The 66,019-nt window shown below is 45.1% G+C and overlaps 4 protein-coding genes across 5 annotated transcripts in view; all 4 read left to right on the top strand.

Annotated features, from left to right (window-relative positions):
* Positions 1-325: 325 nt before the first annotated feature.
* Positions 326-11,085, top strand: AP4B1 (adaptor related protein complex 4 subunit beta 1). Of its 2 annotated transcripts, XM_024211371.1 has the most exons (10): positions 326-439; positions 648-872; positions 2,789-2,919; positions 3,553-3,700; positions 4,461-4,957; positions 5,754-5,837; positions 6,790-6,893; positions 8,806-9,013; positions 9,463-9,747; positions 10,042-11,085. In XM_024211371.1, the coding sequence occupies exons 1-10, from the start codon at positions 327-329 to the stop codon at positions 10,467-10,469; spliced, it is 2,223 nt and encodes a 740-aa protein (XP_024067139.1). In that variant the 5' UTR covers position 326; the 3' UTR covers positions 10,470-11,085. The 2 variants fall into 2 exon arrangements, with proteins under 2 accessions (XP_024067139.1, XP_024067140.1); XM_024211372.1 differs by lacking the exons at positions 6,790-6,893; positions 8,806-9,013.
* Positions 11,086-11,370: 285 nt separating this feature from the next.
* BCL2L15 (BCL2 like 15) lies at positions 11,371-17,724 on the top strand. Its single transcript, XM_024211373.2, has 4 exons — positions 11,371-12,559; positions 14,889-15,073; positions 15,642-15,857; positions 16,536-17,724. The coding sequence occupies exons 1-4, from the start codon at positions 12,427-12,429 to the stop codon at positions 16,551-16,553; spliced, it is 552 nt and encodes a 183-aa protein (XP_024067141.1). The 5' UTR covers positions 11,371-12,426; the 3' UTR covers positions 16,554-17,724.
* Positions 17,725-29,348: 11,624 nt separating this feature from the next.
* On the top strand, positions 29,349-58,738 carry PTPN22 (protein tyrosine phosphatase non-receptor type 22). Its single transcript, XM_024211383.1, has 21 exons — positions 29,349-29,435; positions 37,056-37,164; positions 37,919-37,995; positions 39,117-39,212; positions 39,633-39,671; positions 40,139-40,210; positions 40,326-40,385; positions 41,550-41,692; positions 42,545-42,611; positions 43,692-43,769; positions 44,298-44,390; positions 46,339-46,415; positions 47,017-47,795; positions 49,205-49,288; positions 49,438-49,568; positions 51,821-51,848; positions 53,759-53,839; positions 54,518-54,624; positions 55,433-55,463; positions 57,026-57,103; positions 58,438-58,738. Exons 1-21 carry the CDS (start codon positions 29,349-29,351, stop codon positions 58,500-58,502), a joined length of 2,382 nt encoding a protein of 793 aa, XP_024067151.1. The 3' UTR covers positions 58,503-58,738.
* A 4,511-nt stretch (positions 58,739-63,249) lies between these two features.
* The window catches only part of RSBN1 (round spermatid basic protein 1), a 41,237-nt gene continuing 38,467 nt past the window's right edge, over positions 63,250-66,019 (top strand). The window contains exon 1 of the mRNA XM_026661144.2: positions 63,250-63,677. Within this exon, the coding sequence (XP_026516929.1) occupies positions 63,257-63,677 (421 nt within the window). The 5' untranslated portion in view covers positions 63,250-63,256. The remainder of the gene's footprint in view (positions 63,678-66,019) is intronic.

Below are 66,019 nucleotides of genomic sequence, written 5' to 3'. Positions count from 1 at the left end.
CAGATTCTTCCCAAACGTCCCGTTCCCGCCGATGACTTGAGTGGCAGCGCCAGCGAGCGGCACTGCGCAAGCGCGAAGTGCATCACGGTAGTAGGGCCGATTAGGCGCATGCGTCCTTTTGCTATGGTGGGCGGGGCGGTTGCTCTCCGAGGACGTTGGATATGCTGCGCATGCGTGGTGCGACGGCGGCGCTCTGGGTAGTCATGCAGTGCGCGTGCGGAGTGAGAGCTGGTACCACTCGTCCGGTCGGTTTGGGGCGGGACTTCCTGTGCCGATCCGGAAGAGCCGGGGGCGGTGCCTGCCGGAACAACCTAACGCCAGCGGGGATGCCGTACTGGGGCGCGGACGATGCCGTGGCGGAGCTGCGCCGAGCCCTGTCCAACCGCCACGCGCAGGCCGACCGGCTGCGCTACCGCAACGTGCTGCTGCGCGTGATCCGGTACGGCCCGTGCGCGCGCTGCCCCGCGGCTGGCTGGGACGGGCCCGAGCGGAGCCGGGGCGCCCCCCTGGGACGGGCGGGTCGGGGCGAGCAGGGCTGGCGGCGGCGGCCCGGGAGGGAGGGAGAGCGAGCCCCAGCCCCAGCCCCAGCCCCAGCCCCAGCCCTGAGCTCGGCTTTGCTCTCTCTGCTGCTCGTGCGGCGGTTTCAGGCGCATGACCCAAGGCGTGGATGTGTCCGGGGTTTTCATGGAGATGGTGAAGGCCAGTGCCACGGGGGACATCGTGCAGAAGAAGCTGGTCTACTTGTACATGTGCACGTACGCCTCTCTGCAGCCCGACCTAGCGCTGCTGGCTATCAACACCCTGTGCAAAGACTGCTCCGACCCCAACCCCATGGTCCGAGGCCTCGCCCTCCGCAGCATGTGCAGCCTCAGGTATGGAAGCGACTTGGCTGGGAGATGGACGCATGACCCTGCCTATGGTCTTAGCAGTGGGGACCTAAGTGCAGTGGTGTGGCCTAGCTCTTGGGAACGTTGCTGTTTCCTAGGTGAATGCAGCCTGTTGTTAGTCATCGTTTTAGTGATCTCCACCTGCCTGAGAAAGCGGCTGGGGGTGTGGGAGATTATGATTATAGACTGTTTAGGCCAGCAGTGGCCAGCCTGAGACGGAGCCAGAATTTACCAATGTACGTTGCCAAAGAGCCACAGTAATATGTCAGCAGTCCCCCCATCAGCTTCCTAGCACCTACTGCCTGCTGGCAGCCCCCAACAATCAGCACCTCCTCCCTCCTCCCTCTGCAGTCAGCTGTTTCACTTGTGCAGGAGGCTATGGGGGGGAAGGGTAAAGGAGCAAGAGCATGGCAGGCTCAGGGGAAGGGGCAGGGACCTTGGGGGAAGGGGTGGAGTGGGGGCTGGGCTTGGGGCAGAGCAGGGGGTTGAGCAGTGAGCACCCCCCCGGCACATTGGAAAGTTAGCTTCTATAGCTCCAGCCCCGGAATCAGTGCCTAGGTAAAGAGCCACATATTAACCTCTGAAGAGCCGCATGCGGCTCCGGAGCCACAGGTTGGCCACCCCTGGCTTAAGTGCTCAGGCAATGAGGACACTCAAGTAGGAGAAGGGAGGTTATAGTCGCTCTATTTGGCCTGGTGCAACTGCTACTGGAATGCTGTGTCTGCTTTTGCCTTCAGCAGTACAAGAAGGATGCTGATAAATAGGCGAAGGTTCAGGGAAGAGCCACAGAAATGACTAAAGGTTTTCAAAACTTGTCTAAGAGCAGTGGTTCTCTACTTGCAGCCTATGGGCTGCTTACAGCCCAATCAGCACTTGAGCTGTAGCCGATGTGACATCCTCAGAGCCGTACAGGTAGCATTGGATGCAGCCCACAATGGTAAATAGGTTGAAAACCACTGTCTTAGGTTTTGTCTACACTGGACCGTGAACGACAAAACTTTTGTCATTCAGGAGCGTTGAAAACCAACAACCCTGAAGGACAAAAGTTTTGCTGACGAAAAGCGCCGCTGGCAGGAGAGCTCTTCTACCAACAAAGCTACTGCCGTTTGTGGGGGGTGCAAGTTTTTTGTTGGCAGGAAAGCTCTCTCTTGCTGACAAACAGCGGCTACGCTGCACGCCTTTTAGCAGTACGGCTGTGTCACTAAAAGGTGCATAGTGTAGACATAGCCTTAGAGTGTTACATTGAGGTCCTTGAATTTATTTAGTTTAAAGAAATGGGATCACAAACTATAAATACCTACCCTGGAAACCAATATTTAGTAATGAGCTCTTCAGTTTAGCACACAAAGATATAAGAAGATCCAGTGTTTGGAAGGTGAATCTTGACCAATTCAGCTAGAAATAAGGTGGAAATTCTTAACATTGAGGGCAATTAACAATTGGGACAATTTACCAAAGGTTATGAGGAATCTCCACTGGCAATTTTTAAATCAAGATTGGATGTTTTTCTAGATATTCTCTGGGCCAAATAGAAATTAATTCAGGGTCATTCTATGGCCTGTTTTATGCAGTGGGTCAGACTAGATGATCACAGTGATCCCTTCTGGCTTTCTAATGTATTCATCTGAATAGCAGTGCCTGGATATTCTGGGTGGGGACTCAGGACTTCAGAAATGACACACATGCCTTGAGTGTTTTCTTTATGCTGCTTAATTCTTTTAAAAGACGCAAAAGAGATGTGCACAGAATGGAAAATGGTTACCTGCGTGTAGGGGGATTATTGAAAGAGAACAGCAAGGAAAGCCCTTAGTTTGTAAAAGTGGTTGCTGTAGATGGGGGAGCACCCTAGGATATCTTGAGGGATTTTGAATGAATCCAGAATGATACATACTTATTCGTAGGATGCCTGGCATACAGGAGTACATCCAGCAGCCCGTTCTGAATGGTCTGCGAGACAAAGCGTCCTATGTGAGGAGAGTAGCTGTTCTTGGCTGTGCAAAGATGCAGAAACTCCAAGGTGACACCGAAGTGGGTAAGTAGTCAGATTTTGCACTGGAGGAAGGAGGGTATGGTCATACTTTGTCCTAGAGCTTTCATTGGGGAGAGGAAGATTGTTTCTCTACTAGATAAGATACATACAACTCATTTAGGTGCTGCTCTTTAGAGTCAAGGCTCCCTGTTTGGCCTGGATTCACTGGGCTGTGCGTTGGTTTTGGATCCCACAGGAGTGGAGGCAGGGGGAGGGGGGCAGCCTGTGAACATAAGGCAGATCCCTAATGGAATCTGCTTCTTGGGCATTTTCAGGTCTGGCAGGGTGAGTTTCCACAGAGGAATACTCCTTTCATATCTGCTGCTTCACTGGGCTGGGACTCTTCCTTTCCTGCTTCTTTTTCTGTGCTATGTGTGAGCCTCTTCCTCTAGCACCTGACTGCCACACGTGCAGTGATACTGCGTAGAGAGGGCTCTTTAGAGAATACCTATGCCATACTCTAATGTTACTGGAAAGTCAAGGGTGTTTGTAGTTTGCTGGTAACAATTCTTCCTCCCAGGTGCTGTGTCATGGTCCCCATATTCCTGAGGCCGCTCATGGACAGTGACTGTCTTGCCTGAATGGATGCAGTGCCTCTGAGTCTCTGATGATCTAAGTGCCTTTGTGTCTCTGCAGATGGCGTGCTGGTGAATGAGCTATACAGTTTGCTTCGTGACCAGGATCCCATTGTAGTGGTGAATTGTCTGAGGGCTCTAGAAGAGATTCTGAGGCGGGAAGGAGGAGTTGTCATCAACAAGCCCATAGCCCATCACCTTCTCAAAAGGTCTGTTCTCTGTGTGAGAAGCTGGAAGCTTCACTCTAGTGAGATCCCCCTGTGTTCTGTATGGCAGCAGAGCAGATGTGTCAGCTCCTGGCAGAGCTGAGAGGAGGCTTTGGAAACAAATTCCATTGCTGTAAGTTGTTCCCTCCCACCCCCCAAAAAGATAGGAGAGTGCCAGATTAACCTCACTGTCACATGTGAAATCTGAGGCCTTCCCAGTGATACACAGAACCAACCTCAGTTTCCAGGAGAAGTTTGTGACCAACTATCGGTTTATTTAGAATTACAAGTTGTATCATGGCTTATCTAAAGGTTCTTTCTTCCCTGACAACAGCTGGGGCACATCAGTGTAGGACCAGCTGTTCTAGCCTGTCTGTCCCACTACCTCCCAATATGTGTAATGTGGCAGGGATGGTGTCCAGTGTCTGAAGGAATCAGCTTCTCTTCAGACAGGTCTGGGTTGGTTCAGTCAAGGGAGTGGCATCCTTTCTCTTTTGCTCTAGCCATGCACCTTCTCAGTGTTTCTCTCTGGTTTAGTGCTTGAGGGCAGGTGTGAGTGACTGAGACAGAGTTCAGCTTCAGCATGCATGTGAACTGACTGGTTCCCTTGAGAGAGAATGCTGGTGTCCGCATGTACAAACCTGGCAATTGGTGGGTATGCTGAAACCATACAAAGTGCAACAGCTGCAGGCTCTGCCCTGGAATGATCCTTCTGTAGTGCTGCATCTTTTGTGACCTGTTTACCGTGCTGCTTTCTTGGCAGAATGTCTGACTTAGACCAGTGGGGACAGAGTGAGGTGCTGGCCTTCCTGCTGCGCTACAAACCCCGCAGTGAGGAAGAACTCTTCGACATCCTCAGCTTACTAGATGGGTCCCTCAAGAGCAGCAGCCCCGGTGTTGTGATGGCAGCCACCAAACTCTTTCTGGTGTTGGCCAAGGACTTCCCACAGGTACAGACAGATGTACTAGTTAGAGTGAAGGGACCACTGCTGGCGGCCTGCACCTCCGAGAGCCGGGAGCTCTGCTTCGCTGCCCTGTGTCATGTGCGCCAGATCCTGGGAAGCCTGCCTGGCCACTTTAGCAGCCATTACAAGAAGTTTTTCTGTTCCTACTCGGAGCCCCATTACATTAAATGTCAGAAGATGGAAGTGCTGTGTGAGCTGGTGAATGATGAGAATGTGCAGCAGGTGCTGGAGGAGCTGAAGAGTTACTGCACTGATGTGTCAGCCGAGCTTGCCCAGGGGGCCATCTTCGCCATAGGTAAGAGCTCTGCTTTTGCTTCAGAAACAGCCGGGGGTTGTCTCTGAAATCTCTCAAATAGGCCTTTCTTCACCGAAACAAGCCTAGGCCAGCGACGAAAGAGCACTGTGTGTCAGAGCTGTCCTGGTGCCGCACCCCAGGCTGAGCCTGATCCCCAGAAATACGAAGGCGTTCCTGAGCATTTCTGAATTGCTCTGCCTGGGCCGGGTGCCCCAGAAACGCTAAGTTGCTAGCAAGCCATTGGCTCCTAGCAGGCTGGGCTGGACTGATGTGCGCATGAGGTGACTTTACCCACCCACCCATCTTATTAGGGAGCATGAAAACGTGGAATCGTAATGAACCCGTGGGGTGGATGGGTGGGCCCTAAATTTCTGGGTAGTGCTATGGGGGCAGAGTTAAGGTTGTTTGGGGTCCCTAATATTGCATTTAAAATGTCTGTTTTTAAATTGTGAATGGATTCTTCCCTTAGGTGTACCAGACTTTCTCTCATTTGTGTGTGTGCTGAGGGAACTAGAGCATTCTCATCAGGATTTATTTTTTCCATTTTTTTTTTAGCTGTAGTGAGCGGTATCATAGAATGTCAGGGTTGGAAGAGACCTCAGGAGGTCATCTAGTCCAACCCCCTGCTCAAAGCAGGACCAACCTGTAGATTGTTTCTCTGCCGTAATAGCAGGCTAACAAGTGTTTTCAGACGAGGGAGAATATCACTCTAACATGACTTTGTGGTGGATAGCATAAGCACGCCTGTCCATTTCTCTGACCAAAGCTTGACTTGTTCCCCTTGGTGCTTCCTCAGGCAGCATTGCCAGGACGTATACAGAGCAGTGTGTGGGGATTCTAACGGAGCTCCTAGGGCTTAAGCAAGAACATATCACTTCAGGTAAGGATTTGCTGCTGGCTGAGTTCTCGGGTTTGCTTGCTTCACGCTTTCAAGAAATGGCCTCGCCACCAGGACATCTAGCTTTGGTAGAGTTGTGTGGCTCTGGGCTGGGATTTGGGAAATCCCTGTCCAGGTGACCACAAGATAATCATTTGGTGTGGCTTCTAACCTGGTAGGCATCTTCCTTGTGTGGACTTTATAACTTCTCCTATCTTAGCTACCTTCCTTGTGCTTAAGCGGGGACCGGACACAGCTCCATCCACTGTGTGATGTGGACTGAACCTGCTAGCTCAGGGAGTGAGGGACTGTACTGAGATATTTTAATGGCTCTTTTATAAAGGTCAAGTTGATTGAAAGTTCTGACCTTAAAGTTGTTTCCCACTGGCTGCTTTAGTCTCTGCCCCTTTTGTAATTTCAGTCACTGATGTAACTGACTCTGCTCTCTGGTTTTCCTGCTGCTTTCAGATTTAACATCATTCACTGTTTCCCTCGCTTCTTTTGAATAATTTTTCTCCACCTTTTATGGGCTTTCAAAATTGCAGCTTTTTCCAGTCACCAAATGAATTAATTTTTAGAATGTATATGCAAGTTTATAAGTTAGCAGCAGTTGCTGTAGAGACTCACCTTAAAACACTGTTGCTGTGAGACAGTCAGTCACTGCCTTCTCAAGGACAGGGGATGGCTGGGGGAGATTGCGTCACTGCAGCCAAAGAAGCAATCTTTGCCATTTAAACATTTTATTTTGGATGGGGGGAGCAAAGGCTTTACATTTACTATGGCAAACCCCAGTGCTGTGAGGCTTTGAAGAAAAGTGCTCCAAATAGCATGAATGAGTGCAGCACTGACCTGGCTCACTCCGAATCGGCCAGATCTGATAGGTGGTGAATTATTTTCTTGGGGTGGTGATTTTAAAAAGCTGCTGTTAGACGCTGAGCATTCTGTTCCACTGCAGCTGTGGTGCAGGCTTTCCGGGACCTGGTGTGGCTTTGTCCCCAGTGCACTGAGGCTGTGTGCCAGGCTCTGCCCAGCTGTGAGGAGGCCATGCAGGACAGCGAGGTAGGGAGGCTTCATGCAGTTAGCCGAATGGCGATCCGTCTCCTGTCATGTAGAACTGCTAAACAGAGCCAGCTCTGCTTGGAGTGGCCAAACAAGTATTTGAAGGGTGTGAGCACCAAGGAGGGAGAGGAATCATTTGGGGTGGGATGAGGGATTATGCCTTTGTTCAGTTACGTCCCATCCCTCCTAGTCAAATTCAGGCTGAATCTCAAGAGCATCTGAATGATGGGAGCTCCTAGGCTGTAGAAAAACTTCTCCATGGGGTGGAGGGAAGCTCTGGCCTTTGAATCTGTGAGCACCTGTTACTTGGCAGTTTAGAGCAGCACTGTTTGCAGGCCCCTCCTCAGTACAGTGATGTCAGCCAAGTTGTCTGTACATGGCCCCTTTTGGGCTAGGACAACGGAGATCCCACCACTTCCCTTAACCCCAGATAACCACTGTATTTAGGGCATACAGAAGTGTGGTCTGGGGAACTAGCCTGAGAGCTAGGACTCTAGAATTCTATTCCAGCTCTGACATGGAATCATGCTGATGCCTGGGCATGTCCCATCACCTCTCTGCTGTGGTTTGCCGGTCTGTAAAAGGATATTACAATAGTCCTGCTTCACAGGACTGTTGTGAGGCTGTTGGTTCGCGCTGGTCCAGTGCTCTGGAGAGGGAAAGCCTGGTATTAAGTGCTGGGTGTTTCTGTGTTGGCTGATGTTACTATTTAAATATCGGGAGACTCTTGTCTTGAATACTCCTCTCTCCAATAAACAGTTCTGAGCTGAGCACCATCCTGGTGATCTGCAGCCTGGGGTTCCCAGTCCACCTGATGCTCTGGTGGTGGTGTAATTCTTCTCAGGGGTACCCAGGGTTATGAGGCACCTCGCTAATTCCTGCCCTTAGCGTGAGGGAGTCTTGTCAGTGCCTGCTGCACCAGCCCCCGTAATACAAGCACTGCCATCCAGGTGTCCGCAGGCATCGCACTCTCTCTAGAGGTTAACAATAGACATGTACCAAGCTTCTGGACTACCCAGCTCCTGTTCCACTGAACATTCAGAACTCAGCTTTGCTTCTCCCGAAGGAACAGTACACACCAACTTACACAAGGTTCAACTCAGGATCCCCACTCCACTTAACATGCAGCACTTAGATAGATTTATAGTGAAAACAATAACTTTATCAAAGAGCAGAGATTCAAATGACAGTAAATAAAAATATTAGAAACAGATGGTTACATGTAAAGGAAAATCATAACATGATGTGCCTTTTAGAGCCAAAACTTAACTCACAAGACATTCCCTGTCTCCTACAGGATCGCTTAGTCCAAGTCCTTTTCTCAGTGTTTTTAGCCAGGATGGCTGAGAGCCCCCTTTCATAACCTCAAGCTTACTGACCACTTGTCTTCAGAGATTGAAGGATGCCAGGATGTTTCTGTAGAGCCCCAGATATTCCAGACCAGACCTTTGATCTTTACCTGAAAATAGGTTTCTACCTCTCCCCCTGCTGTTCCTGTTAATTTCCTTCTGAAGTCTCCGCAAGCTCTTCTTCAGCATTTGATTTAGTATGTTGTTAAACTTCTGTTGTAAGACCCACGGTACACAATGGTCCACCAGGTCTCCCATCTCCTGTCTGGAGAAGTTTGTCTCAAGGCACAGAATCTTTGAGTGACCTGCCTTTACCTACAAAACCTAGAGAACATAATTTTCAGCATGTATTCGTAACTCCTCACGCTTTCCTTACATACATCTTGCAATGAATATGGCCACCACATGACCCCTTTTGGTGAACCCAGGGGATCCCTGTACTCCTATGTATCCCTGTGCCTTCTGCCAGTTGGTGTCAAAGGTCCTTGGTCACAGATTGTACTAGAAGTGCAGTGTGGAGTGGCTTGGCTCTGAGCATCCGGTGGTGTTGTTTGACTCCCCAGGGCAAGCAAGCGCTGATCTGGCTCCTGGGAGTGCATGGGGAGAGAGTTCCCAATGCTCCCTATGTTTTGGAGGACTTTGTCGAGAATGTGAGATCGGAGACGTTTCCAGCAGTGAAGATGGAGTTGCTGACAGCTTTGGTCCGACTCTTCCTGTTTCGTCCTGCCGAATGCCAGGACATACTCGGGCGACTGCTCTATTACTGCATAGGTGGGTATGTCTTGCTGAGACTCTCATGCCCGCAGCCCTGTGCTAAATTTATGTCAGGGCACCTGCTGTATTACTGCATAGGTGGGGGTGTCCCTGCTGGGGACTCTCGCACACACTGCAGTGACAGATGGAGAATTTTGTGGCAGAAACTCCTCAGCTCAAAGATCCGGACTAGTTTTAAAATAAGTTTTTGACATCCTCCTATGTGGATGCAAATGCAGAATCTAGCCCTCTTCCTGTCTGCCTCTTTGCCCTTGCTCCTGTTTACCACCTTGCTGCTGCTACTCCTGCTGCTGTTTGGCCCCTAGCTCTGCAAAGTGGTAGAGGAAATGGACAGCACTCAGGATCCAGGTGTTGGTTGGTATGTACCAGCGAAGGGTTGTCCATTGAGGTCTGATCTATGAATGCTAGCATGCCCTGAGTGAACATGTGTGTGTTCATCTTTCCAGAGGAAGAGACTGATATGGTGGTACGGGACCGGGGGCTGTTCTACTATCGTCTCTTACAAGCTGGCGTGGAAGAAGCGAAGCAAGTGCTGTGCAGCCCCAAGTCTGATCCCTCTCTGGGACTCCTGGAGGATCAGGCTGAGCGACCTGTGAACAAATGGGCTTCAGAGTTTAACACGTTGGTGCCCATATATGGGAAAGCGCGCTGGGCAGTTGTCACTGCTAACTGGGCAACGGAGCCGCGCTGCGGAGGCTTTCCCTTTGCTGCTCCGATGACTGCAGGAACAGGTAGTCACACGCTCAGCTAGAAAAATACCTTCCTCCATTGATAAATCTTCCTATGTTTGACCCTCTGGGAGGATCCCAGGTTTTAGCACTGAAGCCTTGAGTACAAAAGGCTGTTATGGGGTCTCAGCCTTTCACTTAACACTTGGCTGTTCACAGTCTGCTCACCCCGGTGGAATATTGGAGGCATTACACTTCCCGGGTTTGTGTTGCTGATAGGTCCGTCAGACACTCTTGGTGATACTGGGGGCAGCATTCCCAATGCCATTTCTCACCCTGTTCCATATTTGATTTCAGAGTCACTAATTTCAGAAGGGAATAAGGAAGTTCTCCAGGTTCATTCCGACTCGGCTGGCTTGACTTTAATCCCCAAGGCCCACCTGACTGCAGAGCAGTTTGAGAAGACCTGGCTGAGTCTGGATGTGAACTGCCAGCAGGCTCTGCCCTGGCATGGAGCTGCTCACCCAGACACCATACAGACTGCGCTTCAGGTTGTCCACATCCAGACTATTGCTATGAGTAAAGCTGGCGCCCAGCCATGGAAAGCCTATCTCAGTGCCCAGGATGAGTCTGGCTGTCTCTTCCTAACAGAACTGCTGCTTGAGACCGAGAACTCAGAGATGCAGGTTTCCGTGAAGCAGAGTGAGGAGAGGACTGAGGTGCTGCAACACTTTATCTCAGTGTTAAGAACTGTAATGGGGACAGTCCTAGGGCTGAAATCCTGATTCCTCTAAGCCCTGCTCGGAGCAGGCTCACTCGGGGTGTAGGGAAGATCTTTTCTACGGCTCAGCGTGGCGTTACTGAAGTTAAATTGCTCTTCTTCTAAACTGTTTGTAAGAGCCTTGAACAGCCCCCGATCTGCCTTAGTGCTGCCATTAGTGCCAGTGGGAATAGTGTGTGGCCCAGGGGCAGCATAAGGTGTGAGTGTAGCTAGTTTCTTCACATACTGCATTATAACAGGTGCATGGGAAAGATTCAAAATCCATCAAGGTCTCGCAACTCTGAAGGCTGGGGGGATGGATCATCAGTCTGGTGCTTCTGATGGGGTTACTGAAGCAGAAACAACTCCAGTGCTAGTTACATGAATAAAAGAAAGATTTAATATTGGAGTCAGATCTCTCTAGAGAGGACTGGGAATGTTGTTTATACCTGTGCTAGAGGGGCATGCAGTGTATATACTCGACGTGCTGCCATATGGAGTATGCAGTGGAGACAGACCCTTAGTGTTCCTCTTCAGGGCTCCGCAGTAAACTACATGCAGGCTTCTCTCTGTTCAACCACCGCTCCTTGGGGCTGGGCTTATTAACTTCAAAATCCCCAAATAAAGTCTATGAAGTTCAACTCAACTGGCTGCTTTTAGTAGGCCGCTCCCAACCCTTCCTGGAGTGTTCTTTTCTTTTCCCCCGTAGTCTGCACCAGGAGCCTCTTGCTCACTGCAGCTCTTGCACTGTATGCTACTGTTCCCCTCTCTTGATAGAGACCAGCTGTCCTCTATCATGTGCCACTGTGAGATGCATAATGAGGCACAGGTGGGCTGAACCAACTCCCTCTTAAGGCATGTCTACATTGCCCCTTCCCCCCAAAAAAAACCATGGCAGCAAGTCTCAGAGCCCCCAGCAACTGACATGGGCTCATGCTACAGCGCTAAAAAGAGCAGTGTAGAAGTGCCCACTCAGGCTGGAGCCCCCACTTTTGGGTTTCAGAGCTCGGGCATCAGCGCAACTGGGAATGTCTACACAACTAGCTATTTTTAGCTCCCAGCTGGCATCCGCTGACCCAGGTTCTGAGACTTGCTGCCATGGCTCTTTGTTTGCAGTGTAGATGTACCCTCAGTGTCCACCCTGTGACTCTGAGTTAAGAGCCACACCAGGTTAGACCTCCCACACTTAGGGAATGGCTTCTTCCCTCATTGCCATAAAACCCCTCTTGTGCTGGTGAAGTGGCTGCTCTTGTTACCTTGGGAGCAGCAGCGCAGAATTTGCTGTGAAGTCCACTGACCATCTTTGTGGATCTGTTCTCTGCAGTATGTAAGCATTCAGCAGGTATGGTCACGCTAGCGAAACCTCAGCTAAGGCTGCCTGCTATAGCTGCAGTTGGGTATGCAGTTGCATAGACTGTAGTCTGGTGTCTCTTATCACCAGCTTACAGGACCTTTCCTGTGTGAGCTGAGTTCACTTAGCCACACCTCTGGCTGCTCTGGGTGATGGGAGCATATTTGCATTATGAAATTATCAGCAAAAACACCCTTGTACCCTGTCAGCAACTCCTCATGTTTACACAGTTGCAGGTAACCTGGTTCCAATCCCTGTGTAGACATGACCTCTGAGTCCAAGACTCATTCTAGGCTGGGTATCCCTTGGTGAAGCATGGACTTTGGAAAAACTTCATTCTCGACAGCTGTTTTATACAGTAAATGGTTATTGTGAAACTTTGACGCACCCATGTGCAGGAGAGCAAGACTGAGGGATGAAATAGCCTGTCAGTGCTTTACCCTGCCCTGGGGAGGAGGAGTCTCCCTAAGGCACTTGCCCTTGGGAGGGTGTGACGCATGCTGAGCTGACCAGGAAGGAGGAAAGCTTCTAAAGGTTCTGTGCACAAACCTTACCCGGAAGAGGAACAGCTGCAGGGGCCGCTTGGCTTCTGTTTGAACTTCAGATAATCCAAGGGGGGGGACGTATTAAAATGAAGAGCCCTAGGACTTTTGAGGAGCAAACAGAGTGCATTGTGGAGGCACTTCTCTCTGATCTCCTAGGGGAAGACGAATGGCTTGCTTCCCGCAGTCTGGAGACAGACTCTTTTGCTGAGTCACATGCAGGTAAAGTCACCTGGGACCAAATCTCTGGGGGGAGGCAGGAGGCTTTCTTGGCTGAAGGTTCTAGGTAAATGTCCTGTTGGGGTGTTCCTGGAATGGATAGAGAGGTGGGCTGCAGTTTGGGCTGGCAGGTCTCAAGCGAAGCAGGGTTGGCACAGGTCAGTATTTCCATGAGAGTCTTCAGGTGACTGCAAGGAGCGGTATTGCCCTTCCCTCTCAGTCCAGGTTGAACCATTTCCCTGATGTGGGGCTATGGAGAACTATGCTATTGGAAAGGACTTTCCAATGAGATGCAAAATGGAGATCCTGACTGCTTGTCATTGAAAAACCCAGGCTGCATCACAAATGTGCAGCTTACATATATTTGTAATAGTCTGTAGAGCGCCTGGGATTTTTGGATTCCAGTTATCAATGCCAGTAACTTTTTCACTCGCCAAATCTCCATAAAAATAACTTGTCCTAATAGTGATGGGGAAAGTGTAACTGGTCCTGGTCCTTGTAACCAAAGAACTAATTATCATGAATGTATCGAGTACCAACACTGTACTTGGGGCTTAACAAATAAGGAAGGGTCTGGTCTCCGTCCCAGGGAGTGTACAGTCTAGTTCAGACCCAGCCAAAAGACAATCGGGCCTAGAGAGTGGCTGTAAGTTGGTGCAAGTGGGAGGTGCTGTAAGCATCAAGCAGCATTTGTTTCTCAAAGGTTTCATGGAAGCCTGCTTGGAGGAGGGAGCTGAAGGAGGAAAGGGAAGCTTGGCCCAGAGGGAGTCTCCCATCTGCCTGTCCCCTGTGCTGAGCTCCCATCAGGCTAATGAGTCACGTACAAGTCTATTTCCACTGACTGGAGTATTGTGAAAACAGCCTGGTGAATGGCTGCAGCTCAAATTAAGTTTTCCTGAACCTGTGGAATCTAGTGTGGGGTTTAAGCCAGAGTTCTACAGGGGGTTGGGGGCTGCTAAATATTAAAATATCCAAATATTTGGAGTAATAAGAGAGCAACTTAGCAATGTAATAAGAAAGGGCAACTAGGACTTACCCAGCCTGGGCGGAGCAGCTAGCAACCCCGCTAGATAAAGTTGCTCAACACTTCCGATCTTCAGTGGCTTACAACTTTGCCAAAGTGTAACAATTTGGATTGAAATTTTCAGTGCTGGGCATTTGCCTCAGGCTGAACTCTGCTTTGGAAAATGTCAAGAAAAAATAGTTATTTCTTAGAATGTGTTTAGGGAAACGTGTGTTTTGCCCATCTTAAATTTTTAAAACCGTTCTGCTGAGAAGCTCTAGCACCATCCTGCATTTGAGCAGGAACTTGAAACTTGGGCAGAGGGCACATTTGTGTCAGGATTGTGCCTTTTACCATCCCTGTGGCAAAAGAGCCCAAACTAGCTACATTGTTAAGCCTTTGAAAAACTGCCGTTTGCACATTTATTAGAAACTAAATGGTTTGACGGGTGAATTTGCTGAAGATTCTGCCTGTACTGAGCATATTCCAGCCTGGAAATACAGAGGATAAGCAGGACTTTTTCTGCAAATGCTGCTCCCAGCTGACGGGGCTGCTGGGGTACTGGGCACCAAATCAGAGAATCTCTAATTTGTTCTCGTTGCTCCCCCTGCTGGCTGCCAGGAAGCATGGAGGAGGAGGAAGAAATAAGTTGGGCATTGGGGATGTTGGTAGGAGGATGAGACTAGGGTCTGGAAAGGGTAGTGAACTGGAACATGAACCCATGTCAGGTGGAGGGATTGAGACAGACGGGAGGGGGCAGAGGGGGTCAGGCTTGTGGGAGGCTAGGGGCAAGGGCAGAAGGGTCTCACCATTAGACACACTGTCCTCCAGAACCTAGATTTGAACCCAGGAGTTGTCTGTGTTCCTCTGCTGTCAGCAAATAGCTGTGTTAACCCCTTTGGCAAACTGTGTGTTTCGCCTATTGCCTGAACCTTGTACTCAGCCTCGTTCTGTTACCAGTTACTCTCTTAACTCAAGTGGTACAGGTCTGTGCTGTGGATCTAAAGATCTGAACCCGACTGATGACCCAAATCAGGTGTCCGTATGATTCCACATGATAAAAATTCTGGTTTTTAGTCTTTTGGATTTTTTAATTAGGAACTATTAGGAACTATTCTGTGATAATATAATTAACTATCATCCCATAATGCATACGCACAAGGGGTCCAAATTAAGGTTGCATGGGGAATCTTCATCTGGCATTTCCTAATTTCTGTGTGCCTGACCTCGCATTCTTTTAACACTATTTTTTTCATGTAATATAAAATAATTAAAAAATAAGTTTAGATATGAAACAGGCATTCTCAACCTCAACCACTCGACCTGCAGGTTGTACCCCTTTTTCCTGCTCTCTCTCTGCCGTCTTAGAACGTGCGCTCTCTGCAGGAGCAGAAGCTTCAAGTACCTTTGATTCGGTTATTATTGCCAGTCGTCTGCGGAGACTAGGAGACCAATATAACGAGGATCTGGAGCAGCCTGCCCAGCGCGTCATTGCTGAGATGGCTAAGGGAAAGGTAATGCAGAATCACTCTCTTTGTTTAGGCCAGGGTCTATCCCTCTCCTGCAATATGCTGTAGAGCCCAGCACCTCCCTTTCTTAACTGAAGTGGTATTATGTGAGAGGATGCTTTGTCTTGAGATGGGAGGGGCTGCTCTTGGACGATGGGGGGCGGGAGGGGAATGAAGACAGGGAGCTGTCTGAACAGCCCCAGCCTGTGTTAGCTGACCTGACATGAGCCTGGTCTGAGGTTGGAACTCATCCCAGCCCAGTTTCAATATGAATGCTCATGCTCCTCTAGCTCTAAGCTCTTTGCAGTCCTCGTTAAATTGGAAACTGCCCCTCCTTCTCCCCCAGCACTGTTGTGTGAACTACAGTAGCACTGTACAAACACCTAGTACATATAGTCTCTGCCCTGACGATCTTACAGTCTGACTTTAGATGTACCAAGCAATGCACTGGCCAAAGGGGTCACCTGCCTCAATCATAGAGCAGAGCAAGCCAGGCCTGGGTAACCCTGTGGGGTTTGAACCAAGACTTATTTTAATGGTGGTATTTTATAAAGCCTCCTCTTGGTGTTTCCAGGTGGAGGAATTTGGAGTCATGGTGGATTCTCTCAGCAAGAGTTGGAGCAGCCTGAATCCTGGGCTGGGCTACGAGAGGGCTTTTCTGGCAGTGTCTGTGAAATTGTTAGCATACCTTTCCCGGAAAGTTCCAGCTGTGGCCCGTCGAATCCAGTTTGTGGAGCTGATTAATGGGAACCGTGAAGTGAGAGGATACATCGAGACCCGTGGTGGCTGGGTGAGTGCTCAACGGTCACTGAAATTCTTCTGTTGGCACTTGTGGCTCTGTTCCTTTGCTAGTCTGAACTGGCTACAGTGCGACCCAGTGTTCTGAGGGCACCATTCATTGGCACGTCCAAGGAGATGTCCTAACCCTGTCAGCCTAGCTGCTCAGCCCTGCAACATGCCATCCTGGGGCATGCCCTGGCATTGCTGGCCACTGACCCCAAAAACACCAGATTGTTTCCCCTAATAGTCCTACGTTTCAGGTGTTATTGTCTCTCTATCTGAAGCACTGCTGTGTTAAACGTCTTGGTGAAATCCTGCCTTCGCTGAAGTCAATGGTATCCTTCCTATTGACTTCAACGGGATTTCACCGCTGTCTCAGCACCCTGAGTCTCTAACATTTCTGCCCTAGATAAGTTCATAAGGAATAAAAGTTAATCATATGTTGCTCTTTCTAGCTCCTAAGGGCTTTACAGACACTTTCTCTCATCCCCTTGTGGGGGTAGGGCTCCCCATTGTACTGCTGAAGAAACTGAGGCCTGGAAAGATGAAGTGACTTGGCCCAGGCCAGAGGGAAAGTTGGCATGCAAGCTGGGAGTAGAACTGGTTTCCCTATCCTGCACTTGGGCCATCTCTCTTACTGCTAGTTCCTTTAACCATTGTTTTTAATTCTTTCTTTCGATTCTTTTAGGAGAACTTTGAAAACTGATGGAAAAGGCTACACTGCCTCCCAGGGACTGAAATGGCAGCTTTCAATGACTTGACTTAAACTATTAAACTGTTTTCTGAAAATTGTTTTCCCAGCCATCAGTCTTTCTACTTCCCTCTGCCCCGAAGATCGATCCAGTCAGTAATTGGGACACCTCAACATGGAGCTATTCTTCCACACCAGATGTGGCTCTCTTGTTCTTGCACTTATTCATTTATTTACAAATAATTTGTAGGATTGATTTGGTTTCCCTCCAACATAGGCTGTAAATGCAACTTCTAAGTGTGAGGACTGACAGCAACACATTTGTTCTGCTAGCTTTGGTGCTGAACTCCTACCCTGTAACACCGAAGGGAGAGGGAGCCAGAGATGGCTGCCTAGTATCGTGTTGGGAAACAGACCAGCCAAGGAATTGAGTCCGAGCAAGCCAAAAAGGAGGACACTGTGAACAAGAAGAATGCTATTTATAGCAGAGCCCACAGATGTGAGAACTGGTAACAGTGAACACTCTTGGCCATCCTACTTCTCTAGCGCTCTAAGAGTTAACAAACTTCTACAATTAGGGGAATTGTCTTCTCTAGCTGGCCATGCTCACTGAAAGCCCAGTCAAACCTCCTCCTGCTACCTCTAGGAGTTGGTATTAACAGAAAGAGGCACTCACATATAGTCCCCCAGGAGCTACTGGTATATATGCTCTGCAGTAAAATCAGCTACACCAAATCTGTGTCTTAGCCTGTGCCACATTACGCTTGGGTTTGCTGGAGTGACTCCATAAGGATTCAAGGTTTTACATGATCCTGCAGTTTGCAGAGGGCTCGTTGGGATGCTGCTGTTGAATCAGTTCATTAGATGAGTAGGCCAGTGAAACAAGGCCTACATACCATATAGGACTCTGTGGGAGAGCCAGCTGAACCTGGAATATCCCACCCCAAATCATCACTGGGGCAGTCATAGAGAGATGGTTCCACCCCACCAGCGGTCCCCTCAGAAGCCAGCTGCTGCTACTCAAGGAATCTGTGGGGAGTTATTTGGAATTTCTCTGTAAACCCACTTCCCTCTCCTCCAGACTCAGCTCTGACACCTATATGAAATCAGTGGGTCAGTGATGTCTGGGCTGAGAGGCAGATGAGCACAGTGGCCCAACTTAATGTATTTTTAATAAAATGAGCAAATGAATCTGTATCCATGCAAACTATATGAATTTGATTGCATCTTTTTCCTCCCATCTGGTCTCATATTGTAAGCTGTTCAGGGCAGTGACCACATCTCCTACGGTGTGCTTGCACAGTACCCAACACAAGAGGCTCCAATCCTCTTTTTGGGGTCTCTAGGCAATAGGGTAATTATTAAATACTTAATTCCAACCTGGATCTGGGTCTTGTGGGCCCCTCGGAGTGGAAATCCGGCAGGGTGTGAGCTGGCTTGAGGGAAAGTAGCTGTACTGCTAGTTGATTTAATTAGATCCAAGGAAGTTGGATCTGTATTCACCAGGAGTTGGTGAAAGGAAGGAGGGGGGAAGGGTCAATTTCTCCTTGTTTTAAGATCCAAGGGGTTTGGATCTGTATTCACCAGGGAATTGGTGAAAGGTTTCTCAAAGCTTCCCAGGGAAGGGAATTAGCTTGTGGGAATGGTGGCAGCGGACCAGATCTAAGCTGGTAGTTAAGCTTAGAAGTCTTCATGCAGGCCCCCACACTTGTACCCTAAAGTTCAAAGTGGGGATACAGCCTTGACATGGTGCCACAAGTACTCCTGTTCTTTTTGCGGATACAGACTAACACGGCTGCTACTCTGAAACTTGATTTAATTAGGGGATTTGCCCTTACAGCCTCTCAAATGGAAGATGTCCATTTAAAAATCAGGTTGCAAACAAGTGTGTGTCTGTTACTAACACACCCTGGATCACTGGAAGGGAAGAATATAAAAATCCAGTTTATCATTCTTATGCACTTCATTTGCTATCTGCATTTCTCTCTACTTGGACAATGGCATCAGTTTCACTGGCGTACAGGGGCTTAGTGTGGCCATGTTTGGGTTTCAAACGCTACAGGTCAGTGTTTGTTTTAAAATGGTGGTTTTTCCCTTAGAATTTTCACACATTTCTGTTGCTCTACAGTTACATGAAGAATTGCTTTTACAAAATTTAAATTTGACAGAAATGTCTCTTTTGGGGATAGAGAGGTCTGTTGCCACTCAGAAAACCAGGCAAGAGTTCTGCAGAAGTACTCTGAACTGGATTTGTGACAAAAATCCAATAATTCTGCCATTTTGCTTGTTTTTTTGCGAGTCTGTAACTAACTCTGAAATCCCCCAAAGGCGTTGCTTTGCTGGCTATCTATCCAGGGACACTCAGTCTGAGATTTTCACTACTGGTGCAGAACCTTTTGAGTGTCTAGGAAGTTTAGGGGGTTTTGCTCCTCTCATATCTGGTTCCCAGTTTGAAGTCTTCTCCTTTCTGCCACTGTAGACTCACTCTGGGTCTTGTCAGCTGGAGAAGTTTCACTAGGAAGTTGTGTAAGGTGGAGTAGTTTGGCATAGTGGATTTATTTTTTTTAAAGGCTAATAGAGTTGGAGCCCCTTGACCCTGTCTCCTAGCAGTGATGTCTGGTGGAGCAGGACTAGGTACTCTGGCCTGGATCTGGGGAAGCCTGGCTGGGAAGGGTGGACCCCAAATATACACACAGGCATTATCTCTGTCTAGGAACCTTATGTAGGTTTCAGATTAATGTGATGAACGCACAAGCTAACTGAACCTGTTTTGTGTGCACAGCATCTGTCAAATGCATTTTTAGAACATAGAGTGCAGCTCACATGCAAAAGAGAGAGTTATAAATGTGACTGGAAACTGGATTTTGCATATTGTCTTTGTTGCTAGAACAGTCTGTGTATTCGGAGTTTATCAAGACATTGCTTCCTGTATGCTGAATGATGTACAGAGAAGTGTGGTCTTTTGGGTGACCCAGTGTGCTGGAGGTGTCAAGATGTTCTACTGATAACAGGTCCAGATGACCGCATCCTCCTGTGCCGGGGGTAGGTAATATCGCAATGCTGGTGATGGCCTGGAAATGAGACTTCACCAAAGACCATGCGAGTCTCTCTGACCTTCTCTTGGTGGGATAATGGAGGGGGGCACTTCAAAGATTCTGGAAATGAAGTCTTAAAAATAAAATCTTTCAGTTTGTTTTAATCTAAAACCAAAGGATATTTTTATTGTAATGTGCTTTCTGATTGTTTGAACCCTGGACTCAAACCCACTCAGAGCAGCCCGGTATGAAACCCAGCAGGTGGTTAAGTAGTCTAGATGCTGCATAGCCACCTGCCCTTGTATACAGAAGAGCAGCAGGATAAATATAGATTCAACTCCTAATGTGCCAGAATGATGCATCTTCTACTATGGAAAAATAATTTTCCTAGATTCCCATGCAGGTTCCAGATTTGACTTATGCTCATGATCCATGAATAATTTGGGCCTCTTAAATATTTCTTGAATGGGCATCTTTATTAGTGAATAAGGGTACGGTTGGGTCAAGCTGCAAGCAGGCAGCTCACGCTTAAAGAAGCATGACATTCTCATTTATCAAGGATTTGGGACAAATTTATAATCCGTGGGTACCTTTGATTTTGTTAATACAATTTTACTGGTAGGTTTTTTAATTCAAAGTATCTATATTTTAATCAAATATCTCCAGGCTTATGGTATATAAAGGAAGAGGAAACAATTGGTAAGGTGTCATGACCATGACGTATCATAAGAGCAAAGTATCAGGTTTTTGCTAGCAAAGAGCTGCAACTCACTACAGTATTAGTCTTAGGACTCAACTTCTGTTGGTATTTGGTTTTGTTTTTTAAACCTCATGCCAAAACCACATGAGAAAACAATTCCATTGATATGAACAGAAATGTAAAGCAATTAAAATTTTACACTTAAAAAAACTTCAGAGAATAAGTATACCATATGTTAAGACCTGGTGGGTCAAAGATTTACTGCTTGGGAGTAAGTATATCAGAGCGCACACTACTGGCAATACCCAGAAGCAGCGTTCTAGGGAGAACTGCTAGCTTCCAGCAGTGCAGAAGCAGGAAACTGCTTCTGTTCAGTAAATAAGCTTTTTTCCTTGATCATAGGTTTAAAAAGCTTCAGTAGAAATGGAAATTGTCTTTATAAAGATCGTAAAATATTTACAGCAAATGAAATAAAAAAATCAAAACCTGCCTAGTCTCTCAAGTCACATTTGAGCATATATTAGTAAAATGCACATTAATAGTATTTTAATACATAGCTTTTATATACAATTATACACACAAGCATCTTTTGCTTGACCGTTTGGTAGAGAATTGTTACACTGTTAATTGTGCTATTGAACTGAATGAAAATTGTCTTTACAGTTAAAAGAAACTCACCACTTTTCTATGTCCTGGTGCTCTGAATGATGATTAAAGATGCTACTAGAATAACCAGGAACAGCCAGCGCAGAACAGCCCATGGAACTGGGATCCAACTACTAAAGCCAAAGAGGACAATAAATCATTTTGAGTAGCCACTGTGGAAATACTGGATCTGCAGGTAAAAGATCCTTTTAACAAACATTTAATACAACAAGCACAAGTTCGAGGGGGGGAGATTTTTTTCAAAAATGCCCACAGAATTTAGGAGCAAAAGTCACATTGTTACCATTTGTTTTTCAAACAGTGGTGCTGAATTCTGTTGTCCCATTCATTGCCCTTATTTCTAAATAGAAACATGGGGATTTCCATAGTGGATCAAAACAATGGTCCATCTAGTGAGGTATCCTGGCACCAGCCGAGGCAAGTGCCAGATGTCTTAGAGGAAAGTTCAGGAAACCCAGTGAGACAATTATGGAATATCCTGCCCACCTAGAAGTCTTTCTTTAACCTGGGCAGTTCAGTGATCAGCCTGTACCCTGAAGCATGATCCTCTTTATAATTCATTACAGTCCTTCCTTCTGTAACTGAAAGTTCTCATTGTCCTTATAAGTGCTTGATCCTTTTTTAAGTCTTGTCAAGCTCTTGTCATCTGTAACACTTTGGCACAGTGCTCTGACATTTGGATCAAGTTAGCAATTTCATTCCCTATTAAATCTCTTCTGTACTGATTTTCTTTCTATCGTGTCTCTTTCCAATATTCCCAGTGTGCCAATTGCCATAGTACCTAGGCACAAATATTCCCACCACATTAGCTATAGTTTTAAATGTCTTTAGACCGAAATTTTTCCACTAGGATTTCTGAGAGAAACCCTATCTAATCAGTAGGAACACATAGTTGTGATGGCTGGTACCTACTCTTCTGTGCCAGGATGGCTAGAGGAGTTGGAGCAAGGTGTTGAATAGCCTATGAAGGGTGTTGAAGGCATCTCAACTGTAAACACTGGGGTTGTTCTTATACAGTTGTATGATTCACCATCTGTAATAAAAATATACAATTGCTTGTATAGAATCCAATGCATATCCACTTGGCATTCGACATTTCATACTCTCCCCTACGCTACAAGAGGAGCAAAGAAAATAATGTACGTTACATTGAACAGTTCTCTATTTATGTAGGAAAATTAAACCTTCCTGTCTGTTACAGCTAAGGAGCATTCTCCTTTAACTCAAGGGACAAAGAAGTGGTATTTGTGGGAGCAAAATGTCTGACATTCTGTTCCCCATGCCGCAGATGTGCTGGTATTGTTTGCACATGTACTAGGCGTCTAAGGACGAGTACAATAGGCAATATAAGAATGGGGAGACGATACTGCTGTATTTGTAGCTTGATTCCTTTCTGCTTTAGGGAGGGGTCCATATTTAGTTAGCATAACTTAGTGTGGGAGGAGTTTAACATGTATTTTACAGATTCTTTTGCCTGTTATTTATTAATCAGTCCATGAAGCTAACACTGAAATAAAAACATTACCTGTTAATTGTAACCGGTACGTGCAGTTCTCTTTTGCTGGGGTCAGCACCTCTGCTCTCAACACCTGGGTGGATTTGTTTGCTCTGCGAGTTGCAGCTAGGCAGTAATAGCTCTGACTCTCCAGGAGGTCTCCACAGCGAAGCACCAGGTCGCTGCTGTGCACTGATACGATATTGGTCGGAAAGCTCTTTCTGTACCATGTGTAGTAAACATTAGAGCCAGTGGCTGAATGACATCTGACAGTCACTGATCTCCCTAGGCAGGATTCACTGGGATGGCTGGTGAGAGTAATAAGAGGTGTGGAGAGAGGCTCTGAAATGGAACCAAATAGTTGTCCTGGTGAGATGCAATACACAGAAGGGTGTAAAGCACTGCTTGGATTCCCCAATCAGACGTGGCTGTAGATATCGCTGTCTAGTTCTAGGCTCTTTCCAAGGATTAGTCTCAAGAGGCTGCATGGTTTCACTGCTGAGTTTACAAAGAGTGGGGAAGGCAGAGGCATTTACATACTATTGATCAGTGAGTTCACAGTACAAAAGCCTCCGTGTGCCCCATTTCTGGGCTTAAAGCGCTTTCCTCACCACACCAGACTGAGATTAATCTCTGGACAAATACGTGCCAGTTTTGGCATACGTATTTATCTAAAACTGAATAAAATGAGGATTAGAGAGACAAGGTGAGTGAGGTAATATCTTTTATTGGACCAACTTCTGCTCTTGAGAGACAAGCTTTCAAGTCACACAGAGCTCCTCTTCAGGCCTGAAGAGCTGTGTGGTGTGAAAGCTTGTCTCACCAACAGAAGTTGGTCCAATAAAAGATATTACCTCACCCACCTTGTCTCACTAGTCAAGTTATAAAACTAATGAATCTCATGAGACATTACAATGTTTAACAAATATTTACCTTCAGTTACAGTGAGTTTCACTGCAGTCATTATATCTGCATATGGCTTTTGTATTCCACACCAATACATTCCTGAATCTTCTTCTACCAGCTGGTGCATCGTGACCAAAAAGTCTCCTCTTTTGTTATCCAAGAGCAACAATCTTCCTTTATATTCACTCTTAACAAAATTCTCTGTATCGCCTAAAACATCACAAGATGACCTGGATCTTCCATGGCACCAGTACTTTCTGCTAAACGTGTATCTCCCTCTGTCGTAGGAGCAGGTTATGGTAGTGCTCGTTCCCTCCATAGCTGTCTTTTCCCCATCTGACGAGAGGGCTGGTGCACACCAAACTGCAAGAGAAACTGGTTGTGAGGAAAACCGTCTCCACACAGTTTCAGAAAGTGAGCGTGTTCCATTTCAGGCATGTGCACGCGCGCGCTCTCTCTCTCTCTCTCTCGTTCTCTCTTGCTTCCGGTTATACTTTACAAAACTTTGGGTCAGACTTTGTCCTCACTCATACCTGTGCATCTCCCTTTGATGCGAGTGGACCTAAATTCCACCCCTCAGCTGCCTGTTGTGGAAAAGACCAATGGAATGAGGTCAATTTTCAGATTTCTATAGCAGAGATATAATTCTCTGTTCATCCTATAAGATTTAACAGAGAATTAAATCTGTGTATACAACTCTATAAAGTGTTTTTTGTTTAAAATAAATATATAGCAAAATGATCTCATTCTGTAGGACTCTTCCATAAAAGCAATGTAGAGGGGAACTCCTATAGAATATTTACAGCTGTGGGAGCAGATAGCATTTGAATGCGGCTCTGAAAAGAGTAAACACGCTGTATGAAATGCAGACACACTTCTCTCCCTGCGGGTTGGTTTTATTAACAAAGTAAATAACCCAGATTTCTCCCCAGCCCTGGCTGCTGTTAGGGGTCATACAGAAGAGCCAGGCTTGACTCCTGAATGTTTGAGGTGGAGTTGAGAAATCACAGCTGCAATAACAAATCAGCAGTAATTGGCAGCTTTTGGCAAGTATCCACCTAACAGGGTGGCTCAGTCGAAGAACCCTCCTCCTCCTCCTCGCCCTCCCCCCACCAATGTGTGCTGCCTAATTCACTGAGCTTCATCCAACCTGTGCGCTGAATGAGGCAGGGGACCTGTGGGAGAAATAATAGGTATGGATGGGGAGAGTCAATGTTGCATAGCCAACCCTACCCTTGGCATTTCCTTAGTGCTTTTCTTTGGATCTTGGACATAGTTTTTGATGTAGCTTTTTTTGTATTTAATTTAAAATATATTTTGTAAGGTAACTTATTTTGTTCTTGTGAATAAAGATGCCAGAGTGCTAAGATGACAAGTTCTCATGTTGATACTTGTGTAGTAAGATGAGGCCCTGAAACATAAACCCTTATACCGTGCCTCTGATGAGGCCTTAGGCCTGAGCTAAAGTAATGGTCAAGACTTTGCTAACATAAAGCAAAGTTAAGTTGTGAGCCAGAGGCAGGCCCTGCTGACAGAAGCTGGCAAGAAAAGGGCTGATGCTGCAAAAAGATACATACCTAAAAGGTACTGGACACTAGTTATCAGAACACTCGGATACTTGCACATTCCACGCAGATAACAAGGAACAGGCTGACCCATCCTAAAGACAGGGTCGAAAGGGTAATATGAGAGTTGTTTTGTTCAAACCAACATGTACAAGGTGAGAGGCGGCACCTTACTGTGTAGAGGGGTTGTGCCTCGCTACGTCAGGAATGATGTGTAACTTGTTTGTACCTGTGTATAAGAATGCATCCCTGGGGCGGTGTCTTTGTCTGGCCTAGGGGGCAGTGGAAAGTCCTGCCACTGACTGAGCTGGTCCATTGTCAGGGAGCACATATGTACTAGCAGAACTGTAGATATCTGATCCGGGGAGCTAGAGACTGTGTTTTGTTTGGCAATAAACCTGGCTGGGTGCCTTCGTACCTTATCGGAGTCTGTGGTCATTGGGGGTTCTCTCGGGGGTCTGCTGTGCCAGCTATCTGCAGAGCCGGGGCAGCACACAGAGGGAACACACGCCCGCAGCCAACTGATATCAACATTGGATTGAGCAGAGCACTACACTGGTGGCGTCTGACAACAACTTGTTCACATAGGAAATGGTCAAATCACAGGAAATTGACAGGGTTACTGTTCATCTTTGCTGTGTGTTTAAGTCATAAGAACTTAAGAACTGTTGAGGATCCGCTTCAAGCACATGTTATCTATCAGCTATCTGTTACATAAATGTTGAGATTCCCCTTTCAAATCCATCTCACCAGTTAATAGCCCTCATAATCACCACACACTACTCTCTACCCATCTCAGGAATAAATCCATGGTTTCACATATGTGGTTCTGCAAGTACCTCACTGGGACAGTTTTACATGCTAATTTACATACACGTTTTAAGTGCTGATGAATAGAGGAAAAGAATTACTCCTAATCCTAAACATTTCTTTGAATAAAACTACCCCCATGTACTCTTCAAGATTCATCTTTCTGCCAAGGTTCGTGTAGATTCACAATGCTATTAAAATGCATATTCATAGAATATCAGGGTTGGAAGGGACCTCCGGAGGTCATCTAGTCCAATCCCCTGCTCAAAGGGGGACCAATCCCCTGACAGATTTTTACCCCAGTTCCCTAAATGGCCCCCTCAAGGATTGAACTCACAATTCTGGGTTTAGCAGGCCAATGCTCAAACCACTGAGCTATCCCTCCCCACCACTGACAAAAATGAGACTGTCATAGACAAATTTCAGAAACATGCTATTACAAATATATGAAAAGCAACCAAACATGAACTACAGAGAAAATTCAAAGGGCCTAAAACTTAACCCATGTGAAATTTCACATCGTATTGCAAACCTATAAAGCAAGAAATGAATGTATATGCCCCATTTCAAGCCATTTACCTGCACTTGTGTAAAAAGTGACTGGCACCAGGGAAATTTACCCCAATTTGAAACAGTCTCTTTTTGCACTGATGAAGCTACCTCAGTGCAAAACAACCCAGAGCAGAAAAGTCTTGAGTCTCATGAGATGTGTGATGATTCAACACTGAAATAAACATATACACACACCTGTGAGCCATGGTTCTCAAAACACATTTTAGACATTAGCTATGTTGAAGTATTTTTCTTACCTGTACATAACGAAACCCAAAGTACAAAGCAGGTTCTCATCTTGAGTGGAGACCAGTTGCAAATTAGTCTGTACAGGAAATGTCCAGCTCCTAAATGCAACTCTTTGTGAGTTCGCTGTTCTTGTTGCCGCCCATTTACAAGAGACTGCTGCATTACTAGTAAGTCATGCCTTCTGATGTGGCTTTGAGAAAGCCTAACTCCAGAAAATTAGCTGACCCCTTCTGGAACAATACCACCAGTTCACGGAATTTGGGTCAGTTAAACTGCTGTTAGCCTTGTTAAATCACATCCAATCCATCCCTAAAGGCCAATGCAGGGTTGTTCCTACAGTATCTTGTATTATGTCCAAATTTACATGTCGCATAAGGAGGCAGTCCATTACTTCCCTTGGGAGAATCTTCCACAGTCTTATAGACCTCATTGCTACGAAGCTTTTCCTGGTCCTCACAGTAAATTTTCTGTTACAAAGATAACATCAAATGTCTTTCAAAGATGCTGCTTCTCAATCTGGTATCACTGTGTACTGAAGTAGCCCAGACACTGCTATCTACTGGGTGCAGCATCGTCCCTTCTCTAGACTACTCACATTCTTTTGTTAAAAGGCCACCCTGCTATTACAGCTGCTATTTTTGCTGAGCCTTTGTTTTCACTGAAATATCCAATCTGATTGTCAGTGTGTCCTTCCACTGGAGAGAGCAGAATCTAAGGGCTCTGTGAACTGATTTTGGCAGGTATTTTTCACCAAGAATGCTGGATTCTTGGATTGGTGAAATATGATAGGGTTTGAAGTAATGTTTCCAGTATTTTTAATCCAATTCTGGGTTGACCTAGGTGGCCTCACTCTATCTGACCAATCTGCCACTTGATCCCACTCTACAGTATCTGAATCCAGGCTTACAGAAGGGATATAACAGTAAGCTATCTCCATGGCCCACCAAAACACAGACTTCCGTCTTTTGAGTGTTTTAAAAAAAATGAAGTTATGGACAAAAAGTGTAGCCAAGACATGCCAATGACAAATCACTGCTGGGTTTTACTCAGGTATCTGGGGAGTCATTCGCTCGACCCACAGACTTCTTTCATCGTGTTTAAACAATTTTTTTCAAAGGTTTGGAGATTTGCTTATACAGATTTATCTGAAGCAATATTAAAACACTTCATTGGAATAAACAGTCCTGGACTAATACTCTGTGTCCAAGATTGAATCCTGAGCATTTACTTATGGCTGAGTTATCAACCTCTATGTAGTCACTTACAGTGCTCTCATCCACAAATACCTCACTAAACCAACTGCTGCAAAGCTCTTTAATTACCAACAGAATTCAGCAAAGATGACACATACTAAATAATCTGTGATGAACCCCTTAGAAATTCAGGATCCTTCACATTAAACCTACTCTGGGAGGGAGTTGGGAGGCTTAATTCATGTCTGTAAAGTGCTTTGAGAGCCTCAACTGAAAGCTGCTAGAGAAGGGTAAAACATTATCCTATTAAAATGCCTCAGATTTGTTCTTTGGAAACATGAGTAACTGCATATAGCTACTCTGAACTCCAGCAGCTCTGTAAAGGGTGCAGCAGAGTTCTGATACACAGTGATGAGAGCCATATAAATATTTAGTTGGTTGGTTTGTTTGCTCTGGCATTTGAATTAGAGCTGGGGGGCCTGAGGAGCTCTTGAGCATTGCTCAACATGGGATGTTGGAAATCCAGACTGAGTGTGTGGTTTGGGCCTCTCTCTCTAATCAAAGGTATCATGCTGCCAAATGTTTTCTTGTGCCAAAGAGCCCCGATCAGCCCAAGAAGCCAGCTTTGAAGAAACTGGCTCTGCTTCTCCATGTTCTAATCAGATCAGTTGCACATGTGCGATACAGCATTTATTGGGCCCAAAATTTACACGCCCCAGCCAAGAAACTGCTGGGGGCAGCATTCTCCTACTGCAAAGAGGAACGGGAGTTACTGGCTTTCCAACCATAAGTAGTTTGCTACAAATACAGGAGGAGAGATGTTAGGCTTCTGTTTTCGGCCAGACTAGCCCTAATGGAATGGTGGACTAAAGATCCACTTTCTGGGATGGAAGCTCTGAGGACTGTCACTTAAACAGCCTACATTCCAGGACCTGCGCAGTCTCATAGTGAGTGGCCTCTGTGGACAGTTGTGTAACTTTTACATTCTAATGTAAATCCTTGATTCTGATGTGGCTTTCCAGAGTTCATCCCAGGTCATTTGAAAATGCAGTGACCTCTGAGCATTTCAGGATTTGCTGGAGGAGTCTGGACCTGAGGTGTGACTATTGTGTTTCAGAACCTACACTCCTGGAGAGAGGGTTGTCAAGTCTTCCGCTCAGATGGCTGTTTATCAGCATAGGGACATTTCCGGTGAGACAGAACTACAGATAATGCTGGTGAATGTGGCCAATACTGCCCTGGTTTGCACAGCTGATGCAATTTCCCTTTTTTCCATCTGCGTTATATGGCTCTTTGATCAGAGTGGAGTTGACTTCAGAAAGGGATATGATGAAGTCTGATATTGAAGAAAACTGCATAGATAATCTTAATGAGACCACCCAGCTTCCTCTTTCCATAAAGAAATGAGCGCAGTAGTTCACACTCTGAAAAGGAGGCACTAGGGCCCTGAGTTAAGAATCTTGTTTTTTTGTTTTTGACCACACGGGCTGTTACGCACTAATTTCCTTTAAGACTTGCAATGAAGTCAGTAAACCACAGCCTTCAGCAGGCGCTCTCCATGCTGGTGCTTTCCGTTATGACATGCACTTGACATGTCCATCCTCTGCTTGGCCGGACCAGTCTCTCTCTGTCACGCAACATGGACCAAAGAGAGATTCTACTGCAAAACCTGGACAGGGCCCAAAGCAGGAAACTTAACAGAGAGGAGTTTGCAAACGAGTTTTTGGTAAGTCACCTACAGGCACATTTCTGAGTCTAACCTAATTTTATGGGGAAGCTCTCAATTGTTGAAGCAAATTCTGAACTGGGACGTAATGATTACATGTAACACTTTGTTTTTCTACTAATTCTAGAACAAAAATGGATCTAGGAACAGTGTTAAAGAGAAAAGAGCAGTTTAATAGTTTCCATTCTAAGTGAAGCTGTGTTTAACAATTACCTGATTCGATGGTTCCTGTTTCCTAATTTGCAAATGCACTTGTAGGAATGTAGTTTCATTTTTGCTGCAGGGGGATTAGCTGCTTCACTCCTAATACCACCAGTGGGGGCCATGTCTCTAAATATTTGAAAAAGCCTTTTCCCTTCAGCCATCTATCTCAGAGAAAAGTGTGAACTGAAGTGGGTCAGAACTGAAATACCCACTAGGTCCCTCAGATGACCACTCGATATGGTTCACTCCAGTAACCCATCTTGCGATGTGAAAGAAAATCCAGACTAGGGATTTGATTGCAGAGAAATTCCCTGACAAATTCCTGCAGGGACTGGTCCAATCACTATTTCATATTAGCATTTGGGACCATGGTTAGAGCAGGAAAGAGGCAAAAAGTCATAAACTGGAGGCGTTAAAGAAGGATGTCCAGTCTCTGCATCACTAAGGTCCATACTGGCAACTTCTGAAGTTTCAGGCTATACCAGTTTGCATGGAAACGTGCATTTTATCCAACATAAATGCATATGCTGTAATATTTGTTAATTTTTTATTGGACCAACTTCTGTTGATAACCAAAACAAGCTTCTGAGCTTCACAGAACTCTCCTTCAGCTCCGTAGAGCTCAAAAGCTTGTCTCTTTCACCAACAGAAGTTGGTTCAATAAAAGGTATTGCCTCACTCACCTTGTCTCTTGTGTCCTGGAACCAACATGGCTAGAATAACATGGCAAGTAATATTAGTGGCATTTCTCTCTCCCCCCTTGAATAGAAGTTTCCTGTTGCTTCAGGTCACCAGCAGCAAAAGCTGCTATAGACCATCTTTGTCCTAATCTACATTTTAGGACCCTCTGGGATACATTTGGCCAGGGGGCTGGGCTCAAGGCTTCCTTGCAGAGTTACATAAGAACGGCCATATTGGGTCAGATCAATGGTCCATGTAGCCGAGGATCCTGTCTTCTTGCAGTGGCCAAAGCCAGGTGCTTCAGAAGGAATTAACAGAACAGGTAATCATCAAGTGATCCATCGCGTTGTCCACTCCCAGCTTTTGGCAAACAGAGGCTAGGGACACTTCAGAGCATGGTTTTGTATCCCAGCCCATCCTGGCTAATAGCCATTGATAGACCTATCCTCCATGAATATATCTAGCTCTTCTTTGAACCCTGTTATAGTCTTGGCCTTCACAACATCCTCTGGCAAAGAGTTCCACAGGGTTGATTGTGCATTGTGTGAAGAAATACTTCCTTTTGTTTGTTTTAAACGTGCTGCCTATTCATTTCATTTGGTGACCCCTAGTTCTTGTGTTATGAGAAGAAGTAAATAACACTTCCTTATTTACTTTCTCCACACAAATCATAATTTAATAGTTCTGTTTAATGCACCTATTTTCAAGGCCCCAATCTTCATCAGCTGGGTGTGGGCTCATCGGTGTGGAGGGATTGTCACATAAATCCAGAATCTCGTGTTTAACAATGACCCAGTCCTAGGAATTTGCAGGAATTGTATTTGGGGATTTACCTAGTGAGTTGCTTTTGGACATACCAGCTGGAGATTGGCCTCCACAGTAGGCTCCATACTAACCCCACTGTTTGGGTTAGTCCCTGGTGCTTTAGGACAAAGAGTCCCCACTGTTATTGCTCAGCAAGACTTAGAAACCTCAGAAGGATGGTGATGCTGTTGCAGCCACAAGCCTTCAGCATCCCAGAGGCACTTGTATAACTAGTGACCTGAGTCCCCTTCCATCCTCCCAGGGGAAGGGAAGGGGGTTGTGCATGGCCAAGGCTGCTGGTGAGAATCCAGTCTGCTCAGGTAGCCCCCACATGAGCCAGCCCCCACTATGTCTTCCTAGAGAGGAGTCACTTCAAAGACTTAGGAAAATGTCAGTTGCTCACTGATGATCTCCGGTTCTCAGGTACCTCTGTCAGAGAGCAGTGATTAATCTGAGTGCTGAGTACCTTGCAGTAACAGTCCAATTGTTCCATGGAAAAAAGCAATGTCACCGGTGGCTGACTTTCTCCACCCAGTCTCTAAAGCTCGTGCTTTATTGTGTGAGGGAGGCTGAAGTGTCGGGGGCGTCAGGCCAGGATGAATGTGCTGGTCTCTGGGGAAAGTGGGTGTGTAGCTTGTGCACTGCCTGCAATCTGCCAAAAATAGTAAGTAGAAAAGTGTTTTCTCTGGTGCTGGGAAAGGCCTTTCCCAAAGCCCAGGATGGTTCAGACAGCTGTTCTGTGTATTAAGATCCTTAGAAGAAAACTGGTAAAGGCCAAACTTTCAAATCTGCTTGCCATGCATGAGCCACAAAAATAAGCCTGGGTCCATTATCCCTGCAAACACCCACTGCGTACAAACAGGTGCTTGCACATGCAAATTGTGTAATTGCTGGTGTCAATGGCAGTACTTGATTTGTGCCCAGATGTTCCATTTGGGCAGCCTCACATTTATAAGCTTAACCCTTGCTATTTGCATTTGCAATGTCACAGGTATCAGTCTGCCAAGTTGCCCATATGTCAAGCTCTGTGGTGACAGAAGATGCAGATTAGAAACTAACCTGGCTTGGAGTTGTGGTTTAAAGTATTGGACCCTCAATGCCAAGTGGCTCTAGTCCCCTTCATTAAAAACATTATCTGGAAGTGGTGGGCAGCACTAAAGGGGGTGAAACCCACAAAGTCGAGCCTTGGGTGCAATCTGCAGCAGGTTTGAGGGAGTTACAGATCTGAAATCCAGGGAGAACATCCTGCTGTTCCCCTGCACTTGGGCTTCCCCCTATGTTCCTGTTAATGTGGGGCTGATACATAAGAGTCCTGTGACTTCTGCAGCTCTGTTACTGACTCATTCTACCCAAATAAATGACAATGCTCCTGTCTCCCTCTGACTGTAGAACATGACAAGTGACAGCTGTTTCCTTAACTCATCAGATGTTTTAAAGTTAATGTTGACTCTAAAGTTAATTTAGTCTAAAAACTTCTGAATTTCCATGAACAGAATTATTCTCTTGTCAGGGCCTGTCTGCAGCCACCATACAGCATGTCCTTTTAATCTGTTTTGCGAGAGATGCTGGATGGCTTAGGGAATAGGCTACAGGGTATCTACGTTACTGAGACCCCTCTTGGTAGTAATGTTATCATTTAAAATTTAACATATAGCAGCATGGTGCTGCACTTCGAGTTGAGGGCCATTGTTCTGTTACCTTCAAGAGGCTTTGGATCAGGCTCATAGTGAGTAAAGACACAGGCCAAGATTCTCAGAAGTGGCCGGTAATGTTGGGTGCACAATTTAAGATGCCTTCACAGAGTACTGATCGTCAGAGGACAAGTGCTCCGCGCTTTCTGGAAATCAAGCCCCTATGAAATGTGTCAACTTGGGCACCCACAGACTGAATCTGACAAAGCCAGATGGGTGTTTGTGGTGGAGCAATACATAATAAGGTGACGGGGCTAGGGGGGCCCCTCTACTGTGTGTAGATCCAGGGGTCTGGTGTTTTACTTACACTAAGGTTATATGGATGAATTTATAAGGGACTGTAGGGAAAGGTGAGTTTTGTGGGAAGTGGTATTTGCTGGCTGCTGTAAGTGTATGTGGCTAGTTGCTGTGGAGCTCCCTGAGGAAAGAGTGAAGGGGGCAAACACTGTCATTCTGAATGCTGCCCTGAACTAAACTGTTAGGAGTGGGATTTGGTCCCTAAAGATCAGTCTGAAAAAGAACTGTAAATAAAATTAATTATAACTCCTTCCATAGTCCTCGTTCCAAAACCCCACATTGCAGATTTCTTTGTCACAAGACACCCAAAATCCAACCAAAATAAAAGCCACAAGTGTGTATGAAAAAAATACAAAGTCACTCACAACTCCTCTCCAGGGAGTCCAGAACAACAGGCCAAAGGTAAACAGGACCATAACAAGTAAGTCTGTAGTGTGGTCCTTGAAACCAGTCTCCTCCACACCAGCTCATTGCCTCCCTGTAGCTCTGTGCTAGCTTCACTCAGCCATAAGTCAAAGCACAATGGCAATTCCTTATGGCACCACAGGGCCTGTACATCTCCACAAGCAGGTGGACCTGCTAAGAAGGAATCCTTCCCCCTTTTATGACTGGAGAGCTCTTTGAAACCCAGGTCTTTTAGGTGTGTGGTTGACTGAAGCACGGTGAATGAAAACTTCTTGGGCAGAGTGTTTTCTTCTTCCTTTGGACTCTACTGTGTTCAACTGTTAGGCTCCCAAATCATTGGGATGGGGTGGATGGGAGAGTCCTGTGCAACCAGTGGGCTTCACAGCTTGAGGAAAACAATTGAGAGTGAGTGTTGTTGGCTCAGGAGATTGGTCATGAGATACAGAAGCTTTCACCTTCAAGTCTGATTTCAAATCCAACTCAGTTTAGTAGTGATGGAAAGCTCTTACCATCTGATGGCTGCTCAGTGCCATGAAATGAGTTGGGGTTTAAGTCTGCTTCCTAGTGGGCATGCGTCTGTGTCACTGAAATGACCACCATGACTGGCCTCTTCCGTGGCAGTCTCAGCAGAAGTGCCACAGAGGCTGGTTGTTCCTCCACGTCAGGCCTAAGGCAGGCTGGTGCCATGTTTGCACAGCATGGTGTCTGCACAGCATCTACCCTGACCCCTGCATGTAAGCGGGGAACTTCAGCCTCCTGGGATGTCTGGCTGGGACTCCTCCTGCTGCTAACAGGCACATAGACAACTTTTTTTATTTGGGGGATGGGGAAAGAGTTAATAATGAAATAGTAGCTGTTTGAAATATAGATCTGAGTAATTATTTGTACCATGACTAATTCTGTCCACATTGATTAAAAGATAAACGGGGCTTATAGTAGAGCTGTCATACTGGGTCAGACCATGGTCCATCTTGCCAGTGTCCTGGTTCCAACAGTGGCCCTTACCAGAGCGTCAGAGGGAGTGTACAGAATAGGGCAGGTATGGAGTCATCCACCCCTGTCTTCCATTCCTGGCTTCTAGCAGTCAGAGGTTTAGGGTCTCCCCAAGCATGGGGTTGTGTCCGACCATCTTGGCTAATACACACTGATGGACTTATCCTCCATGAACTTATCTAGTTATTTTTTTTACCCAATTCTACTTTTGGCCACCACAACTTCCCATGGCAATGAGTTTCACAGGTTAGTTGTACGTTGTGTGGAAAAGTACTTCCCTTTTTTAAAATTTAATTGTGTGATTCCTGGTTTTGTATTGTATGAAAGGGTAAATAACACTTTCTCTAGTCTCTTATTCTATACCAGGGGTTCTCAAACTGGGGGTCGGGACCCCTCAGGGGGTCGTGAGGTTATTACATGGGCGGTCGCGAGCTGTCAACCTCCACCCCAAACTCCCTTTGCCTCCAGCATTTATAATGGTGTTAAATATATAAAAAGTGTTTTTAATTTATAAGGGGGGGTCACACTCAGAGACTTGCTATGTGAAAGGGGTCACCAGTAAAAAAGTTTGAGAGCCACTGTTCTATACCTTTCACAATGTTCCAAACGCAGTGTTTCCTTTTATTAATGCAATCCCTAAATGTGTGCTAAATTCCTCCAAACTCGCAGTGGTGTGTGTGTGCAAGGACTACATTTACTTTGAAAAGGTAACAGAATTGTAAGCTGATACTAGCTCTGACCTTGACCTTCTCCCTTGCACAACACACAGGAGAGAAAGTGGGATCGTGGAAGCCTTGCCTGCTGGGACTGTAGTCCTCATGGCTGCACCTCCTTTATTAAACAGGAAGTGTGTTGCTATCCAGTTGATTGATGCAAATTAGTTGCCTCTCATGAGTTTCTGGCAAACTGCTGGGTGATCCCTCAACTGGAGGGCAAATGCGGAGTTCTGCTCCTATAAACCTACGAGTTGAACCTGTTAGTTTTTAGGAGAAAACTACCTTCCAAGTGCATCTTTCTCCTGGGGATGCCAGCTTCTCAGTGCTCCCCCGCCAGACCACAGAGCTATTTTTGTCCAAGTGTCATGAGACCAATGTGTTCTGTTTTTCCTCTAATGCCTGATTGGTTTAGCCACCCTTTCCACATCCTGTCGGAAAGCAGCCTCAGCTGGTAATTTCAATGCATATTAGATGCAAAGAAAAGCTGTGCAGCTTCCCCCTGGCCCATCCAGCGTGCCCCAGTAACTGGAGCGGGACCTTTCTGACATGTTCCTTCTAAAGGGGAACATGAGCCTGAGTGACCTCGTACTTTTAGCCCAAAGCTTTTTCTTTGCTTTTCTTCATCTCCAAATCCCAGAAGTAACCACAGAGCTGCCACGAAATGGGCTATAAGGGCATGAGAAAGCATCAGCTCTGTCAGACAGGATGGAGGCTCCTCACTCAAATCCTCTGGCAGGCATCCCTGCACTAGTCTCCCCAGAGACTAGACTCTAGGGTCTGCCTGGGGCAGAAATGCCAGAACTAAGGCCATGGAGCAGGCCATCATTTCCCAGCATCATTCCACAGCAACAAAAGATCTGCACAATAACACAACTCCAGGAGCAATAGGAAGGTGCGCACTAGACTCCAGGATTTCAAAGCACAGAGGTGTTGGGACCATCCCTCATTGTCTGGTTTGAGATTCAGCAGCATTAATTCCTTGCCTGTCATACCACCGAGCACAGTGGGCTAGATGTTACCCACTAATAAATGGGGGCAGTAATAATAAAATGGGGGCAGTAATAAATAAAATGTTTAGTACTTTTAAAGGCCAGTGTGTAGTGAAGCAAAGGGTGTGTTTCTAATGGATCAGCCCAGTGAAATCACAAATCCTTTTAGATTGCACCAGCAAGACTCCATATAACCTCCCTGGCAGCAGGGAAAACAATCCACAATGCAGCAGCCTCACGCTACCAAAGAGAGACTGATTAGAGGTCTCTTGGAGCCATGTGTTGTCTTTTTTAGAATCCCGTTCAGCAGTACCTGCAATTGCTTTTCTTCGGTTCCTCTTGTTGCACAGCTCAGTCTAATTCAGGCAGTACCACAAACCAGAGATTATTTGACAAAGATGCTTCAGTTCTTAGCTACAGTGTGAGAAAAGTGAATTGCTTATCATTTGTTGGAGATAGCTTAATGTCACTATTGCCTGTTGTCTGCTTGGCATCTATGCTGAAAATGATAAGTTTGTACGGCAGAAGTTTTGTGTTCCATATAAATGTATAACTTTCTAAAGAGGCACTTCAAAAGCCTGTGTCAGAGCCTCTAGTGTCCCCAGCTCAGCATGCAGACTTTCTGGTCTTCAGAACTCCTGGCTGCAAAATGGTTCTCGAGTGGCTACTGTTGCTCTGTTCGTGCTGAGTGCCTCGAGAGAGGCCAATCAGGAAAGAATGAATAGTGCAGACCTTGCTTTGTGGTGGTGAGTCTGGCCCCCTAGGGACCATCAGACATGCTCTCTAACACCGTGCTGTCTGTAACACATTCGCTTTAATCTGTTCCATTGTTTACCACAGAAGCTGAAAAGGCAATCAACAAAATACAGATCAGACAGAATATACCCAACTGCAGCGTCTGAGCAACCAGAGAACATCAAGAAAAATCGATACAAGGACATCTTACCCTGTAGGTTGAAAATACCAAATTTGCAAGTTAGCCTTTCTTTCTTACCAGTTATTGTCAGACTAGCTTCTCCCTCCTCCCCTGCCCAGTATATACGTGGATATAGACATCAGTATGTAAGCCTAGCATGCATACACCAAAGCAGGCTACAGCACACATCAGGACATGCATACATAGGCATATGCTCTCCTATGCTCATCAGATAGACATACCTGTGCATATCTCCATGTGACCCTCCACAGACCAACTCTTAATATGCTTTGAATGCCATGATTAATATTTGAGATGTCACTTTTTAATATTTTAATGTCTATACATAGTTGTGGGGATTTGTAGGTTATTCAGTAGGGGAAAAGATTTTTTCTTATTTATCAGGTAAGTTGTTACATGAAAGTCTGCTGTATAATGTGCATGCTGTCCAACTTCAGAGAAACCACATAAAGCAAGGCTTAGACAGAGATGTCTTTGGGGCACATTAATTCCATGTAAGTTCTTCAGGGCAGAGACTGTTATACTACGTACTTGTACAACATCTACTACAATGGGCCTTGATTTAAATGTGCTCTAGCTCAATTATAAGATATGGGCTTGATGCAGGAATCACAATAAGAAATTCTATTACCTATGCTGGGCAGAAGGTCAGACTAGATGATCGTAATGGTCCCTTTTGGCCTTAAAATCTACAAAATTTGGACCCTCTAGGCTCTAATGTGATACAATAAAAAACAAGAATTACTCCTTTCTCTCTCCCCTGCAGTTGATCACAGCAGAGTGGAGCTCTCCCTCATCACATCAGATAAAGATTCTCATTACATAAATGCCAACTTCATCAAGGTATTGCCTGGTTTGTAGTACATACTTTCAAGTGCATCACACTGAGCTGTGAAAAGGCAGCTCCCATGGCAGTGCTGCATGGAATGAGCTGACAGTGGCAGGCTGATATAGAATAAGTACATATATCTAGAGTTGTACCAGAGTCTGGAGGGAGCTCCATCCCGTCCTCATTGGCTATGGGGTGGCTCACCATGGTGGGGGTGATAATGAAATCGGGGGGAAATTAAGGAGACCTTTGAGAACCCTCCATGCCAACACCCCTTAAAATGTCCAGGAAGCCAGGCTTTGGTATATGAGAAGTGCATGATCTTGGGGAGGGGAGCAGTTTTCAGACTACAGCTCCAAGCTCAGAGCCCTGTGTCCCCATCAGCTTTATATTCCTTTGTGTGTATGTGTTCAATGGCGAGTGGAATGACTCTACACTGCCTGCCACTAGCAAAGGCCTCTGACGCCACTGCTCAGACAGGAAGCTCTGCGCCCACATCAGTGCTGAGACCCAGTTACATCAGTAGAACTCGAGGCATCTGTGGCCAGCAAGAGATGGGGGCAAGTCAGTACCTCATTCCTCCACCCCTACAGCTTCGTTCGGTTTGTAAATGCCTCTCCCCTTGCTGTGGTTGAAGCAGAGACGTTTCCCTCCATCTGTGCCAAGGAATGTTGCCTAACCACGTTGTACAGGGCAAAGACCATTATAAAGGATGCCAGACCAGGATATTAACAAGTAGGGATATGCCCTACTGCAAAACATAGACCAGATCAGTATTTTGAACATTTGTCAGCAAGCTCCCCCCTAAAATAGAAAAAAATTGATGCTGTTTGGAAGTGAGGGGCGGGGGTTGTTCCAAACCCATCTCTCACTATCAGTAGAGAAGGGTAGATTCTGCTAGTCAGCTGTTGACTGGACTGTCAGTCCAACTAGCGATACTGCAGGGGCGAAAACACACAGCTTTTCAGAGAGCCAGACAAAAAGCTGAAGGAACTACAGTTGTCCTAGTTGTTAAAGCACTTTAGTCTTTTCATGTAAATGCAGTACAGTTCTAAATTAGTGCTAGTTCTGTCTCTTCGGGTGCTTAGTGCCCATACAAATATTATATTCATATGCAATCTGAATTTCATTTTAGGGAGTATATGGGCCGAGGGCGTATATAGCTACCCAGGGTCCTCTCACCACCACTGTTCTTGACTTCTGGAGGATGATTTGGGAATATGAAGTCCTGGTAAGATGCAGATCAGTGCTTTCTGTTACGTATTTTTACAGCTTTGCAATAAAGTCCATGTGTTACTGGCTGGATAATGAGTATGTGCTGTTAGTGTGCCAGGATCACGAGTTGTACACCATGCTCACTGCATTTTTCATGAGGGTCTTTATCAAAAACAGCATGATGGATGAGTATTGTCTCATGACAGTCTTCCATGGGAGAGCTTTGGAGCTGAAAGGTCTCTGGCACCCATGCTGTGAACGGTGCCCAAATTTTGCCTAGCTGAGAAGCATCAGAGTAAGAGGGCCATATGTGGCCCAAAATAATTTTTCTCACAACTGATAAATATCCCTGAATGCTACTTAACTATCCTATCTAAAATCTGCCTTTCTCTCCTGATTAAGAGACATTCAGGTTTTATGTACTTTATTTTTACAGATTGTGGTTATGGCTTGCATGGAGTTTGAAATGGGGAAGGTGAGTAATGTGTCGGAGCATGGAGCCGGTGTCTTGGTGTCACCAGGGGGAGAAAGAATGTGCATTTCCATTGGGTTTCACAAAGAATTAATTCATATTTAGAAATCAGTGAATAGTTCATATCTGGAGACTCCCAAATGCACACAATTTTGTTCAATCATCGCCAAACTGGTTCTGAGAGTGAGATTAGCCTCTGCAAGAGAGAAAGGTCTCAGTAGACCACACACTGTGATGCTGTTGGCTCACTCCAGCAGCCAAGCGGGTGCTTGGATCATCAGAAAATGGTGCTGTCTCTCTGGAGAAACCGTGTATTGGGAGCCCCAAGGAAGAGGGAGACAAGAGTCAGCTCAGCAACAAAGCCAGGCATTTCGAAACAAATAACTGTCCATTGGGGAAGACAAGGCAGGAGACATGGCAGGCAGGTGTAGAGACAAATAACCACAGACTCTTCCTGCTTTTTACAATAGAAAAAGTGTGAGCGGTACTGGGTTGAGGTGGGCGATTCACCACTCCAGTGTAGTCCTTTCACCATCACTTGTGTAAGTACATCAGCCTTTTCCATCCTGCCTAACAAGTGTTCCACAATCTGTGGCACCCTTTATGGAAACCAGTGCCATGTATCTGCAGAAAGTGACTAATGTATTGCTTCTGCAGGAATTGGAGGAAAAGAAAACTGAATATGTGATTCGGACTCTAAAGGTGACATTGAACAAAGTAAGTAGGGAAATGGTAGGCAGGAAGAGCATCCAACTGGCTTTACTGCACTTATTCTAATTAAATGGTACCATTGTTGACTGCAGGAGATACAGGGTTTCTACAGTAAGCTTTGAAGGAGCTGCCAATATTCCACAACGTGTTATTTTTTGATTCCATAGTGATTATATACTAAAGAAAGTAAAAATAGCCAAGTTGTCAAACCCTAATTTCCGCAGCTGTTTTAGCTGAGAGCCAAGGTGTTATTCTCTGGATAAGAAAAACATAGGGCTTGTCTACACTTTAAAATGCTGCAGCGGCGCAGCTGTACCATTTCAGTGAAAACACTACAGTAGAACCTCAGAGTTACGGATACCAGAGTTACGAACTGACCAGTCAACCACACACATCATTTGGAACAGGAAGTGCACTCAGGCAGCAGCAGTAACAAAAAAAAGCAAATACAGTACAGTGTTAAACATAAATTACTTTAAAAAAAAAAAGGGAAAGCAGCATTTTTCTTCTGTATAGTAAAGTTTCAAAGCTGCATTAAGTCAATGTTCAGTTGTAAACTTTTGAAAGAACAACCATAAGGTTTTATTCAGAGTTACGAACGTTTCAGAGTTACGAACAACTTCCATTCCCAAGGTGTTCGTAACTCTGAGGTTCTACTGTACCTACGCGGAGGGTTTCTTCCATCAGCATAGGTATTCCACTTCCCTGATAACCAGGAGCTGGGTCAAAGGGAGAATTCTACCATTGATCTAGCGCTGTCTATGCTGGGGTTTGGTCAGTTTAACTGCATCACTCAGGGATATGGGTTTTTTACATCCCTGAGTGAAATAGTTATACCAACCTAATTTCCTAGCATAGACCAGGCCTTAGCCTCACTGTTTCCTCTTTAGAAACTATTAGCAGGCAATATAGAGAGTGCCATGTAAAATGAAAAGGCCTAAGAGAACATTTACAGAGTGACAGACAGGTTATATTCCAGAAATATAGTGTAAATGGGTACTGGTGGAGGGTGTAGCACATACTGACTTTTTTGATGCCTTTTTGATCTTGGAATGGCCACCTGTTTGTAGGCTCTGTACCGACATGCACATCTGAGACGTGGGGCTTTCTCCTCACATAAAACAGGCAGAATTCCTGGTCTTAGCTCCTCCTCTTTCTTCTCGTTTACAGGTAATTCGCACTATTTATCAGTTCCATTATAAAAACTGGCCAGACCATGACGTACCCTCCTCCATCAACCCCATCCTTGAGCTTATCTGGGAGATGCGCTGCTACCAGCCAGATGACAACATCCCCATCTGTATTCACTGCAGGTAAGGAGGTTTTACTGGCAAGGGAAATGCTGTTATTTAGCCTCAAGTGAATGCAACACCTTCTTTCTTTCTGTTTAGGTGGGTGTTAAAAAGCCTGTCACTTTTTAAAGTCTTAGGTCAAATCCCCTGTCTGAGGAGAGCAAGTTCTAAAGCCAGAAGCTGTATCTGAGCAAATTGGATGGCTGGATGTAGAAAAAAAGCTGGCTACTGTGTATGTACAATGATATTTGTAGTTACATACCAAGAAAAATATAATCAATCCCCATGCATCAGCTGATCACATAGGATTTATGGAAGGAATTTGTTCAAGTGCAATGTGGGATTTTTCATCCTCCTGCGGCTCATCAATCAGCGTTGTGTGGTGGATGCAGGGAGGGTCCTGGTTTTGATGGACCAATGCTCTCTCACGATCTGGCAAATCTCTATGTTCCTACTGCCAAGAACAGAATAGCCGCCATATCTGTTTGCAGAGATTGCAATCCTGTGTGGAAGTGATTGCTCTGCAGCGTGCTGTGGGAGTTGGTAAGGCACTAGAGGTGCTGCTTCTAGAGCAACATGGCTGAAATGAACAGGGCAATGCACTGGTGTCAGTAGCCAGCTTCCTCCTTAAGGCATCATTGGAGGCCGGCTCAGGGATGGAACTGATAGGATATATGATATGATATGATTGGGCTGCCTTTGGTCAGAAAATACAGTGCATGGGCTTAGGCAAGGTAGACTTGGATTTGCATCAGTTGCAGAATAACAATATTGATCCATGAATAAAAACACAGAAGGAAGAGAGATTAATGTCAAGTAATAAGTGAAGGCAAAACCCCTCCTCAAATCTCAGGGCTCCGATTTTCATTTCAGTGCTGGTTGTGGGAGAACAGGAGTTATTTGTGCCATTGACTATACCTGGAAGCTGCTGAAGGACGGGGTGAGTAGCTCAGCAGTGCCTGGGATCAGTCTTTTTGTTTTCCTGTATGCCTACCCAGTGCTTGCTTTTTACCCTGGGCTCTTTTGCTCCTCAAAGTGCCCGTGTCTGGCTCAGTCTTTTTTGAACCATATTCCCAATGATAGCAAATTCTCTTGCTGCCTTTGAGTATATTTCACATGCTAATTCTCTCATAAACTCCCTCTGGCCCACAGTGGTGCCGGAACAATTTTTATTGTGGGGGTGCTGAATGCAGAAACCATGTATTTGGGTTGCTATTACTACTTCAAGCCAGGGGGTGTGGCAGCACCCCTAGTTCCAGCCCCTATGCTGGCCCAACTCTTTGAAGGCAGTGTCAGATGAGTTTAATAAACTCCATGCCCTGTTTCATGTTGTCCTAATTTCATCCTGTCTCTTCCTCCTCCATAGTGTTTACTGTTCCTCCCAGACTTGTGTTCTCTCCACATGCTGATATGAACCACTTCTGAGGCCTTAAAACAACCTAAGACATAAAGAGCCAATAAAAGCCTCTTTCCTGTTGCTACCCTCCTATCTGAACTGTAGGTCACAGTGCTTTACCACTGCTCTGACATCAGTCGTTAAACTGGCTTTTTGCCTGCAATCCTGTGCCTGGCTGCAGTCCTGATCTTCTGTCCTTTAGTGTAAGAAATTCAGGTTTCTAAAACTAGATTATTTTTTTACTTGTGAAGTAATTCCTGGATGAATGTCTGTCTCAAGACAGGATTCTAGGAGTGGCTATTTTCTGCATCATGTTCACACTAAAATCCATCTAGATCACAGTTCAGAGCAGTTGCCATAAATTCAGCTTCTCTTTGCACTCCATGGAACTTGTATTTGTCTCTCATGCTGTTGTCAGAGAAAGGGATGCCTCCTAATGAGTAGAAGATGGGAGGGGATATGTGAGGAGGGAAAGGATTAATCAACAAAGCAAAAATCACAAGCAGTAAAGATTTCTTGTAACAATGGGCCTGAAGTTTGGATCCAGGTCTGAACTGCATCACCATTTGGGAGTGGTTTTGGTTCAGGCCCATTTCTAATTTCTCATGATCTCTCTTTTATAAGATTGTTCCAGAGAACTTCAGTATTTTTAGTCTGGTCCAGGAAATGCGCACACAAAGGCCATCAATAGTGCAAACCAAGGTATGTTCAGAAAGCTCCAAGCAGGTCATAGCTACTAAATGCTTGCTATAAAACCAGACCCATAACTTCTCTTCAGGGTTTGCAAGAACCAAACTTGTATTGTTACACTGTGGGGCAAGCCTCTGCGTGCAGCAAGCATGTTGCTTTGTATTCTGTAAGACCCTTTCCCAAAAGAAGCTTATCAGGAGAAATCAAATGAGTGCATGATGATGTAGCTTAGTACTTGTGATTGTCTATGCTGAAACAAGTTACTGTTCAGTAAGCGAAGCTGGCTTTGACTGGGATGTATTGAAGAGGAAGCTCAGCACACAACGTTTGTTCAGTTGACATTAACACATACTCAAACCTTGACCATTTGAAAACAGCAGCTATAACCCCTTCTGAGAATTTGCCTAACCCAAGGACTGGAATTTCCAGCACTGTAAGAGCTAATATGTTGCATGGTGCAGATGAATTGGCTGCTGTCTGAAGTGGATGTGAGTAATGGGGATACCTGCATCTCCTGTGTTTCTTCTGTTTTCTATTTAGGAACAGTATGAATTGGTCTACGATGCTGTGATCGAACTCTTTAAAAGACAGATTGAAGTGCTCACTGTCCAGTCAGACTCTGCTGCCACAGAGGTAAGATTTGTCCCCCCAATGCATACTGCCGTTAGCTGTCCTCTTATGGCTGAGATGTGTTAGCTCAGATTCAAACTCCTCCAAGCCCTGCTGAACTGGGAAGTGATTTGCACTAAAGGAATGCAGTTGCTCTTGTATATTTAATGGTTATATTATGGTTGCGCGAAGGGGCTCCAATCTATGTAGGTGCATGTATGGTCCCCAGAACTGTAGTATGAGAGCACCACATGCACATTATTGCATTCATCCTAACTAACCCTCTACACGGGCAGAAAGATTACAGTCATACAGGGAGTCTATGGCAGAGGCAGAGACTGAACCCAAATCTCCTGAATCCCAGTCAAGTGCCTTGACCACAAACCCAGTCTTCCCCTTCATTATGCAATCCCTGTTACAGCAGCAAGATGCAGAGGAGGGTTCCACTTGCTTTTTTGTGTGTAATTGTTTATTATAATGAATGAATAAAGTATTGACTTTCCCCAAACAGTCAACCTCGACTGGCTGATTTCTAGTAGGCATCCCAGCAGACCTGGGTATGAGGAGGGATCAGAAGGAGCAGAGCGTAGTGTCCTTATGGATTAGTTCAGGAAGGCTGTCCATGTGTACAGAGCATCATAGATGAAAGTTTCAGAATATTCATTGGACAGGTTGGCAGTCAAACTGGCAGTATTGGCCAAATGGGAGTGGATGATGCGATAAGAGGCAAAAGCTAGTATTAACATGTTGCCTTGAGAGATGCCATACAGGCAGCAGCAGCTGTCAATCCAGGGTTGGGCCCTGCACCTCTTTTATTCATCTCCAATAGCTTTGACTAAAATCTAACAATATAAAAGAGATCCCAAATTCCCCTGAGAAAAATCTACTGTAGGAGAACAAAACACAAATCAAAGACATCGCTACAAAAGGTTCTGCTCCCAACAAAGTAGATAGGAGCTGCACTAGGTAATGCCCATTACAGCTAACTCCTGGAAGAAGAGAGGCTAAAATGTACAGTGAAAAAATACATGTAAATTCCTCAGCCACATCTAGTTCTGATGGAGGATGAAGTGTCTGAGTCTGAAATTGTGTGGTCAAGTCATATTTGAGTTGTAACATCCCAAACAGAGTTAACACTTCTTAATTCTGACCTTTCTTTGTTATAATTGCTCAGAGCCCTCCACCTCAAACATGGTTTGTCTGGCTGTCTTCAAACTTTCTGAAACAAATGCATTTCTAAACAGACTCAGACTGAGAAACTTCAGTTAAAAGGGGGTGGAAATAGGGCTTACAATGAAAAACATTTGGCATTGTCAGCAAAGGTCTTAAGATTGACTCCACAATAAAGTCCAACTTTCAAACTGAACCCTTTAAAATATGTACCTGAGTTTGACATGCTGTAATAAGTTGGTATTTGCTGAGACTTCACAGCCAGACTTGGTTGAGCAGACTGTGGGAGTCAGCTTCCTTCTCTTGTGCTGTGGACAGTCACATGGTTAGGTGCAGATGTGAGGCCAGGTTGAGACAGAAAGCAGAGAAACACTTGAGTCCGGATGTGGTTTTATAGCTCTTGGCCAAACCTTCTCGGCTGCAGAGACCTGGCTGTCCTTTGAAAACGCTTTACCAAAAGAAGGGGATGAGCAAACAACTAAAGTGTCAAAAGCAAAACCAATTTCCACGTAGCCAGATAGCATGTGGGTCCTAGAAGCACAGCCAGCTGCACAGACATTGCAAACTTTTTGGGGAAGAGTTTGATTCTTGTAAAAACGTATGTACTGCATCTTCCAATAAGACAGTGTCTGTTTCTGCTGTTCCTGCATTTCCATTTCCAAACAATCAATGGGAGGCAGAGGTAGTTGGCAGAGCCAATCACCAGGAATAACAAAGTGAAATGAAACCTTGTGTATTGCCTGCATGCTTTCCTGACAGTCTTGCTGCAATACGAGTGAGCGCTAACCTTCTCTTTCAATAGATTCAAACAAACCATCCAAGACTCCAGCCGCTTCTGAGCCCACTGGAAGAAACTTATTCTCTGACACTACCACGCTGGTAAGGGCAGGTCTAATCTAGAGACACATGGTGCAAGTGCCATGTGTCAATGACTTCCAATTTCAGGATGAAATAACATTATTTCTAGTTGTTCTTCTAGCACCTGGATTCTGTGTGTGTCTATAGAGAGTGGTCATAATGAGTGCACACAAAACACTGAAACAAAAATAGATACTTTTTTAGGAAGACACAGACATGGTAATTGCCTACAAAGATTCAGGTACCAAATGTCCATTTTATATAGGTCTCTTTTTCAATATATTTTAGAAGGAAGATTGATTTTGATTTGCTTCTTCTGTTTTGACCAGGAAAACATTTATTTTGCTGTTTGGTAAAATTCACCCATGCAGAGGGGCCAGCACAGGCTTATTCACTGCTTAAGCCCTCAAAGTAGGGCTCAATCATGAGTTCATTGGTCCACAAGCATTGTGTAGGCTCACTGCACAGGATGCGCTTCCCCCTAAAAACATGGCAAGGACTGTTGGGGACTTGCTCTTGTATGCACCTGGGGGTTAGAACGCTGTGGAGCTCTGCTTATATAGTAATGGGGTTTTCTGAGTGGTAAATAGTTCTGCTCTCATATAACTGTACTTTATTGCAGTTCAGCGCGAGAGGAACAGGAGCTACATCAAAGTTCTGATCATATGGCACAAGGGGAAATATCACTGACTGATGCATCGAACTGTAGGCCCTCAACAGTACATGACAACTATGGGCACAGTGTTCCTCCCATTAGACAAGCCCTTTCTTCTGGGGCCTTGAACTTCAGCAGCAGCAAGAATGCAGGTGCCGCTCTGCTGTCTGGGGAACCACTCCAGAAACATCACAGCTTAGACTTGAGCAGCATTTTTTCTGATGAGATTCCTCTGAACCTGAAATCTACAGCTGCATGTCGGAGAAACCCTAGTGTCAAGGCCCCATTAATACAAACCAAATCAACTCCCTTTGAGTTAGTGCAGCAGAGAGACACCCAGGAACTGGCTGGAGGGGATGCAGTATCCTCTTTGGGCCCCTGGCTACCAAACTCCTGCAGTTCTGTGGGCTTTGAGGTTAAGAAGCAGACTGACTTTTCTTCTGTTGAACTGAACCATTCAAGCAGACTAGTAGACGCTCCCCCGCGACACATGAGCAGTGGCCTACATCCTTCCCCATATTGTTGCTCAGCGGAAGACCCTTACTTTTCTTCACTCTCTTCAGATGATCCAGGATCCCCGATGTTTATTGACTACTTTTCAGAGCTGTATGAAACAGTTTCCCTTTCTTTCCCTGCTGCAATTTCCACAATCCAGCCCTTGGATTCTACCAGGGCCAGTCCTCCAGTGTCAACTCCTCTGTCCCAGCATGTTCACCCATTGGATGACAGGCAGGCATCCTCGCAGAGTAAGCTGTGTGGCAGTGTTGCCAGCTGAGCTCATTTATTCTGGGGTCTTACCATGTGGTGTGTGATACCTTTTTGAAATTCACATAGGATTTTCCTGCAGCCTGTTCTATTTCCGAATCCAGCACTCCCACTCAGTTGGACAAGGGACTCAAATGTTCCTTCTGACTTCAGTAGAAACCACAACCACAGAGTGGAGGGCAGAACTGGGCTTCAAACTGTTGATTCTGCCTCAGTTTTCCATAGAAATTGCCATAATTTTCTGGGGTAGCATGACCATCAGAATCCCTCTAGTACTTCTGCTGTATGCTACCATGTCACCTCAGGCTGTGACCTCAGCAGATATAAGATAACTAAGGTTGGGTTTGGTTAATACTTGGATTGGATCACTCCACGGAAAACCAAGGGAACTGTAGGAAGTGGTTTTAGGGACTCCACTAAGGATCCCTTCCCTCAGTTATTTAAAGATTCCATAGCTCTTTCTGAAAGAGTCCTGGATTGGAACCCTGGGGGAAATACTGGCTCTATTGTAGTCAGCGGCAAAACTCCCACTGTGATAAATAGGGCCAGGATTTCACTCCTGGTGTCCTGGCTGAACTTAAGCCTGCAAAGTTACATTCTGCCCACATAAAGTTTACTCAACGGTATCCATTGTGTACAGGATTGTTCTCTTCATGTCCAAGTCAATGGTATCAGTGCAGTATTTGTCAGTTACTTTGGAATTGCTGTAGGTGTGGAGTTAAAACTAAAACCATCTTTACTCCATTCAGGCTCTTTAGGACCCAAATGTCAAAAGTGCTCTGAGGTCCCTCCATCATTGGAAATTCTCCAGCTTTCTGTGGGATTTCAGACCCCTAATCCCTGACTGAAGGTGTTATACTGGAGTTTAGGTTGGAGTAGTTACCAACACAACTGCGACCTAGTAGTAACAATGTTAATTTTAAGTTTATGCAGGTTAACATGCATAAGAACTGATCCTGCTCCACAATGGGTGTTCTGCTGCTGACACAGGTGGAAGCAGGCATAGTTTTATAATTATCTAGAGCAAGTGGAAATCATATTGGAATATACCTAGATTTTTAAAAATAAAGTTTTAGAAGATTTTGATCACAATCTATGGTGCCTGGTTGGATAACAGCAGCCAGGGCTCAAGATGGATGGGTTTCAAGCTCTGTGGATTGCTTATGGGGGTATCCCTCACAGCCTGGGAAAATGGGGATGATTTTTTTCTTGGTGGAAGATGGATTGTCAACAATCGGTTTATATTAGATGTTTGATGTGGACTAAATGACTTGGGTGAGTCAGTTCTCAAGGCTGCACAACTTTGTAGGGACCCTTCTTAGCTGTGTATTGTGGTAAGGGTAGGACTGTCCAAAGAAATCCAAATAACTATCCATGTCTATTTAATTAGAAGCATCTCCAGACCCAGACGATGATGTTCCTCCCCCTCTGCCTGAGCGAACCCCAGAGTCCTTTATTGTGGCCAATGAAACTGGTAAGTGCAAATATTGAAGTGCTAATTTAAGAAGGGCTGAGGTGACAGTTCTGATGATTTGCTCAATGCTTGAATCACAGCATCCAACAATGAATTACTTGGGCTACCCAGGAAGTGGAAAAAAACCTCTTGCATTTAATTCTTTTCAGGTCAACCTCCACTGGCAACGTCAAACCACCAACCTGTACCAAGAAATATAAACATTGGAACCTCTTCAGAGTGGAGTGGGGTGTCTCAGCCAAAGATATTTGATGACTCAGTAAGACTGAGGCCAAGTAAGGTAACTAAAGTGATGTTTTTATCTCTTCTCCAGCAATTTTGCTATGCAGATCCCCGTGTAATGCTCCCTGCTTCTGCAAAAAATACACCAGTCTGGATGGCATGTGCTTTTCTTAAACTACTGCAGATTTCAGATTCAGAGTTCAGTCTTCAGAAGTGATTTCAGTTGAAGCTGTCAAGACAGACTATTAGGGTAGTAGCCAATGTGGTTTAAGAGAAAACAGAAGTGCCACTAGCCCTCACACTACTGTCTACAACCATAAGGGCCAAAATACATTCCAGAGTTTCACTGGGGATGGGGACAGAAGATAGTGCAGAGGGAGACATGAGTCATTCAGTCACTATGTTGCCATCCCCTCAGAATGAAAGCAATGAACTGGGATCCTATATTAATATAGCTAACATAGAAAGATGTTTAAAAATATACCCAGCAGTATCCTGTAATGCAATAGATGTGAAGTGGCAAACAAGGAATATCAGGAAATGAGGAAACTTAGTTACTAACAAATATTTGGAGATTGCCCTTTTGTATTACAAGCATAAATAATGATGAACCTGCCTATCCTATTAAAAATAACAATGTTCATTTATACAGCACCATTCTTCCTGCAGGATCCCAAAACTCTCTACAAGAGTGCATCTTCACTAGGAAAAAAGGTGTGTTTTTAACTCAAGTTAGATAATGCAAGGAAAAGTAGCTTGTAGTTTTCACGTGAGTTCACAAGTCAAGGTAAAGACAACTGAGGAGCCTAGGATTTACTTTAACCTGTAAACTTGTGTTAAAACAACCAATTTCCCTAGTCTTCACTAGGACTTAATCTTGAGTTAGCTAACTTGAGATAAACACACACCTCAAATGTCTACATGGGTGTCACTAACTCACCCCTGAAATGCAGCTAATTCTGGGGTGGCATAGTAGCCAAGTGAAGAATAACTTCTTTGAAACTGCAGGGGGAATTTACGAAGGTGGAATCTGATGACATTTGACCAGGGCTGTACTATTAATTAACCCCCTTGTGAAAAGTGCTCTAGGATATTTAATGACCATAAGTGACCTGAGCTGCCAGTTTTACATCTGTCTTGGTATTTATGGGGTTCCCTCAAGGGCGGTGGGTATAATAGGCCTGGGGAGACTGCTGTGGCCGCCAGACCCCTGGTTGTGGGGTTTGGCAGCAAAATTTTTGCTTTATTATGCACCATGCATAATAAAGATTCTGGGGCGGCTGAGGAGGCGGTATGTGCTATTCAGTTTCTCAGGTTCATCAGTAATCTCCCTGGACTCCCTGATGAACCCAGGAAGTTGAGTAGCAAATACCACCTCCTCAGCAACCCCGGTACCTGCATGGGTCATATCAAAAGTGTCTTCGGGAAGAGATGCTTTTCCCTGGACAGCTTGGGGTCTGGGGAGGGGAGGTGCGGAGCAGCTGCGGCTGGCCCTGGCACCTCCAGGCAGGTGTGGGGGAGGCCTCGGGGCTTCGACCAGCCTTGGGTTTCCCCGGCCAATGTGTGTGGGTTTCCCCAGCCACAGAGGAGGTCAGGGGGTCTCGGGGCTCTGGCTGCAGGGGGAGGAGCGCATGGGCGGAGCCAGGGGCTAGCCTCCCTGAAGGGGGGCTCCAGCCACCACCCATGGGTCCCCTTCACAGTAGCATCTGAGGCATGGGTGCTACAGCGGCAGAAGAGGTTTTTCCTTCGCTGTAGGAATTCCACCTCTCCGTGCAATGGTAGCTATGTCAATGGAAGCATTCTTCCATCGACCTCGCTGCATCTACACTGGGGGTTAGGTCTGCATAGCTATGATGCTTGGGCATGTGGATTTTTCCCACCCGCGTGCCATAGCTATGTCAACCTAAGTTTGAAGTGTAGACAAGGCTTGAGTCCCTCCCAAACATGAGTGAATTTATTCTCTCAGTTCCCATATGAGACAGGAAAATATTGTTGCCCCCATTTTAGAGATGAGGAACAGAGACCGACAGAGTTAGTGACTTGCCTAGGGTCACACAGGGAGACTGCAGAAGAACCATGAATTGAACTCCCCAGCCAGTGTCTTAACCACAAGAGCATCCTTCCTCTGAAACACAGATTCAATTAATAACAAGAATATAAGAAGTGTAGAGCTCATCGTCCATTACATTAGTAGGTGGTGTTTCAGTGCTTGTAATATCACTTCCTGTTCATTGCCTACTTGCTCACAATATAAAGATTCGCATTTGGCTTTTGGAATTTCAAGGATTTTCCCTTTTGGTTTGTTTCCAGAGTGTGAAGGTCCGGAGCTCCAGATCAGGTACAGTTTATCTTGATGTTACTTCACTGAGTCCGTTGAGATACCTGTCTGTTTGGTAGTAAACTCGGTAGTGTACTGTAACTGTACCGAACTGCACTTTGTAAAAGTCCCTAGGCTCCATGCCCAGAGGAACAGCTTTGTTGTACACATGACGAACTAGTGCATCAGCCAAACTAGTGTTGGTTTTTATATCTCCTAATCAGTCCCTGAATCAGCTGGTATCCTTTTGTGCTACTGTTTCTTTCAGCCTTATCCAGAAAACGGGTTGTCATTGTTTCCTTCTCAGACTGTTTATTGCCTTGGGAACATTCTCTGCCATTCTCTTGGGAATGGGCACTTGTAGCACTTGCATGTTCTCTTGGGAAGGATTGTAGATTTATACTGATTGCATTACTGTGGTCACCATAGGGGATGTCAGCCCAATCCAGCTCAGCAAGCTGATATGGGAACTGGACTGGATGAGCCACACTGAGAATGCTACACTCAAGGCAGACTGCAAGGAATAGGGCACACAATCATCAAAACTGGCAGTTTATTCTAGAATTAGATTCACCAATCCAGTAACAAAACAGCTTCTATAATACCACACTGGTCACCAAGAAGCCAAATACAGTCCTTTTAAGCATTCTAGCCCTTGACTTCCATCCAGACAGATAAGTTTAATACAGTGAGTGAGTGGTTACTGAAAACCTGATTCACCATTATGTGAGGTTCACCGGTTCCAAAGGACCGGACTTGATTCCCAGGTCAATGAGAGTCTCAGATCTTACCTAATAATCATGCTGATGCCAACCCTTTTGTAACGAAAACTAAAGGCTTCATAATAAAAAGAAAAAAGATGCAAAAGGTTAAAAGATCAATATACATACAAATGGGTGTAAAGTCCTTAGGTCAGTTTCATAGCAGAGAAGGTGAGGCTGCTTATTTGTAAAAGTCTTTCTGGAATCAATTTAAAAGGTTATAATCCAATAGGCAGACATTCCAGGTGTAGCATCTGCTGAAGCTCTTCCATGAGAATTCCCAGGTAAACCTGGAAACCTCAGTTTTACAGCTTAAACCTTCCCTGTTAACGTTTAAGCAGAACTGAGATGAAAAGGATCAGGCCTAAAGCTTCCTTTATAGTTCTCTAGCAAGCTGATAAGCCTCCTCACAGCAAGACCTTCCCCAATGAAGAATAGGCAGTGCAGACTTTTGCTCTGAAGCTAATCTATTTCCTAAGCATACACAGGCAAACCAGTTGCATTCATTCACATATGACAATTAGCCAGTAATTCATTATAGCATAGATAGTTAAGCTGAAGACAATGTAAATCATATTAGTTTCCTGCATTATCTTGCATCTTTCATCTTAAGGTTTACTGAACCATCTGCATGCCAAATATAATGCAATTAAGACATGAAAGGGAATTAGCATCTACAAACAAATCTGGTTACATTGTTAAACTTCTAACAAGATACAGATAAACACAGACAAATACACTTAGCATCTATCCTTGATTTCTATTACTACAAATAAATAGGTTAATGATTGCTGGTCTAGTACTGTGGTTCTCAAACTTTTGTACTGGTGACCCCTTTCACATAGCAAGCCTCTGACCACGACCCCCTTTATAAATTAAAAACTTTTTAATATATTTAACACCATTATAAATGCTGGAGGCTCACAGCTCATGATCCCCCCATGTAATAGCCTCGTGACTCCCTGAGGGGTCCTGACCCCCAGTTTGAGAACCCCTGGTCTAGTACATCTCTTTGAAATTCACGTATAAGTACACTGTCTTGATTACATTTCAATGCCTCTTAAGTTGTTATGGGTCATACCCAAGTTGACCAGTCTGACAGTGTCACAAAGGATTTTAAAACACTAATAAACTGTATTGTTTTGTTTCCCTTACTTGTGTCACACTCAGAGAAACACCGGGATCGCTCTTCCTCCCCTCCTCCACTTCCTGAAAGAACCCCTGAGTCATTCTTTCTTGCAGATGAGGAGAGTAAGTGATAATGTCTTCTTCACTTGTAACAGAGATTTAGCACAATAATTTCAGTTAAAGGATTAACTGAAGGAAACAAGACCAGGTATCCAAGCAAATAAAATCTCCTCTCTGAAAAACCTGTAGCTAACTGAATAAAGAGGATTCCAGAAATCAGAGATGGAAGAGACTTGGAGTTCCTCTCTAATCATATCCTGTCCCCCACTCCTTGCTAGTTGTACTTCACAGTATATTCTTGGTCTAACTTTAAATATCCCACATGATGGTGGTTCCACTACTTCCCTTAGGACAGTGTTTCCCAAACTTGGGATGCCACTTGTGTAGGGAAAGTCCCTGGCGGGCCGGGCCGGTTTGTTTACCTGCTGCACCCGCAGGTCCGGCCGATCGCGGCTCCCACTGGCCGCGGTTCGCTGCTCCAGGCCAATGGGAGCTGCTGGAAGCGGCAGCCAGTATGTCCCTCAGCCCGTATATATATATAATGGATGTAAAAAAAATTGCAAGTAGGAGACTTGCTCGGTAGATTACAAACAAAATGGCAAAAAATAAAAAACCCCCCACCAATTTCAAGAATTGCTGCATAAAGAGACTGTAAATATAACACAGAGAATGCTTAGAAATTAAGCAGGAGGATGTGCATGTGATCTTCTGGAAATGTTTTGCTGTGTGTTGTTTTCCTAGGTCTGCAGCCTACTGTGAGGACTTCCACTAGCAACCCTGGGGAGTCGGGAAATAAAGCTTCTGAAGACTCATCAAAAGAGTCTGTGAAATGCTTCAGGAGGAGTAAGGTAAAGATATCTGAGAGAGAAAAAGGGGAGGAAAGACAGCTCCAGCTTTCTAGCTGCAGCAGCTGTTATTTTCTTATCACTTACCTCATGTAGATGACAGGAGAAAAGAGGCCTGGGTTTGAGACTTCTTGTATTTATGGCAAGAGAATGCGTTTAGGCAGTATATTTTGTGGTGAGTGACACTGCAAACAGAGCTGCAGGAAAGAAGAAAAGATTCACAATTGCACAACAGGAACAAAAGCAATCTCTGTCAAACTATGTAACTGGTTGCCTAACTGCGATCAGTTTTCCATGTACCATTAGGGTGACCAGATGTCCCATTTTTAAAGGGACAGTCCTGTTTCTTGGGCCTTTTTCTTATATAGGCGCCTATTACTCCCCACCCCCTGTCCCATTTTTTCACAGTTGCTATCTGCTCACCCTATGTACCATGCCAACTGTTCTCGGAAAAGCTGCTCACCTAGGGCCTCAACACCCAGTTAAGGGACAGACTCCACTCCTCAACAATCCCCATCTCAGGTGCTACTCTAGGGAATGCCCTCATTTAGCCTTTCAATGTGTCTGCTGCAGGGAAGAGTTATTGAGAAAAGTATAGCTTGAACAGCACTAACTGTACACTCTGGGAAGTTTTCATTTTGGCTGAGAAAAGCCAGCAAACAAAGGAAACTGCAGGATTCTGCACTTGTGACATGATATATGCATACTGTTTTGCATGGTTGTTAGCAGTAGGCGCTGATCTCTAGCTTTATGCAAATGGTTCTCTCAACAACAGAATCTTTAATTTCAAAACTTTTTTTTTTTTTTACAGAGCTTGAAAATTTTACGAAACATGAAAAAAAGTAAGTCTCTTGATCATCAGCAAGTCTGTCTGCCTGGTGGGGTGTATGTAATGTAGCAAACAGATCTGTTACTCTTTTAAGACCTGAACCGGCAAGATGCTGAGGCTCCTTCACTCCTATTGCTCTTGGTTGGAGCTGAGGGTACTCACCAGCTGACTGGATGAATAATCTGTTGCTCTTCTCTAATACCTTTCTTTTGGACATCTCAAAGCACTTAAGAGACTGAATTAATTAAATATCTATATGTCTCAATGTAGCCATTATTGCTAATGGTCTCACGCAAGATCAAGGTTGCTAGTGTATATGAAATCTGCATTGGCCTTTCATCCCAGTTCCTGTGCATAGAAACTAATCACGCTTTTGGCTTGTTTTGCCCAGCCTTTCCCATGCATTCTGAGGTGCTGTCATATAAAAAGTGTTACCTAAAACTGCAGGCATCCTAACATCTGATCCATCTACTTTTAAATTAGTCACAGCCAAAAACATATTGTGAAACAAATGTGTTGATTTAATGTCATAGCAAAGCATTTACCGGTAGCAGAATTAAGAGTATTATTAGTATTTATATTGTCAGTTCATTTGCCAACATTTGGAGGAATGGTGTAGGGTCTGATCCTACACTATTCTTCCAAAAGTAATCCTATCAAAAACAGTATGACAGCTTGTGTAAGTAAGGTTCTGCAAGATCAGGTTCCATATCCACAGGGATATTCTCTTACTGAGCACTGGTTATGATGGACAGTTCTCTAACTGCAGCTGCCAAGACAGTCTGTCATTCACATGCTCTGTTATCCCATTATGATGGGCACTCCTAGGCCAGATCCTGGTCCCTGTTCCATTTGCTTTCCATCACTCTAGTAGCACAAAGCAGGTGGAAAACTGCCTTAACAAACTGGTTGCGGATTTCCTCCAGCACAGGGGTATTCCCAAGTGGCATACAACCAGAGTCAGTTCTATGTCATTCCCCCATTCTAGCTCCAGGGTAGGAGGTATGTTGGGGTGGTGGCCTGAATGCTGAGGTACTTTGGCCTTTATGAGATGACATACCAGCCTGGGAGACTATTGTAGTGGATGCAAATTAGAGCAAACTCAAGGCTGCAGTAGATTATGCCATAGGCTAAATTGGCCCCATGACTGGGTGGGAGTAAGGAAAAGCAAAGATGGCATACAGTCACATTTGTCTCTGTCTTGGATCTTGCATGGAATGCAACTCCCTCCCGCGTTTTGTACATTAATAAGGAATTTCTCACCAAGACTGTATAGTCACTTTAACTCCATGCTGAGTCTCTGAAATTAAAACGATTTATTTTAAAATTTGGATTGCTTAAAATTTCAAACTAACTTTGAGCGAACAAGATGCCCAGTGTATTGTACTATGACATCTTCATTATTGATGCGTGCCCATAAAGCTTGTATGTTAGGGAGATTACCTCTCGTGTTAAAGTAACAATCTGCATATATTTCAGAGTAGCAGGAAGTGAGGAGGTGTTTATTTGTCTCTGATATGTTTTTAGGCAATGAAAGTGGCCGCCCACTGCTAAAGTTTTCTTACGTGTTTCCAGGTATCTGTAGCCCATCTTCACTGGCAAAACCACCAGAATCTGCCCAGTCAAACCACTCCAGCTCTTTCCTGAGCTTCGGTATGTTCTTCACATCATTCCTTTCTATTTGGACTTTTTGATATGTTAACTACAAAGACTTTTAAAAGACTAGATAGAGATATGGAGTCCAGCTACTAGCTAGGGCAAGGAAAGTGACATAAATCACCAAATGAGTGCGTAAGTGTATGATGCAAAAGTAATTTTAATATGTGCCTTAATTATGACTGCAAACACTTTTTGCCAGGCCCTGCAGCAATTGCCTGGTGGTCTGTGTAATTTTATGGCACATGCATATGCATAAAAATTAAGATTATGGATTTGTTTAAAACTGAGGTGACCTTATAACTTAATAATTTTAGAATAGTTTATTTTTAATATATATATATATATATATATATATATTCATAAACTACTTATGCCTTATATAAAGATAAAATTAGACGGACCAGAAACCCTGTAACATAAATATTACTTGTGCATCAACACACAGGATGCACATACAATGAACATTTGGCTGCTCTGTGGCAAAATGTTGCACAAGATAAATGTGGCAAAAGAGACAGCAGAAGATACAATTTAACTCTTCCACACTGAAAGGCTAATGACAGTGGCTGTTGCCTAATGTCATGTAACTCATGGACCAGCAAAAGCAACAGGATGTTTGGCATAATCCTATTGATATGCTCTTAATATGCTTGTTTTAATTTTCCTGTTTGCTAGCAGACATCCTTATACAATACAACTGTATTCTATTATTTGTAGGATAAGAGTTGCTACAGCTAATCTGTGGAACTCACAAGTGCAGAATATTATTTAAAACCACATAGATTTTCAAGATTGAAAAATAATTTGAACATTCATGTGAAAATGGCATCCACAGTCTCACTAGCTAGACTAAAATTAAGAGCTATCAATTGTGATGTCTCATATGCTGATCCCAAGCTGAGATCAGAAAGAAACATCCTTCCACAGTATAGTATAGCACAATTACATGCATTTATGCTTCAAAGGCACCCAGTATTGGATGCTGTTGAAGACAGCATATTGAATTAGATCATTGACCTGACAGTGCTTGTGCTGAGTAAACTTAATATTACCACAGTCTTTATGAAGTCAAACCCTGACATGGTTTCTAGCTTATGAGGTGCCTTAATATAACTGCATGTGCGTAGCAGGAGTCATCTTATATAAACATTATCATTCTTTGTTTAATATCATTAAATTCAATTAACATGACTAAAGTAATATACCGCATATTGTGTAAAAGCCCAAATCTCTTCAGAAACAAATCTCTTATGGAATTATATGAGCAATGTATAAAGTATAGGTAGTGTATTTACTGTATTCTTGTAATATTTTGTTTTTGCTCCCAGGCTTTACAAATCGATTTTCAAAACCTAAAGGACCAAGAAATCCTCCACCATCTTGGAATATTTAATTCAACTTTACAGATGCATGTGGTTTCCAATACTGCAGATTTGCCATATCCCTCCGACATGCTGCACATGCTCTTCACATTACAGAATTGCTATCAGAACATTAGCACTAAAAATGATCTTTGCTGTATAAAGTCCACAACCAGAGAATAGCATACAAGCTCTCCTAAATGGTTTTTGTATAAAGAGGGATGCACAAATGCACATAAGCTGCTTAACCCTTCCAGTTAATGTAAACTAAAAACATTTCAGAGAAAACTTTTTTTCTTATACAACTGTTTCTGAAAACAGGCTAAAATTTTTTTTGGAGAACTTGTATCGTTTCTTTACAGTTTATTTATTATGTGACAACGGACCTGATTCTCCTGTCACAGTAGTAAGTCCCAATTAAGTCAATCAAGTGACACCACTGCAAAATGATGCTCCCATCACTTAAGCACATGCATAACTTTACTCATATGTGTAGTCATAATTAAAGATCTGCATGTGCTTAAGTGTTTGTAGATTCAGGCTCTAAGTGAGAATCAGGCTCTCAGATTTCAGAACTCATCTATTTTCTTAATGATTATATTAACATTATGATTATTTCCATTTGAATTAATCAGATAATTTGTCTTTCTAAGTTTCCATCCAAAAAGGAAGACTAAGATGCTGACTGTTCATATAGGAACCAAACTTGCATATGTAAACACTGCATAATCTACTGAAAAAAATTGCACAACAAGCAAAATGTAAGTGCATCTTAGTTTGGGCTTTCATGCTGCAAATTTTAAGGTGTCTGTAACTTGCCTAAACAATGCAACACAAAGTTCCATGCTGACAGTTGGCAGTTAAATCCCCAACCTGAACATTTCCCTCCCTAAAATCGGAAAGCTTGTTTTCTTGCTAATAAACGGGGTCAGATTAATATGTTTTGCTCTCTTCTAGAAGAAAAAAAAAGCTGATTTTTGGCAACAAATACTGCAGGTATTTTTAGGGCCACATATGCAGTCTCTGGTTCACAGCAAAACCCAGTGATGAATAACAGAATATACAGAACTCATTGACATCAAGCTGCTTTGTGGATCAAATGCGGGGTATACCAGCCCTAAAAGTATCTGCAGCATTTTTTTTCAAAATCAACTATTTTCTAAAATAGCAAAAATTACTGAAACAATGTGTCTAATTTATGATCATCACACTGTATTCCCTGGTTATCTCCAAAGTGCTAATGCCACTGAATTAAATTGTATCCCTTTGTTCTGCACTTTTACACTTGTCACAGGGAAGAGCTTGCACTTTACCAGCTGAAAGGGTATGCTACAATCACAAGCAGTTTGGATGTAAGTGGTTTCTGATAAGGGAACTCCTAAGTACTGTGACTTGATTGTCATTTATGCTGATCCTATGCTTGGGGCAAGCATAGAAGGGAGTGGAGCAAAGAAGGCTGCAAGACCTCTTTGTGCTCTTCTAATTTTGGGACAGCTGGGGCCTGCTTGACCCCCTGTGTAAAGTAGAGCAGCCTTAAGACAAAAATGATCTGATATCAAATCAGTCAAATTAAATTGACAGCAAGCCTTTTAATTTTAAAAATATTGACAAAGTAATAACTAGAAGTCAGACAAAATCTCAGTGAATGGAGTATTGAATCTGTGAAGCATTTTATGTGTATGAAAGATGCTATACAAAATAAAGTTTATTTATCTAGCATACCAGTTTTTCTATATATATTTTTTTACAAGTTTAAAGAGCACTGAATATTGCATGCTTATCTTTAGAGTGCCTTGCACCATTGCTGGCACTGTATAAATAAAAAATAAAGTATAATTTGATGTTTATCGAAGTGCCAATAGCTAGACTCCCGTTACTAGTATTAAAGTCATATGGATAGGGAGCGCCATCTACATGAAAGCAAAAATGGGAGTAACCAAACAGATTAAGGGCTCATTTGTATCACAAACACAACTGAGTCAATTCAATTAGTTACACATAGTCATGGACATTGCAAGGCTTTAGCCTGCTTATACAACCAAATTAAGTCACATCCATTTTACAAATATTCAGTGTTTTGTAATTGTATCCCTTCATTTTTGCTGTAATGTAGACAGGCCCTTACAGAAAATCAAAGCTTCATTTTTCATTTGTGTTCAAAGGATAGAACCATTCCTCTTATTCCCATATTAGTTATTTTTATTATTTTAGTGCCTAGGATCACTAGTCATGGACCAGGACCCCATGGTGCACTGCTAGACACTGTACAAACACAAGACAGTAATATGGTTCCTGCCCCAATGATGAAAGATGCCCTAATCCAGGGGTCCCCAACGCGGTGCCCGCGGGTGCCATGGCACCCGCCGGGGCTTCTAAGTGCGCCCCCGTACTGGCCGGCAGACGAGCATCCACCGAAATGCTGCTGACAAGCAGTGTCATCCAGAGGTGTCGCCGCCGATTTTCGGCGGCATTTCGGCGGCAACGCCTCTGGATGACGCTGCTTGTTGGCGGCATTTCGTCGGCGACGCCTATTGACGTTGCCGCTTGTCGGCGGCATTTCGGCGGATGCTCATCCGCCGCCACGGTCCTCCGTGGCTTGTCGTCTGGTGCCCGCCAGACGAAAAAGGTTGGGGACCACTGCCCTAATCTAATACAAGAGACAACAGCTGGATACAGACAAATGGGGGAGTACAAGGAAACAGTATTGGTCAGCATAATGGGCCTAATAGCTGTCAAGCCTTTCACAGACATGATGGCAAAGGAGAGTTTTAGGGAGGAATTTAAAGGATTATGAGATAGCTAGTTTAGAGAGCTCCTCCCAAGCACAAAAGGCAACATGGAAGTAAGCACAAAGATGCTTGCTTTAAAATTTAACAAGTAGGCAAGGCAATGGAGGCTGGCATCACTGGGAGGCAGGAATCAACACCTCAGTAGTAGTAGTAGAGATGATAGGCAGGGTGGGGATACACTTTGAAGAATCTTGAAAGTGCATACAAGAAGCTGTTGTGTGATAGAGAGAGAGAGAGAGGGGAGCCAGTGGAAGGATGCAAAGAGTAGGGTGATATGGCCAAAACAACATTTCTTGTATGTTTTAACCAGCTGAGGCACAAAGTTAGACTGACAGGGCAGGAGACTGATATCTGTTCTCTTTTGACTATGTTCTGAGTTCCCATGCTCTTCATAACATAACAGACTCATGTACATAAGTGAGATAATCACCACCTTGTGATTTTAAATGCTGCTAGCATGCCTACCACAGTATGAGAGACAAAGGGGGAGTTTTTATCCCAATGAGTTTACAATCCAATTAAAATGCCTTGACAAAGTTACAGCAGACTTGCCAAACTCAGCAGGCTCTGACCCAAATAAGGTACTGTAACTGATTTGCATCTCTACAATACTCTGTATTGTGCTTTGTGGCTGTGTGTGGGTAATAGCACCTGTAAGGTATACATAGCACACTGGGGCTCAAGGCACATTTATTATCTTGAATAGAATCAAATAAACACTTTTTTTTCCTCTTAAGCAGCTGTGTGGTTGCAGTGGGTAAAATAAATGTGTGGGTGTTCTGCTCGCCTCTTGGTTTACTCTCTGCACTTCCAGTAATTTAAATTAAATTAAAGCCTTTTCTAATGTGAGGAAACTCTTGAGCCCCCTCTAGCGATGAACTGAACAGCCGGCTGGTGACCTAGTATATCAGTCTTTGGGCTATTCGTTTTGGTCAATAAAATAGTTTCTGCAAGTTTAAGCTGGGAATCAAGCTAAAGGCCAGAGACGGTTTTTACATTAAACAGGCAGGGGCGCTACGGGCAAGCTAAGGGGAACAGAATCACGGCGGGAGGAGAGCTGGAAACCTAGGGTGACCAGATGTCCTGATTTTATAGAGACGGACCCGATTTTGGGGTCTTTTTCTTATATAGGCTCCTATTTCCCCCTCACCCCCTGTCCCGATTTTTCACATTTGCTGTCTGGTCACCCTATGGAAACCCGCCACGGAACAGCAGCCAGCGTCCTCAGGCTGCACGCACTGGGCCGCTGCACTTTTGGCGGGAACTAGGCCAACAACTGAACCGGGCATCGACTCTAAGCCTGGCTGGCTGACATGTACTTAGACACGCCTGTTCCCAGCCCTAAGTGTACACGCACCGCTTCTCCCCGCAGCTCAGCTGAGTTCAAAGCACGCGGGACCCGTCCCCACCCTCCCTGCTTCACACTTTCATCTACAGTGACTGGAACAGGCCTGGCCCTTGCAAAGGGGGGGGGGAACTCGGAGCGCAGCGCCCCTTGGGCTCGCGGCAGTGTGGGTGGGGCTGGCTGGGAGAGGGATGGTCGGGCTGAGCACAGCGCCAGGCGGTTCCGAGGCGGGCGGGCTGGGCTAGGCCTGAGGGGAAGGTGTGGGGTTGGAGGCCCGGAGGAATAGGCGGGGCCAAGGCAGGCCGGCTCCGAAGGGGAGCGGATACTCTGGGGCCAGGACTGCATCCCAGCCGTGTGGGCGGGGCACGCGCCTCACCTCTTTCGGGTGTTTGGGCCGTTATGACCGTTGGGCTCCCCAGGAGCCCACGTGACCGGGTCAGCCTGCGTGACTCGCCGCACGCTTCTCTCTCCTGGAAGCCCCAACACAAACAAATTTCCCAGCAGGCTCTGCGTCTACGCATGCGCGTGGAGATTAGGACTTCGGGGCCCGATGTTGCAGCTGGAACTACAGTTCCCACGAGACATCACGCGGCGCCTGCGCGTTGGCTGCTGGCGCTCGGGCCATTTAAATGTGTGTGAGGGAGACTGTGAAATGGCTGCGCAGGTCGCTGCGGTGCGCGCCGTATCCCGGGGCCCAGAGGAGTCACCCCCGCTACCCTCGGGGGACCGACCCGGCCGGCCCCGGGGTGGCGGCAGGAGGCGGCGGGGACCAGCTGGCGAGGCTGTCGGCGGCAAGCGGGCCAGGCTGAGCCAGCCGCTCCTGGTGGGGCCCAGCCCGGCGGAGCCAATGCCCCCGGCCGCCCTGCCCGGCCTGCCCCCGGCCGCAGCCGCGGGGCTCTTCACCTTCTCTCCCCTCAGCCTACCGCAGGGACCTCCGCAGCAGGAGCGGCACCATCACCACCGCCATCGCCCCGCTGGGGACTCCGAGCCCGGCCAGCCTGCCGGGGCCAAGCCGCACAAGGGGAAGCGGGGCAGCCCCGGGGACGGGGCAGCTGGGCGGCCCAGCAAGCGAGGTGAGGCGGCGGGCAAGGGTCTGGGGCTGGGGGCGTTCAGGAGGGGTATGAAGTGCCCATGGGGCTGTCTCCCCCCCCCCGGCAACGCCTTCCCCCATAAGCCTGGTAGAGCGAGCGTGTGCAACAGCCCAGGCAGGGCTGCCGCGGGCCGCGGCGGACTCGCGGGTTGGCTCAGCTGCTCCAGTCGGTGGGAACAGCGCTTGGCCCTTGCCCCCCGTTTGCGAAGCACTTACGGGTGATGCACCAGGTCTGGGAAGTGTTTTCGCCGGCAGCTCTGCAAGTCTGATAAGAGACAAACAGGTAGCTCTAGAGGCCGCCCATATTCCACCTCGGCAGCCTTCCTTAGAGCTAAGAAGTAACGGGGGGACGTAGTTCTTAACTTGCCTATTGCTTGGCCTGGGGGAAGCGAACTAGTAGGTGTAAGATTAAAGAGCCTGGTCTCTCGTTCCAATATTCAGTCCTTTAACTGGTGCCTGGGCAGTATATGCCAGGAAAAAAGTCATCGTTTCAAACCAGATAAGTGATCTTATTTAAAGAGACTTGAAATAAAGGACTGTAGTGGCACAATTACCTTTAGACCACTTGTCGCAGCGTCACTTCAAGATTATGTAGCTGAACACCGCTTTCCCCAGCAATAGTGGATTCTGCTGACAACCATCTATAAAGTTTTCGTATCACTATCTTTTTTCGGGGGGGGGGGCATGATGGTGTTAGCGCTCTTATTTTGGAGTTAGTCTCTGTGTCGTTCTTAGCTTCCGTTAATAAATCACAATATTTAAGGGGAAAGGAAGGCTTTTCTTTGCCTGGAGAAATGGGGATCTAATTACAACTTGACTGTTCAGTGTCTTATTTTCCTAATAGTACTTAATATAAAAAGTACTGCTAGAGATCTTAAACTGAACTTAACTGAATAAATGTACCATTATTCCTTCTGTGTTTAGATATTGAAGTGTGTATATACTAGAGAATATTGATCATTGAGACTAAATAGTGAGTTCAGACTCCTGTGGTAGATGGACTTAATATGTACAGAGTACAGGTAGAGTATTGTGATGTTGCCCTTTAAAATTATTCTTAATTACATCCATTGGAAGTTCAGAATATAAATAATAATGATACAGATGCTTTCTTCCCATTCTATCTGCACTAATTTATTGTAGAGTTGCTTATGAGAACTTGTCTACTGATACTCAACTGCTCAAGATAGTTAACCCCAAAGCAGACTGTGAAGAACTTCAAAAAATCTCACAAAACTTAGTGATTGGGCAACAAAATGGCAAATTAAATTTCATGTGGATAAATGTAAAGTAATGCACATTGGGGGAAAAATAACCTCAACTATACATACAATATGATGGGGGCTAATTTAGCTACAACTAATCAGGAAAAAGATCTTGGCATCATTGTGGATAGTTCTCTGAAGACGCCCACGCAGCGTGCAGCAGCAGTCAAAAAAGCAAACATGACGTTACGAGTCATTAAAAAGGGGATAGAGAATAAGATGGAGAATATCTTATTGCCCTTGTATAAATCCATGGTATGCCCATGTCTTGAATACTGCATACAGATGTGGTCTCCTCATCTCAAAAAAAATATACTGGCATTAGAAAAGGTTCAGAGAAGGGCAACTAAAATGATTAGGGGTTTGGAACGGGTCTCATATGAGGAGAGATTAAAGAGGCTAGGACTTTTTGGCTTGGAAAAGAGGAGACTAAGGGGGATATGATAGAGGTATATAAAATCATGAGTGGTGTGAAGAAAGTGAATAAGGAAAAGTTATTTACTTGTTCCCATAATGTAAGAACTAGGGGCCACCAAATGAAATTAATGGGCAGCAGGTTTAAAACAAATAAAAGGAAGTTCTTCTTCACCCAGTGCCCAGTCAACTTGTGGAACTCCTTTCCTGAGGAGGTTGTGAAGGCTAGGACTATAACAGGGTTTAAAAGAGAACTGGATAAATTCATGGAGGTTAAGTCCATTAATGGCTATTCCCCAGGATGGGTAAGGAATGGTGTCCCTAGCCTCTGTTTGTCAGAGGGTGGTGATGGACAGCAGGAGAGAGATCACTTGATCATTACCTGTTAAGTTCACTCCCTCTGGGGCACCTGGCATTGGCCACTGTCGGTAGACCGGATACTGGGCTGGCTGGACCTTTGGTCTGACCCAGTACGGCCATTCTTATGTTCTTAGGTTATGTTCATTATTCTTTTTTGTTTGATAAACTAACAAAATACTTTCCAAACAGTTTTCAGAGTAGCAGCTGTGTTAGTCTGTATCCGCAAAAAGAACAGGAGTACTTGTGGCACCTTAGAGACTAACACATTTATTAGAGCATAAGCTTT

The sequence above is a fragment of the Terrapene carolina genome, unplaced genomic scaffold (assembly GCF_002925995.2).
Source record: "Terrapene carolina triunguis isolate 2854851 unplaced genomic scaffold, T_m_triunguis-2.0 Scaffold926, whole genome shotgun sequence".
Lineage (NCBI taxonomy): Eukaryota > Metazoa > Chordata > Testudines > Emydidae > Terrapene > Terrapene triunguis.
The sequence above is the reverse complement of the archived record's forward strand: the minus strand, read 5'-3'. Positions and strand labels throughout refer to the sequence as shown.

Coding starts and splice junctions, on each gene's coding strand:
- BCL2L15 (XM_024211373.2), top strand. CDS start 12,427: ATGAAGAGCCCTAGGACTTTTGAGGAGCAAACAGAGTGCATTGTGGAG. Junction 12,560..14,888: donor TTTTGCTGAGTCACATGCAG/GTAAAGTCACCT, acceptor CTCGACCTGCAG/GTTGTACCCCTTTTTCCTGC. Junction 15,074..15,641: donor CTGAGATGGCTAAGGGAAAG/GTAATGCAGAAT, acceptor TGGTGTTTCCAG/GTGGAGGAATTTGGAGTCAT.
- AP4B1 (XM_024211371.1), top strand. CDS start 327: ATGCCGTACTGGGGCGCGGACGATGCCGTGGCGGAGCTGCGCCGAGCC. Junction 873..2,788: donor CGCAGCATGTGCAGCCTCAG/GTATGGAAGCGA, acceptor ACTTATTCGTAG/GATGCCTGGCATACAGGAGT. Junction 9,748..10,041: donor TCCGATGACTGCAGGAACAG/GTAGTCACACGC, acceptor ATTTGATTTCAG/AGTCACTAATTTCAGAAGGG.
- PTPN22 (XM_024211383.1), top strand. CDS start 29,349: ATGGACCAAAGAGAGATTCTACTGCAAAACCTGGACAGGGCCCAAAGC. Junction 37,165..37,918: donor ATACAAGGACATCTTACCCT/GTAGGTTGAAAA, acceptor TCTCCCCTGCAG/TTGATCACAGCAGAGTGGAG. Junction 53,840..54,517: donor CTTTCTTGCAGATGAGGAGA/GTAAGTGATAAT, acceptor TTGTTTTCCTAG/GTCTGCAGCCTACTGTGAGG.